This window comes from Papio anubis, chromosome 11 (genome assembly GCF_008728515.1).
Source record: "Papio anubis isolate 15944 chromosome 11, Panubis1.0, whole genome shotgun sequence".
In the NCBI taxonomy this organism is placed as follows: Eukaryota; Metazoa; Chordata; class Mammalia; order Primates; family Cercopithecidae; genus Papio; species Papio anubis.
This window is the reverse complement of record NC_044986.1, coordinates 65,565,829-65,630,058: the sequence shown is the minus strand read 5'-3', so window position 1 is coordinate 65,630,058 and position 64,230 is coordinate 65,565,829. Positions and strand designations below refer to the sequence as shown.

General features: G+C 40.6%; 1 protein-coding gene across 3 annotated transcripts; it reads right to left on the bottom strand.

Moving 5' to 3' along the window:
• Positions 1-4,183: 4,183 nt before the first annotated feature.
• VPS26A (VPS26, retromer complex component A) lies at positions 4,184-55,074 on the bottom strand. Of its 3 annotated transcripts, none has more exons than XM_017962980.2 (9): positions 54,744-55,074; positions 47,497-47,646; positions 21,179-21,254; positions 19,910-20,066; positions 18,867-19,031; positions 14,604-14,710; positions 11,662-11,730; positions 8,889-9,031; positions 4,184-5,861 (listed from the first exon to the last, which is right to left on the bottom strand). In XM_017962980.2, the coding sequence occupies exons 1-9, from the start codon at positions 54,744-54,746 to the stop codon at positions 5,748-5,750; spliced, it is 984 nt and encodes a 327-aa protein (XP_017818469.1). In that variant the 5' UTR covers positions 54,747-55,074; the 3' UTR covers positions 4,184-5,747. The 3 variants fall into 3 exon arrangements, with proteins under 3 accessions (XP_017818469.1, XP_009213052.2, XP_021799099.1); XM_009214788.4 differs by lacking the exon at positions 54,744-55,074 and adding an exon at positions 54,409-54,612; XM_021943407.2 differs by lacking the exon at positions 21,179-21,254.
• Positions 55,075-64,230: the final 9,156 nt, after the last annotated feature.

Sequence of the window (64,230 nt, the reverse complement as noted above, 5' to 3'; positions counted from 1 at the left end):
CTACTCCCCACACCTACCATTCTATTCATGGTAGAACTGTACACCAGTTATATCATTGTTTCTCACCTCTGTACCTGTGAACACACTGGGTGCTTCTCTTACACATCATAGGTTCCAGTAGGGGCTCTATCATAGAATGAAAACTATCGTAATTGTGTCTCTGGGTCAGCGGTTCTTAAACATTAGAGTGCATCGGAATCATCAGAAAAGAATCATTAAAAACAAGATTGTTGGGCCCTATCCCTGAAGTTTCTGATTCAGTAGATCTGGAGTGGGATTTGAGAGTTTACATTTCTAAAACATTTCAGATGATGCAACTCTGCTGGTCTGAGACCACACTTTTGAGAACCACTGCTCTGATTAAAGTTCCTGCAGGATAGGGCCAAGATAACACTTAGTCCATTTTGCATCGCTATAGCAGAACACCGCAGACTGACTAATTTATAAATAAAATGAATTTATTTCTTACAGTTCTGGAGGCTGGGAAGTCCAGGATCAAGAGGCTGGCATCTGGTGATGGCCCTCTTGACATAACATGGTAGAAGGCATCACATGGCCAGAGAGCAAGACATTGTGTGTCAACTCAGGTTTCTCTTTTCTTACGAAGCCACCAGTCATTTCATGGGGGACCCACACTAAGAACTTTTATCTAATCCTAATTACCTCCCAAAGGCCTCACCTCTAATCAACCTATGAATTTGAGGATTAAGTTCCCAACACAAAAAACTTAGGGGACACATTCAAACCATAGCACGCACTAACTGGTAGTCTGTAAATATGCTAAATCCATGCATAAATATAGAAATAAATAGAAGGGGAAAGGAAGTGGGAGAAGATAACCTAGGTGGTAGAAATAAAACAAGTTAATTTCTTCTTCACCTTTGCTTTTGCTATTAAGAAAACCTGGTGTAGGTTTCACAAAAACACATCCTGTAGCTTACTGTCTCGTATCTTGTCTACAAAATTCTGTAATTTGAAGTTTCTAGTATTTTTCTGACATTAAGGTTATCATGATCTAGACACTAAACTATTGCTTATCCTAAGTGAACTTTTAAGATTTACTCTTGGCCAGGCACGGCGGCTCACGCCTGTAATCCCAGCACTTTGGGAGGCCAAGGCAGGCAGATCACGATGTGTCTGGAGTTTGTTCCTTCTGGTGGGTTCGTGGTCTCGCTGACATCAAGAATGAAGCTGCAGACCTTCGCAGTGAGTGTTGCAGCTCTCAAAGGTGGAATGGACCCAAAGAGTGAGCAGCAGCAAGATTTACTGTGAAGAGTGAAAGAACAAAGCTACCACAGCGTGGAAGGGGACCCAAGCGGGTCACTGCTGCTGGTTGGGGGTTGCCGGCCAACTTTTATTCCCTTATTTGTCCCCACCCATGTCCTGCTGATTGGTCTACTTTACAGAGCACTGACTGGTCCATTTTACAAATCTCTAGCTAGCCACAGAGAGCTGATTGGTGCGTTTTTACAGAGTGCTGATTGGTGCATTTTACAAACCTCTAGCTACTAGCTAGAGTGCTGCTTGGTGTGTTTTACAATCCTGTCTACAGAGTGCTGATTGGTGTACTTTACAATCCTCTTGTAAGACAGAGAAGTTCTCCAAGTCCACACCCGACCCAGAAGTACAGCTGGCTTCACCTCTCCACGCGGTCAGGAGATCGAGACCATCCTGGCTAACATGGTGAAACCACATCTCTACTAAAAATACAAAAAATTAGCCAGGCCTGGTGGCACGTGCCTGTAGTCCCAGCTACTTGGGAGGCTGAGGCAGGAGAATCGTTTGAACCCGGGAGGTAGAGGTTGCACCACTGCATTCCAGCCTGGGCGACAGAGCAAGACTCCATCTCAATTTAAAAAAAGAAAAAAAAAAAAAGATTTACTCTTAGAATCATGAAATGTTAGAGCTGGAAGGGATGGGGCACTGTCGGATGCATTTGTAGAACTTGTAGAGATAGCACCCACATGGTCCTGCTCTGTCTTGCTTTCTCTCCGGGGCATAATAACAGACCTGGTAAACCTTTGCTTTATTCTAATACTGAGCTGCATAACAGTTCTAATCCATAATTGTATTATATTTTAGACCTTTTTTTTTCTAAATGAGAGCATCTTTAATTTTATAATCACTTGTTTTGAAATCCCTTAGCTGTCTAAAAGCCTGGGCTCTCAAAAGAGCTAAAAAAATCCCCTTCCTGGGAGCAACCAGGAAAGACTGACTTATATCCTGAGAGGATAAATGGGTACCACCAGTGAACATTGTAACAAAATTTTATCTTCCATCTGTTTGCATAAGAGCTCATTTTATCTTTTCTAAGTCATTTGTTTTCCCGTAGGTACTCTTACTCCCCACCACTTCCCCTATGTTTTGCGGTTTTTTTTTCATAGATACAGGGTCTGGTTGTGTTGCCCAGGCTGGTCTCAAACTCCTGGGCTCAAGCAATCTTCTGGCCCTGGCCTCTCAAAGGGTTAGGCTTCTGGTCATGTCTCTTGTCTATTTAATTTGCAGGCCCCCAAGAACTCAACCTAAGAAGGTAAAAGTTCTTCTTCCTCAGCAATATCAAAACAATGAGAAAATTCTTCGTTAAAGAAATAAAATTTTTAAGGGTTTAGATCAGTGGTTCTCAACTCTGGGTAGATTTCTCTTTTGAGACATGGTGTCTGTCACCCAGGCTAGAGTGCAGTGGCATGATCACCTCAGTGTAATTTCAAGTTCCTGTGCTCAAGGTGTGTCCGGAGTTGGTTCCTTCCAGTGGGTTTGCGGTCTCACTGACTTAAAAAACAAAGCCGCGGATCTTTTCCATGAGTGTTACAGCTCTTAAAGGTGGCACGGACCCAAGTGAGCAGCAGCAAGATATATCGTAAATGCGAAAGAACAGAGCTTCCACAGTATGGAAGGGGACCTGAGCCGGCTGCTGTTGGCCAGCTTTTATTCCCTTGTATGTCTCTGCCCACATTCTGCTGTCCATTCTGCAGAGCACTGCTTGGTTCGTTTTACAAACCTCTAGCTAGCCAGAGTGCTGTTCGGTGCGTTTTGTTTCTTTCTTTTTTTTTTGTGAGATGGAGTTTCGCTGGTTGCTCAGGCTGGAGTGCATTGGTGCGATCTCGGCTCACTGCAGCCTCCGCCTCCTGGGTTCAAGCGATTCTCCTGCCTCAGAGTAGCTGGGATTACAGGCATGTGCCACCACGCCGGGCTAATTTTGTATTTTTAGTAGAGATGGGGTTTCTCCATGTTGGTCAGGCTGGTCTCAAACTCCCGACCTCAGATGATCCGCCCACCTCAGCCTCCCAAAGTGCTGGGATTACAGGCGTGAGCCACTGCACCCAGCCTGATTGGCGCATTTTACAAACCTCCAGCTAGCCACAGAGCACTGATTTGTGTGTTTTACAATCCTAGCTACAGAGTGTTGATTGGTGCATTCTACAATCCTCTTGTAAGACAGAAAAGTTCTCCAAGTCCCCACACGACCCAGAAGTTCAGCTGGCTTCACCTCTCAAAGGGATCTTCCTGTCTCAGCTTCCTGGGTAGCTAGCTGGGAATACAGGTGCATACCACCATGCCCAGCTCATTTTTAATTTTTTTGTAGAGATAGGGTCTCACTGTTTTGGCCAGGCTGGTCTCGAATTCCTGGCTTCAGGTGATCCTTTCGCCTCAGACTCCTGAAGTGGCTGGGATTACAGGTAGTTTTTTGAGGTTGTTTTGTTTTGAATGCTTATGGCCCAGTCTCTGAGATTCTTGTTTCATTGGTCAGAGTAGGACCCGGGCCTGGTTATTTTTAAAAGTTTCTAAGGTGATTCTAATATGCAGCCAGGGACGTGAACCAGTGGATTAGACATTGTAACTCTTCACTAAAGACACAAAATTTCTTTTTCAGTTTATGACATCTAATTAACTGGCTGACTTTTGACTGAAATCACCAAATACTAAATTTGAATTTTTATTTTTCAAATTGGTTATGCTACAAAAAGTCTTGAGCAAAATGGATAGGCATCCTGTATATGACAGTTTTAAGCCAGCCTATTAAAATCATTACATAGCTATTTAAAATTGAAACCAGTAATATTTATAAAAATTCATTATCACAATTACAGCTTCCTAAACTATTGAACAATCCTATCCTTAACAATAAATCTAACAATGAGATTTGAGAATAGAGCTATTTTAATGATTCAAACAGCAAACTCAGTTTCTGTTTCAAATTCTTTATTATACATCATGGTTGCACAATTTGAGGCTGGTTAAATACAACTGGTTTTCAAAATCTCTTTGAATATTTTCTACATTACTACATGCAAATGACCATGAAAATATTTGGCATTTTAAAATTTTGAAACTCTGAATAGGCACTTACATGAAGGAAAACATTACCATTCATAGATATCCACATGTAGAACAGATGCTCCAGCACATGGTACATGGACCCTTTTGCCAGTAAAGCTGGTTACTGACCATTTTATCAAAGTGCCATAGCAGTAAAACAGGTTTAAAGAAATGTAATTTGGGTTATTTAGCTTACTCATAAAGTAAGGTTAACTGACAAGACTTGCACTGAAGTGCATTAAAAAATATTGGTACAAAAACCAATGAACCGTAAGTGAAAGTAGTTTCCATACAGCATGTTTCATTTTGGTTCCTACACTCCACATTTAGTGTATTTGCGATCAGACCCCATGCACATGAATGGATGACTGCAATCTTCTTTTTTAGAGACTTTAAACAAATGACTTGAATTTAGTGTTAAAAAATTAAGAGACGGGATGAAGTTTGAATGTGAGTTTAGCCAAAGTGAAATTACCCAGATCTAGATAACTACATGCTTCACAGGTCCTCCTCAGTCCCCCATCCCAAGATTTTCCCCTGAAGAGAGAATGAATTTATGAAGAAAATGATATTTGCATACACATGGCAAAAAGATTCCTTAAGTTGAAATATATAAATATGTTTCAAAGTATTTATGGAAAAAACAGTTTAACAAATCTAAAATGCCAACCTAAGTCAACTCCACATTGCAGAAAACACACAGCAGTACTACTGGAAAATAGCAAAACTGTTACTTAATATGGCCAAAAAAAAGGCCATAATGACCTGCCACATAATCCCTTGGGGAAAGAAATCTAATATTCATAGCACAGAAGACCTCAAAGAGGATAAAATTCTGGAAACCATGGAATGGTACTCAGAAGTGCCTGCGGTGAAGCACTCCATATGCTTTTCTCAAACACATATGTAAAAACAAATGTTGTTCTCAAAAATATTGAGATGCCATGTTTTAAATCTTTGCAGGACACAAGGGGCCACTCAGGTTTTCTAATTTTATTTGAACACAAAATATTTAATTCTTTGCATGTAGAGAATAAGAGGTAATCATTAGCCTGAAAAGAGAGAAGGATTTAAAATCAACATTATGCAGAAAGAAAGCAAAATTACAAATACCAGCCTACTCACATGAAAAATTTTCATGTTTACGCTGATGCATATCTGAGTGCTTATCATCAAAGTAGGAAGTTTAAAAAAAAAAAAAAAAGGCAGCTTAAGAAAGTTCCAGTGTTTCAAAGAAAGCACTTTTAAAAATGTATATACATGAAAAGAACATTTCATTGTATCATAAATGCAGCACTGTAAGATAAAGGAAGACTAATATATATGGAGTTTTGGCCTTTTTCCGCCCCCTCTGGCTGCAACCATCTTTAACCTGCTGAACTTAATCTCAAGGGTTACAGGAGTTTTTTGCTTTTTTTCTCCTGTTCAGTTCACATTTCAGGCTGTTCAGCAGATGCCTGTGATTCTGGAGATTCAAATCGCTGGTGAAAGTTTGTTCTCTGTTTCCTCAGTTTTTCAGGAGCTTTTCTCCATAAAATTATCTCCTAGTAAACAAATGCAAGATATTAACAAATAATGTGTGATATGATGCCTTATCTCTATGATGCCTTAAATTTTCACCATGGAAATCATAATTGCCACTTCAATTTTAACCATAATAAAATTAAATTCTTCCCTACAAAAGCCCTCCTCTTTTCTAACTGATCCACTTTCTTCCAGCTCTAATTTGACTGCCCCTTCTACCTCCAGTGCTCCTATCACCAGCACCCATGCATTCCACCACCACCAATCCAGTCTGGCAAGAAGTCCTATTGTTACTTTAAAGAATTCCCCAAATCCATTCTTTGGTTTCTGTTCCACTGCCCTCATCGAAGTTCAAGTTCTTGTCACTAGATATTAAAACAGCTTCCTCAGAGGCAAGAGAGGCAGAGCCCTTTCTATCTAATCCTTCATTATCACTACCAGGTTAATCCTGTAGCACATTGCTTGGATTGCCCTTTAGTAGTTTCTCAGTGCCTCCAGGATAAATCTCCAAACAGGTATTCATGCCCCTCTATAACCTTTATCCAATTTACCAACATTGCTCTCTTCCCTCCCTAGACCCTCTTCCCCCATCAGCCAAACTGAGTTACTCTCAGCCTTCAATGCAATCCAAATAAACTCGCCCTACATCTTCCCCACTCTTCAAATCTCTATTTCTCTACCTAACTCTTACCCTAACCAATCCATCCTGAGAACTTCCCTCTTCTAAATTCCTAAAATTATCTGCTTCATTAAGTCATTATAGGCTGGGTTGGTTTGCTTGTTTTTTCCCCCAACATCAGAATTTAAACATCCAAATGAGTGCACATGGGAAATAACACACTACCTCCAATAGTGCCATGATATGAAATTGATTTTGAAATTGTAAAAATCATGTAATTTATTTTGAAGTTATAAATTACCTATGTTTAATTATACAGCACTAGGATGGCAATACTGGAATAGGTTTTCACTCTTCTAAATTACTGTCAAACTATTATTTAAGTATTCTGTTTATATTATTTTTCTTTTCCCCAGACATCTACAATGTGAGAACATGGAGGACAGATCACGTTTATAAAAGGTAGTTTTTGTATTTTTCACAGTACTTAGCAGAGAATAATTTCTAACTTAGCTTTGAACTCTCAACTGACATTCAACTATGTATTTATTAATCTGATTCAGAATACAAAAGACCATTCTAATTACTATCTTCATTCAAAATTCACCAAAAACTTCTAATTGATTTTCAAATGAGAACAAGTTTGTAATGAACACTTTATATTAAAAAAAGTATCTGAGGTGGCCAGGCGCAGTGGCTCATGCCTGTAATCCCAGCATTCTGGGAGGCTGAGGCGGGCAGATCACCTGAGGTCAGGAATTCAAGACCAGCCTGGTCAACATGGTGATACCCCGTCTCTACTAAAAATAGAAAAATTAGCCGGGCATGGTGGTGCATGTCTGTAATCCCAGCTACTCGGGAGGCTGAGGCAGGAGAATTGCTTGAACCTGGGAGGTGAAGGTTGCAGTGAGCCGAGATCACACCACTGCACTCCAGCCTGGGCAACAGAGCAAGACTCCATCTCCAAAAAAAAAAAAAAGAAAAGAAAGAAAAAAAGTATTAGAGGCTGGGTATGGTGGCTCATGCCTATAGTCCCAGCACTTTGGGAGGCCAAGGCAGGTGGATCACTTTAGGCCAGGAGTTTGAGACCAGTCTGGCCAACATGGCAAAACCCTGTCTCTACAAAAAAGAAAATACAAAAATTAGACTGGTGTAGTGGCACACACCTGTAATCCCAGCTACTTGGGAGGCTGAAGTACGAGAATCGCTTGAACCTGGAAGGCGGCGGTTGCAGTGAGCTGAGATCACACCACTGCACTCCAGCCTGGGCAACAGAGCGAGGCTCTGTCGCAAAAAAAAAAAAAAAAAGAAAAGAAAAGAAAAATTATTAGAATTCAGTCATCTCATGGACATTTATAACAGAATTGTTTAAAAAGGAATAAATCACCAGGGCACAGTGGTACATGCCTGTACCTCCCAGCTACTCAGGAGGCTGTGATTGGAGGATTGCTTGGAAGATCCCCATCTCAAAAAATAAAAATAGTAATAATAATAATGATGTATATTTGTTGATAAGAGAAAGATATTCAAGACACTACTGAGTAAAAATGCAAATTAAAGAATACAGCTGGGCACAGTGGCTCATGCCTATAATCCCAGCATTTTGGAAGGCCAAGGCAGGAGGATTGCTTAAGCCCAAGAGTTCAAGACCAGCTTGGGCAACATAGTGAGACTCCATCTCTACAAAAAAATTAAAAACAAGGCCGGGCGCGGTGGCTCAAGCCTGTAATCCCAGCACTTTGGGAGGCCGAGATGGGCGGATCACGAGGTCAGGAGATCGAGACCACCCTGGCTAACACGGTGAAACCCCGTCTCTACTAAAAAATACAAAAAACTAGCCGGGCGAGGTGGCGGGCGCCTGTAGTCCCAGCTACTCGGGAGGCTGAGACAGGAGAATGGCGGGAACCCGGGAGGCGGAGCTTGCAGTGAGCTGAGATCCGGCCACAGCACTCCAGCCTGGGCAACAGAGCGAGACTCCCTCTCAAAAAAAAAAAAAAAAAAAAAAAAAAAATTAAAAACAGTAAGAAGAAAAAGCAATATCCATAATATGATCTAAACGCACATACATTAGTCTCAATGGTGGTGGAAATTCTGCTGACCTTTATTTCATTCTTTGTTCCTTGTTGCCTTATTTTTTTTCTAAATAAGCAGCAGATACTGTTTTTATTAAAAAACAAAAACAAAAGAACTTGTAAGAGAAAACTAAAAGCCCTGAAAAATTATAGCTCATTCTGGAGTACTGAAGAATGATTGGGGAGGGATCTATCATAGGATTCTATTCTCCTCTACTTCTTTATCTGTCATACCCACAGTGTTTTCATTTACTTAGAAACTCCCACTCGCTCAGTACAATTAAGCTTAGAAGAGCGCTTTCAAGGTATTTTTAGATCTGCCGCAGAACATAATACCAGCCTAAGTGACACCATACCTGCTGTTTGAAGTACCTCCGGTCTTCCTCATCAACAAGCACTAAATTCAAAAAGTACCTTACTGAAAATTTTTTGTTCACATCTCTCATTGTTGGAGTTGGATCATATCCTGCTAAAAATAGTCTTATTGGAATGGATTCACCTGAAAGAAAAGGAATTTCCACTTAATTCTAAAGATGATTAAATATAGTCACATAACAGGTAGGACTAAGCACTATAGAGTTGACAATAATGCTTCACATCCTCACAAGATGCAAAAATAACAAAGACCAGGGTTTCTCATCCTCAGCAGTACTGATATTTTGGGCTGAATAATTCTTTGTTGTGGGGAGGGTCCTATCCTTTGTAGGATGTTTAGCAGCAACCCTGGCCTCTACCCACTAGATACCAGTAGTACTCTCCAAATTTAACAGCCAAAAAATATCTCCAGACAACACCACACATTCATTTTGGGGTGAAGTTGCCCGTAGACAAGAACTACTGTTCTAGAGTCAGAATACCTGGCTTCAAATCTCAACCACTCATTGGTTGTGTGATCTTGAACAAATCACTTACTCATTGTTTAAGTTCTTCATCTGTGAAATGGGGAATAACAATAGTATTCACAAGGAATGTGTAAGGACTATATGGGTTAATATACCTAAAGAACTCAAACAGTGCCAACAGATAAGTGCTCTATAAGTTGTTTTGTTATCTTCTTTCATGAAGTTTACCATAATTTCTAATCATGTGTATAAATTCTTGAATGCTTGTTACTCATACATTCAAAGCTAAAAACGGACAGGATGATGACATCCTTTTATTACCAAAAAGACTGTTACTCAGATTCTCATTGCTTCTGTTTTCCTAAGGGTAATTATTTGCATATTCCTTTTTTTTTTTTTTTGAGATGGGAGTCTTGCTGTCACCCAGGCTGGAGTGCAATGGCGCAATCTCGGCTCAGTGCAACCTCCACCTTCTGGGTTCATCCAATTCTCCTGCCTCAGCCTCCCGAGTAGCTGGGATTACAGGCGTCTGCCACCATGCCTAATTTTTTTTTTTTTTTTTTTTTTTTTTTTGAGACGGAGTCTCGCTCTGTCACCCAGGCTGGAGTGCAGTGGCGCAATCTTGGCTCACTGCAAGCTCCACCCCCCGGGTTCACGCCATTCTCCTGCCTCAGCCTCCCAAGTAGCTGGGACCACAGGTGCCCGCCACCACGCCCGGCTAATTTTTTGTATTTTTTTTTTAGTAGAGATGGGGTTTCATCATGTTAGCCAGGATGGTCTTGATCTCCTGACCTCGTGATCCGCCCGCCTCAGCCTCCCAAAGTGCTGGGATTACAGGTGTGAGCCACCGTGCCCGGCCTTTTTGTATTTTTAGTAGAGATGGGGTTTCACCATGTTGGCCAGGCTCACCGGTCTCAAACTCCTGACCTCAGGTGATCCACCCACCTTGCCCTCCCAAAGTGCTGGGATTACAGGAGTGAGCCACCACACCCAGCTTTTTCTTTTTTTTTTTTTTTGAGGCAGGATCTCCCTCTGTCAAGATGGCAGTGGTGCCATATTGGCTCACTGCAACCTTGCCTCCTGGGCTCAAGTGAACTTCCCACCTCAGCCTCCCAAGTAGCTGGGACCACAGGTGCGTGCCACCATGCCTGGCTAATTTTTGTATTTTTTATAGAAATGGGGTTTTGCCATGTTGTCCAGACTGGTCTCCAACTCCTGGGCTCAAGCAATACACCCACCTTGGCCTCCCAAAGTGGTGGGATTACCGTGCCCAGCCCTTGAATTTTTTTTTTTTTTGAGATGGTGTGTCACTCTGTCTCCCATGATCTCAGCTCACTGCAACCTCCACCTCCCGGTTCAAGCGATTCTTCTGCCTCAGCCTCCCAAGTGGCTGGGATGACAGGCATGTACCACCACACCCAGCTAATTTTTGTATTTTTGGTAGAGACGGGGTTTTGCCACGTTGGCCAGGCTGGTCTTGAACTCCTGACCTCAAGCGATCCGCCCACCTCAGCCTCCCAAAGTGTTGGGATTACAGGCATGAGCCACTGCACCTGGCCTGAATATTTTTTACGTAATAATTTTCTCATGCACACCAATTTGCTGAAAGATATAAAACTCACCATTTTACATAAAAACTGGTGGCTGCTGGAATTTTACAAAGTAATGTTGCATAATACAAGAGTACACATATAAGGGACCCAACCACCTAGCTCAAAGAGTTTTAGAGCACCTGACACTACATTGCCTCATCTACACTTGGCACTTAATAAATGGTACTGACTTTGTGATGTAAGTATAAACAGTGAAGAAAACCCAGACATAAATTTAAAATGATAAATACTGGCTTCATTGTCTCAGATACTGAAGATTATCTAGTAATGGAACTGCTTATTTTCTTGAGGGCTATAATGACTTCAAAAACCCACAGGAATTAAAGGTCAGCCACATTCCATTTTGTGGTCAGCAGGAGAAAAAAAGATTTACAAAGATCAACTATTGTATAATAGAAGACAATGAAAATATTACAAATTCAAAACTAGAGAATAGATACATATAACTATCTCTACTAAATCCTAAATTGAAACTGAAAAATCAAACCTTATTTCAGACTAGGAAGTATAATTACAGTCTTCTTTGAAGCTATACAAAGATGACCTTAAAAGCTATCATTATAAGAATGGTTTTAAGAATTCAAAGATACTTTCACACTAAACAAACACAAACAAAACTGCCATGAACACTGCTGTTTGCACTACACAAAAGTAGTAACTGAAAAGTATGTTACCTTTTACTGGTGCACCATCCATTATTTCATATTTGGCGATTGTTTCTGTTTCTGTTGTGGTACTGGGTCCTAGTGCAATAATGTAAATAATATTAATTTAAATATTCCAGAATATAATTACTAGCCTTATGTCTTCTTATTTTTCCACTACATTATTCTTTTTAGAGATGGTGTCTCGCTCTGTCACCCAAGCTAGAGTGCAGTGGTGCAATCATGGCTCGCCGCAGCCTCAACTTCCTGGGCTTAAGCAATCCTTCTGCCTCAGCCTCCCAAGTAGCTGAGATTCCAGGTGTGTACCATCATGCCTGTTTTTTTTTTCAATTTTTGTAGAGATGGGTTCTCAATATATTGCCCAGGCTAGTCTCAAACTCCTGAACTCAAGCAATCCTCCCACCTAAGCCTCCTAAGTAGCTGGGACTACAGGCGTGCACTATCATGCCCGGCTAATTTTGCATTTTTTGGGATAGAGATGGGGTTTCACCATGATGCCCAGGCTGGTCTTGAATTCTTTGGGTTCAGATGATCTGCCCGCCTCAGCTTCCCAAAGTAGTGGGATTACAGGTGAGCAACTGCACCTGGCCAACAATTTCTTTTTAAACAACAAAGGAGAATTTGAAGTGATTTTAAAATCACTAAATTTACGAGCAAGTAGAAACATGGAGATTAAGAAATCACATATGGGGGTACATGTTCTCAGGACCTCTTGAGATCATGCCTTGGGTAAGAATTTTATTTTAAAATAAAATAATATTAATAAATCACAGATGTTTTAAATTATGAATACTGACTATAAATTCTTATAAAGTGTTGCCTAAAATTATTTTCAGCAAAAAAACCAACAATGTTAGAGGACAAAGTTAAGTTTATATATTAAAATTAAAAAGCAGGGATGAACCAATAAATGCTATTGGGACAACTGGTCAGCCATCTGGAAAAACGTAAAGGTGATACATACCTCACTTCTTATATCACAACACATTTCAAATGAATTAAAATTTTAAAAATGAAACAAAATCCCTAAACCACAATGTATTACTTCAGTAGAATCAAGCACAGAAAATTATTTTTAGAACTTCAATGTGAAAAAGACCTTTCTAACCATGGCATAAAACCCAGAGGCCATAAAATGAAAAACTGATACATCTGACTACATAAACATCAATAACTTCTACATGGCATAAACCACCACAAACAAGACAAGCAAGGGAAATTTTTGCTACCCTTAATATTAGAAAAAGGAATTCAGGGCACAATGGCTCACACCTGTAAACCCAGCAATTTGGGATGCTGAGGCAGGAGGATCGCTGAGTCCAGGAGTCTGAAACCAGCCTGGGCAACATAGTGACACCCTGTCTCTACAAAAAATAAAAAAATTAGCTGGGTGTGGTGGCATGCGCCTGTGGTCCCAGCTACCCACAACGCTGAGGTTGGAGGACTGCTCAAGTCCAGGAGTTCAAGGCTGCAGTGAGCTATAACTGTACCATTGCACTCCAGCCTGGGCGACAGTGTGAGACCCTGTCTCAAAAAGAAGGGTGGAGGGGGATTGATTTCTCTAATACATAGTTTCTACAAATAAGTAAGAAAAATAATATAATAATCCAATAGATAATGGGGCAAAGAATATGAATGGCTTACAGAAAATTAAAATTGTTTTTATTCATATGAAGAGATGTTCATCTTCAATAAGAAAACTGAAAATTAAAACTACAATGGAATATATTAATTAGCTTGACTGTGATAATCATTTCATAATGTAAACATTCCATCATACACCTTGAATATTGAAAATTTTTATTTGCCAACTATGCCTCAATAAAGCAGTGGGGGAAAAAGAATCCTTAAGAAAAATCCCAAAACTACAATGGAGTAGTATCTCCCCCTTACCCATCAAACTGGCTGAAAGTTTTTACAGCATTGTGCTCAGGAGAATATGGGGGAAAAGAGGCACTCTCCTACATTCACTACTGATAGCAATGCAAAGTGGTATAATCCCTAAAGAAGACTTACCGATAACATGCATCAAAATTATAAATGGCCAGGTGCAATGGCTTATGCCTGTAATCATTTAACACTTTGGGAGGCAGAGGTAGGAGGACAGTTTAAGCCTAGGAGTTCGAGACCAGCCTTGGCAACATAGTGAGACCCTGTTTGCCACAAAAGGGTGGAAGAATTATAAATAAATATACTGTTTAACCCGTGAATTCCACTTCTAAGATTTTATCTTGCACACATGTCTCCACACGTGCAAAATGACATTATTTGCAATAGCAAAAGACTGGAAACAACCTGTATGTCCACAAACAGCAGACTGGTTCAATTCTAGTGTATCAATAAAACGGAAAACTATTAAAAAGATAAAGTATTCTACACATTAGTATGGAAAGTTCTCTAAGATGCCCTACTAAGTGGCAGAGCAAAGTATTCATTATAAACCACCATTTAAGTAAAAAGGGGTTTGTGTTATACATAGGTGTTTGCCTGTATACATAATAACTAATTGGAAAGTTTTGGTTTTTGTTCTTTTTTGGAATGGTCTCACTCTGTTGCCCAGGCTGAAGTGCAGTGGTTATTCACAGGCACAATCCCACTACTGATCAGCACAGGAGTTTTGACCTGCTCCACTCAGGATTTTTAAACTTATAATAAACATATTACCTATGAGTAGAGTACAGAAATAAGATACTTTTTACTGTATACTCTTTTACATTTTATTTTTGAACCATGTGAATTTATTACCTATTAAAAAATTAACTTTTTATAAAAAATAAATTCCGGACAATCAAAAATTAATTTTAAAAAAAGCATTAAATAATTTACTGTCAGTAATATTAACCAGCAAAATTAGTACTCAATGTGGATATCAAATTATGTTTAAATAATACTTTAAGATTTTAAAAATGTCAACTAAAATAATTTTAATTTACATACTCTTTTCAACTTACCAATTCCTGTGATCTCTTTTTTGATCAGCTGTAACTCCATATGTTGTATTTTTATTCTTACTAATAAGAAGTAAATTTTTCCAACAATCACATCCTTTAAATGATACCTATTGGGGAAGAACGTATCTCACTAAATATCAGTTTAAAAACAAGCAAAAAGAGTGAACTATGTCCTAAAAGATTTTGATAGACATCTTTAGTATAATTATTTAAGGATACCATTTTGAGGCTCGGCACAGTGGCTCATGCTTGTAATCCTAGCACTTTGGAAGGCTGGGGTGGGCGGATCGCTTGAGGTCAGGAGTTCAAGACCATCCTGGCCAACATGGTGAAACCCTGTCTCTACTAAAAATACAAAAATTAGCTGGGCATGGTGGCACATGCTTGTGATACCTGCTACTTGGGAGACTGAGGCAGGAGGACTGCTTGAACCCAGGAGGTGAAGGCTGCAGTGAGCCTAATCGCACCACTGCACTCCAGCTTAGGTGACGGAGTGAGACTCCATCTCAAAAAAAAAAAAAAAAGTACTATTTTGAGCTCTTTCCTGGCCACTGCTGAGTTGCACGGAGGTGGTGGCTTGGGTGCATTCAAGATTCAGCTTCACTCACTGCCATGGCTGAGGAAGGCATTGCTGCTGGAGTATACGTATAATGGGCGTTACTACTGCTTTACAAGAGGTGCTGAAGACCACCCTCATCCATGATGGCCTAGCATGTGGAGTTTGCAAAGCTGCCAAAGCCTTAGACAGGCACAAAGCTCATCTTTGCGTGCTTGCATCTAATTGTGATGAGCCCATGTATGTTAAGTTGGTGGAGGCCCTTTGTGCTGAACCCCAGTTGATGACAAGAAACTGGGGAATGTGTAAGCCCCTATAAAACTGACAGATGGGGGAAACCCCATAAAGTGGTCGGCTGCAATTGTGCAGTAGTTAAGAACTATGGCAAGGAATCTCAGGCCAATATGTCATCAAAGAATACTTCAAATGAATAAATAAAACTTTGGCTCACCAGAAAAAAAAAAAACCATTTTGATTATTCATATTGTTTAGTGTTCTTTTTTTCAAAAAAGTATTCATCGTTTCACTATGCAAATAAGGAATCAAACTTTTACTTGACTACCTCAGAGAGAATAATTACCCTGGGTAACTGTTCCGGCTGGGCTCAGTGGCTCATACCTGTAATCCCAGCACTTTGGGAGGCCCAAAGCAACAAGATTGCTTGAACCCAGGAGTTTGAGACCAGTCTAGGCAACATGGTGAGATGTAATCTCTTCTAAAATTAGCTGGGTGGTGCAAAATTAGTGGCACATGCCTGTGATCCAAGGTACCCAGGAGGCTGAGGTGAGATGATAATTTGAGACTGGGAGATTGAGGCTGCAGTGTCCCATGATTATGCCACTAAACTCCAGCCTGGGTGACAGAGCCAGACTCTCAAAACACACACACACACAAAAATGCTTGAAATATTTGGCATATGAAGATATTTTCAACATTAAAAGACACAGTTTGGTGTCATTATTACTCAAGTTCTACAAGAGTGCAGCTAACATAAATCATCTGCCCACAAAGACAAAGTAAAAGAGACTACCTACATGGGTTTAGTCTGCTGTTGTTATATCTAATACCCAAAGGTCGCTCCCACATACCTTGTAATGATGTGGTAATAAACTTAGGAATCCCTATAATATCCAGAGGACTTTTTAGCCTCCTCCCAGGTTTGGCTCTCAAAATCGTATCTGAAGAGTTGATTAATATAATTATGTCAGGCCGGGCACGCCTGTAATCCCAGTACTTTGGGAGGCCAAGGTGGGCAGATCACCTGAGGTCAGGAGTTCAAAACCAGCCTGGCCAACATGGTGAAACCCCATCTCTACTAAAACTACAAAAATTAGCCAGGCGTGGTGGCACATGCCTGTCATCCCAGCTACTCGGGAGGCTGAGGCAGGAGAATCGCTTGAACTCAGGAGGTAGAGGTTGCAGTGAGCTGAGATCGTACCACTGCACTCTAGACTGGACGACAGAGATTCCGACTCTAAAAAAAGTAAATAAATAAAAATATGCTGGGCGCAGTGGCTCACGCCTATAATCCCAGCACTTTGGGAGGTCGAGGCGGGTAGATCACGAGGTCAGGAGTTTGAGACCAGCCTGACGAACGTGGTGAAACCCCGTCTCTACTAAAAATACAAAAATTAGCCGGGCATGGTGGCGGGCACCTGTAATCCCAGCTACTCAGGAGGCTGAGGCAGGAGAATCCCTTGGAACCAGGAGGCAGAGGATGCAGTGAATCGAGATCACACCATTGCAGTCCAGCCTGGGTGACAGAGCGAAACTCAAACAAACAAACAAACTCTGTGTGTGTGTGTGTGTGTAAAATTATGTCAGTCTGAAGGAAAGCTTCAGTGGTAAGTTTCAGGTCCTAAACTATTTGATAATTTCATCAACAATATAATTTTAAGATTCTGAAGGCCATATGTATTACATTTTCAGTGATATAAACCTGGGAGTGACAACCAATAAAAATAATGTAACAAAAGACTGGGGTAGGAGGGGGATAATACAGGGTACATCCATTTCTTAAACAAACTTTAATTAAAAAAAAAAAAACAGAAGGGAAACCTATAAATTACAAAATTTAAGGCTCAAACAACCAAACGCAATGTGTGGCCCTTGTTTTGATATTGATTTGAACAAAGCATGTGAAAAAAGAAAGATATCTGTGAGCCAATTAGGGAAATGTGAATACTGCCTGGGTGTATGAAGATATTAAGAAATTACTAATATTTTTAGATATAAGAGTATTGTAGTTATATTTAGAATGATATATAACTTTTTAAAACTTTTTTTCTGAATAGACACAGAAAACAAGCTTGCCATATAACATTTAAATAAGAGATATGTAAAGTCAATACATAATTTCATCCTTTACAGATAACCACTGTTAACAACAGAATATCATTGCAGACTCTTTTCTATTTATATCAAAATACATGAGTATTTTACAGAAATGAAATAGTACTACACACACGGTTTTTATGGCTAACTTTTTCACTTAATAATATCATGGACACGCTTCTGGAGAACTAAATACATATGTCTCAACCTTTTTTTTTTTTTTTTTTGAGATGGAGTCTTGCTCTGTCACCCAGGCTGGAGTGTAGTCATGCGATCTCAGCACACTGCAACCTCTGCCTCACAGGTTCAAGCAATTCTCCTCCCTCAGCCTCCCGAGTAGCTGGGATTATAGGTGTGCGCCACGACACCCATCTACTTTTTGTATTTTCAGTAGAGACGGGGTTTCTCCATGTTGGCCAGGCTGGTCTCAAACTCTTGACCTCAGATGATCCGCCCACCTTGGCCTCCCAAAGTGCTGGGATTACAGGCACGAGCCACTGCACCTGGCCTCAATCTTTTTAACCCTTCTTTAGCATTCCACAGTATGGTTGGACCATAATTTATTTAACTGTTACAATACCAGTGGGCATTTAAATGGCAATCTTTTGTTCATATAAGTAATGTTTCTGAGAACATCTTAGTCCATGTCTAAAATAATACAACTTTCCATAGGTTATAGTGAAGCATATTCCAGATATATAATTTAATTGATAAAATGATATAAAATTTTATGGGTTAAATTAAATGTCTGGAATTTGCTTCACTATAACCTATGGGGAGTATGAGAGCTGAATACAGATAAACCAGATTGTGTATTGATAACTGTTGGAGCTGGGCAATGGGTACATGAGGATTCATTATATTACTCAGTATACTGTTCAAATATTTTAGTATATGCTTGAAATTTCCCATAATAAAGTTTAAAAAGGCATTAAACACAAAGTATGAGCCAGTTTTGCAAAAATACAACATATATAAACATATATACCTTCCCCCTCCCCCCATGGAATGATATACAAGGGGACATTAACAGTGATATAAGTGGTAAAGCTGAAAATATGTGAAAAGAGATGGCCAGGATGGGGTAATGTCAAGCCAGTAAGATAAACTGTGTCCTCAGAAGGATTGGCTGCCTTCTGAGATGGCGACATCCTCTACACAAAGTGGCCAAGCAGAGATTCATCAGCAATAGAACATAAAAGACACCTTTACTGGTGGAAGCCAGACCAAACTCCTAAAATTTATTTTAGCTCAGAGATCCCGTTGATCTGTTAACATCAGTCAATTCTATCCTTACTTTGACCAACTGACAAAGACTTGAAAAGTTAATTTTTGAATTTTCCCTGAACAACTTATCTGCGAAAGGTTCTTACTTTGATTTATTATATTCAAATTCTATATGTAGACAATCTTCAATGCCCACTTCCATCTTAATAGAGTTGTTAACATCAGGATAGGTGGCAAGCTGGTGAACAATAAGATCATATTCTTTTACCAAATCTGTCAGTCTTCTCACTATTGTCACTTTAAGAAAATACCTACAAAGTTAAAAGAGAGGATGAGTTAAATCACCTATAATAAATTTTCATGTTTTAAATTAGCAAACATTAACCGCAACTAAGCCTTCTCCTTGCTGGACCTCCTTTGGGATCAACTTACTTCACTACTTCACAAAGGAGTTCCAATTTTCTTTAATGCCCCCGACATAAAAAAAAATACAAAGTTCAATTTTAAGAATAGTGTAAATACTTTACAGATGAGTTTGGAGGGCTGTAATCAAGCCTACTTGAGGAAACCTCTCCAGATCACTTCTTTAAGGAACTGCTATTTGAAATTTGGGTTGTCAAACCCAGTTCCAGATAGATAATGCCAAATTAAACAGAGAAAGCAGGATCTCGGACCTGATGCATTCAGATTAATATCCTCAAATGCCCTGGACTCTGAGGCATCCCTGGCTTCCTGCATACAGACTCAGTGAAGGGAAAGGACACTGAATTGAGAGGTTAGAAAACTAGGTTCCTACTCCTGTTCTGCCATCCACTACTTGTGTCATTTTAGATGTATCAGAGCCTCTCTGGTACTCCAGATTACTTCTGAACCATATACTAAATGAGATTTTCTGGGAAACTAGTGGTTTTAGAAGGTAATTCAGTTTACATGACAAATGAAGTACATAAGGGACAATGCATACCAGGGAAGTGTATAACTGAAATGTCTCATAGCAATGTTGTCTAACTCTATAATGTTAGAACGCTCTATTACCTCAAATCAGCATTAGCCAAAGTATGTGACGGAATTTTAAAAAATCTTAAATCTTCCAATCTAGAACTATAATTAGAGGTTCAAATAAGGTGTCAACAGTAGTTACTACTTTCTGGTTTTGATTCTGTTTACAGTTTATAATACACATTCATACCTCAAGCGGACATTGGCACCGATGTAAGATTCATATGGCTTTTCAACTTGCATAAATTCAAAATCATAACTTCTGCTCTGAGTCAGTTCTCCAGGTAAGGCTAGTTCTTTCACTAGGTTTACAAATTCATGAGTATTACTCTTGTCATTGAAAAGCTCTAAAAATTTTAAAAGGCAGAAAGACCAATTATTTAATATCCATTTCAATAAGACCCAAATGTCTACTTCAAACGCAATTTTTACCAAAAGAATTATTGAGTTTATCTCCAATAAAATAGACCTATGCTCTGAATTCCATTATCCTTTTTATAATTTTACTTCATGTAGGCATAAAAGATTGTGTCAAGTGGCATAGCACAATGAAAATTTCTATTAAAAATGAGTTCATTCCTTTGATGTAGTTGGGGCTCTCCCAATATGAAGCCATTTGACACATTACCAGCAATTATTTGAACTTCCCCCAGACAAGGCAAAAATTCTGTTTTGCTTTAGTTAGGCAAATATATTGCTTTCATAAAATTACAAAACACAAAAAGACTAAAACCAACTATCAATTACTACAACTTGCCTTTCGGTCAGAATAGACATATAAATACACTCTCAGTCAGAATAGATATATAAACAAATATCTACCCATTCCAATTCTGAAACTTTAAAAATGTACAGTGAAACTTAGCTAAATTTGAAGCCTAGTTATGTAGACAGTATTATAAAGACATATTTTCCTTTCTCTTGTGAATCTGCAGTATAGAAAGACGTATATACAGTTTAACTCCCTACTAAATAAAGCATGTATCTGAAATAATGTATGGAAATGTACATAAGTTGATCTAAGTCAAGAAGAAACTACACCTTTCCTTCTGACATGGAATTCTGTGTTGACACAGGTGAGTCTGGCTACAGGCACACACTAGATCAGGAAGACAAATGGCATGGGTAATTAGAAGATGAAGAATGAAGGTGAGGCTGCTAATTATAAGGATGGTGAAAAATGTAGGCAGACGAAAATTTCAGCAGGTCAACTAATTTACTTGAATTATTTTTCAAGGCTGGTAGTTTCATATATATCATGAAATGATAAATATTATTTCATACAAGTCAAAGAAACACAATTTAATATAGTTATAAAGTAAGTCCTCTCTTTTGTTATGCAAAATCAATTCCTTCCTTCTACAAAGCTAAGCTGTAATTCAATTATTTCAGTGCAAAATCCAACCCTCTTCAAATTCAGTTATCACAGAAAAAGAAGTAATACTATTTTAAAACTCACCAATTTGACCTACAAATTCAATTCTAATTCCTTGGTGCTCTAGCCTCTTTCCAGGTTGCTTAAAGGCTAGGTTTACCTGCCAAAACATGAAATTATAAGAGATGTTAACAATCCTTTGAGTGGGCCTACTAGTAGCTTCCTTTCAGATGAATGCAATATATAAATACTTCAGGTATTCATTTATGAAGTTCGAGACACCACCACATACCCAAATCAGGATGATGTTATACCACCAGAGAAGGTGTAATTTATTTATACACAATCATGGGTGAACCTCTTACTTACATCAACACAAAGTCTGCTTTGTTAAGAAGGAATCCTTAATAGCTGGAGAACTATAAAAAGACTCAAAGAAAGGAACAGCCTTCAACTATTCATACTTATTTTCTGATCAAACAAATAATTCTATGACTAATAAAAGCATATTAATGTGAGGTAATTACTAATTTCAAGAACTGACCTAAAAACAGATGCAATTCCAGGACATTTAAATCAAGCAAGACTAACATCCACACAACTAGGACTATATTATGGACAATGCTCAGAAATTTGTGGGTCAAATCATAGCTTCATACTTATTGTAACTGATGTATCACTTCCAGTTTTCTGTAACCAATATATTATTATAATTCCTAACCTTAAAAGCAGTGCCTTTTGTCCTGAGTCTGCTACCCACCATAAAAACAGAATGCCTAAAGATTTAAATTCAAGTATGATTCATCTTATATACTTTCCCACCCCCTACCCCAGAAAGGACTCTGTTGCTTAAGCTGGAGTGCAGTGGCACAATCTTAGCTTACTGCAGCCTCAACCTCTTGGGCTCAAATGATCCTCCTTCCTCAGCCTCCCAAAGTGCTAGAAGTACAGGCATGAGCTACTGCACCTGGCCATTATCTTACATACTTTTGGAGTAAAGTATATAATCTCAAAATCCCTAAACTCATATATCTGCCAAGTGGAAATCTTAAATACACACACACACATTTTAAGAGATAGAGTCTCACTCTGTCACCCAGGCTGGAGGACAGTGGCATGATTATTGCTCACTACAGCTTTGAATCCCTAGGGTTAAGTGATCCTCCTGCCTCAGCCTCCAAATAGCTGGGACTCTAGGGATGCATAACTATGCAGGCTAATTAAAAAAATATTTTTTGGCCGGGCGCGGTGGCTCAAGCCTGTAATCCCAGCACTTTGGGAGGCCAAGACGGGCGGATCACGAGGTCAGGAGATCGAGACCATCCTGGCTAACACGGTGAAACCCTGTCTCTACTAAAAAATACAAAAAAACTAGCTGGGCGAGGTGGCAGGCACCTGCAGTCCCAGCTACTCGGGAGGCTGAGGCAGGAGAATGGTGTAAACCCGGGAGGCGGAGCTTGCAGTGAGCTGAGATCCGGCCACTGCACTCCAGCCTGGGCGATAGAGCGAGACTCCACCTCAAAAAAAAAAAAAAAAAAAAAATTTTTTTTTGTAAAGATGAGGTCTCACTATATTGCCCACGCTGGTCTCAAACTCCTGGCCTCAAACAGTTCTGCCACGTTGGACTCCCAAAATGCTGGGCTTACAGCCATGTGCCACTGTGCTGGCCACAAACTCATCTTTAAGATCTACCCAGAATTCTCTTTTTTTGTTTGTTTTAGACAGTTTTGCTCTTGTTGCCCAGGCTAGAGTGCAGTGGCACCATCTTGGCTCACCGCAACCTCCATATCCCAAGTTCAAGCGATTCTCCTGCCTCAGCCTCCCAAGTAGCTGGGATTACAGGCATGTGCCACCACGCCCAGCTAATTTGTATTTTTAGTAGAGATAGGGTTTCATTATGTTGGTTAGGCTGGTGTCAAACTCCTGACCTCAGGTGACCCACCCACCTCGGCCTCCCAAAGTGCTGGGATTACAGGCATGAACCACCACGCCCGGCCAGATCTACAAAGAATTCTCCTGTTTGGCTATACCACCATTTACCTGCTAAATCCCCTATATGGTCATATAGGTTGTTTCTCAATTGTCTTTCTTGATAACACTCTTCTTCTATAAATATTACCTGAGACAGTCAAGGATACAACTTCACATTGCTTGGCGTGGGAGTCAGGACTCCATTTAAGTACCATTAGTTCACTGTGAGATGACCAGGGTCTAGACTTGAAGCCAGCCTGCCCCTATGATGGGTGTTTCTCTGCATGTGTTTACAGTCCTACCTGGTTCTCATTCTCTAAGGTTCTGGTTGTATTTTGTATATTCATGTATTCACTTGCTCATTGAATGTACCCAGCCCTGTGCTAGCTACTACTGAAAAGTGTATGTAGTCTGATAATATAATCTTACCCTCAAAGAAGAGAGAAATCAGAAAAAGCAAAGAAAAAGTAGAGAATCAGGTGGAGTCTCAAGATATTGCCCAGGCTGGTCTCGAACACCTGGCCTCAAGCAATCCTGTTTCAAGCGACCATACCCAGTCAAATTTATAACTTTTCAATTTGAGAAAGATATCTGTAAACTGTATATGTTAGAAATAAAATTCCAAGCTAGGTGTGGTGGCTCATGCCTATAATTTCAGCACTTTGGGAGGCAGAGGCAGGAAGACTGCCTAAGGTCAGGAGTTCGAGATGAGCTTGGACAATATAGCGAGACTCCATCTCTACTAAAAATTGAAAAAAAAAAAAAATTAGCTGGGCATTGGGGCACGTGTGCCTATAGTCCCAGCTACTAGGGAGGCTGTGGCAGGAGGAGCGCTTGACCCTAGGAGGTCAAAGGTGCAATGAGCTAAGATTGCACCACTGCACTCCAGCCTGGACAATAGGGCAAGACCTTGTCTCAAACAAAAAAAGAAAAAAAAAGGCCAGGCACTGTGGCTCATGCTTGTAATCTTAGCACTTTGGGAGGCCAAGGACAGTGGATCACTTGAGGTCAGGAGTTCCAGACCAGCCTGGGGTGAAACCCCATCTCTACTAAAAATACAAAAATTAGCTGGGCATGGTGGCACATGCCTGTAATCCCAGCTACTTGTGAGGCTGAGGCAGGAGAATCACTTGAACCCGGGAGGCGGAGGTTGCAGTGAGCCACTGCACTCCAGCCTGGGCAACAGAGCAAGACTCTATCTCCCCCCCAAAAAAAAAAACACAACATTTAAGAATCAGGTAGGATCCTTTTTCATACAAAAAAGCATACTTCCAGGTTTATTTATTTGAGCCCAAGAGGTTGAGGCTGCAGTAAGCTAAGATTGTGCCACTGTACTCCAGCTTAAGCAACAGAGTCCTTTCTGGGGTGGGGGGCGGGAAAGTATGTAAGATGAATCATACTTGAATTTAAATCTTTAGGCATTCTGTTTTTATGGTGGGTAGCAGACTCAGGACAAAAGGCACTGCTTTTAAGGTTAGGAATTATAATTATTATTACTATTATTATTTTGAGACGGAGTATCACTCTGTCGCCCAGGCTGGTGTGCAGTGGCACAATCTCGGCTCGCTGCAAGCTCCACCTTCCAGGTTCACACCATTCTCCTGCCTCAGCCTCCCGAGTAGCTGGGACTACAGGTGCCCACCACCACACATGGGTAATTTTTTGTATTTTTAGTAGAGACGGGGTTTCACCGTGTTAGCCAGGATGGTCTCGAACTCCTGACCTCGTGATCCGCCCGCCTCGGCCTCCCAAAGTGCTGGGATTACAGGTATGAGCCACCGTGCCCAGCCGTTTATTCTTTACTGTAACGAATGCTGGTAATGTAACTTTTAAAAGCTTTTCTTAATGTTTCTCAAAAGATAATATAAATCAAGGACCAAGAAAAAGAGGTCCAATTACTTCTGTCTGTAAACTGCATAGATTAAAATATTCATCTTCTGTATCTTCCCTATCTTATAACCAATATAAGTTAGTTACTTGCCTTCAAAATAACTCAGAAAAAAGCAAATTGTGATACACCATATGATGGAATATTATTAAAAGTTTAAAAACAATAATGATAAAGAATTTTTAATGACGTGGGAAGATGTGCATGATGTGTTATGTGAACAAAGCATGGTTAAATTGTATACAAGTATATGCCGATCATATTTTTGAAACTACAGAAGAAAATAGTCTTCTATTATAGCGCCCGGCCGATGTCAAGAGTCTTAACACCAATTCACGTATACTTTTCTAACTTCTTATAATTCAAAAACTTGCAAAAAACTTGCAAGAATAGCACAAGGAAATCCCACATAACCTTTACCCAGATTCAACACAAGTTTTATATTCTGCCCCATCTGCTTTATCATCTTCCCTCTATATAGACATGGGCAAGCATATATATACTTTTTTCTACAACAAAGAGTAAGTTGGAGATATGATGCTCCATTACCCCTAAACATTTCACATGTATTTCCTAAGAAAACAGTCTCTGCTGGGCGCGGTGGCTCACACCTGTAATCCCAGCACTTTGGGAGGCCAAGGCGGGTGGATCACTTGAGGTCAGGAGTTAGAGACCAGCCTGGCCAACATACAAAAATTAGAAGGGCGTGGTGGCACGCACCTGTTCCAGCTACTCAGGAAGCTGAGGCTAGAGAATCGCTTCAACTCGGGAGGCAGAGGTTGCAGTAAGCTGAGATCATGCCACTGCACTCCACCTGGGTGACACAGGGAGACTCCATCTCAAAACAAAAAACAACAACAACAACAAAAACCAGGGAAGTTAACATTCCATGGTCTATATTCAAATTCTATCAATTGTTCCAATAGGGTCAGGCACAGTGGCTCATGCCTGTAATCCTAGCACTTTGGGAGGCTGAGGTGTGAGGATCAATTGAGCTCAGTAGATCACGGCTGCAGCGAGCCATTATTACACCACTATGCTCCATGCTGGGCGACAGGAGACACCATCTTAAAAAAGAATTATTATTTTTTTTTTTGAGACGGAGTCTCGCTCTGTCACCCAGGCTGGAGCGCAGTGGTGTGACCTCGGCTCACTGCAAGCTCCGCCTCCCGGGTTCACGCCATTCTCCTGCCTCAGCCTCCCGAGTAGCTGGGACCACAGGCGCCCACCACCACGCCCAGCTAATTTTTTGTATTTTTAGTAGAGACAGGGTTTCACCGTGTTAGCCAGGATGGTCTCAATCTGCTGACCTCATGATCCACCTGCCTCAGCCTCCCAAAGTGCTGGGATTACAGGCGTGAGCCACCGCACCCAGCCAAAAAAGAATTTTTTAAAAAATGTGCTCCAATAATGTACTTTATAGCCTTTTCCTCTCCTGTCCAGGATTACATATCTCTTTAAAAGGTATCCGTTTTAGTCTAGAACATTCCTCAATCATCACCTTTCTTCACCCTGATTTAAAAATACAGGACAGTTTATACACTGTACCTCAATTTGGTGTGTCTGATGGTTCATCACAGTTAGGCTCAGTTTATGCACTTTTGGAAAGAAGGCCACAAAAGTGTAGTTGTATCTATTTCAATGCATCATATTAGGAAGCACACGATGCCAGTTTGTCCCAATACTGATGATGTTAATTTTGGTCACTTGGTTAAGGTAATCTACCAAGTTTCTCTAATTTAAAGTTGTTATTCTTCCCTTTGCTATTAATGAGTAATTTGTGTGCAGATACTTGAGACTATATATATGTTTAAACTGAATGTAAAAAAAAAAAAATCTACATACAAAACATACTCTCTGCTCCAACAAACGAGTCTCAAAGCTCATGCCTCAGTATACAATATTCTAGAGATGTCTCAAATAATGCTATCTTCAAAATTTATTTAAGGAATTATATTATTCTACACTGTTTAAGACAAACATATACTATCAATGTACTACACACCATTTATACATTCATTTTAAATCAGACACCAAATTATGTGTATATTATTGTTGCTGGATATTGTGATTATCCAAAATTAGTTTCCAACTGCTGCCAGTGGAAATCCAAGATTAGTTTGCAACTGCTGTCATAGTCCATATGCATACTGATGAAAGATGCTACAAAAATATTCCTTGCTTAAAGAACTAAACTATGAACTACTATAATTTTGGACTAAACATACACCTGTGTTCACTTTTGCAACAGGGAATAGATGCAGAGTTCACTGTAAGTGGCTTGTCAATAGTAGTAGCACCTCAAGCCAGTTTATTTACCACAGATTCAATTTCTAAAAAACAAATAAAAAGGTCTTATAAATGAAAGCAGAGAACAGTAAAAATTGACTTCTAAAATAATATCTCACTTTGGGATAATTAACAACTATCTTAATTACTAAACATCTCTTTACCTTAAATAGATAAGGTAAGAGGTTCTCTGCCTGTTGTGACAGAACCTATTTCATATTTATAGAAAAATATTCTCAGCAATACCTAAACAGTTTGACAAAGTTTTCATATGAAAACACAATACAGGGGCTGGGCACGGTGGCTCATGCCTGTAATCCCAGCACTTTGGGAGGCCCAGACATGTGAATCTCTTGAGTCCAGCAGTTTGAGACCAGCCAGGGCACAATGGCAAAACCCTGTCTCTACAAAAAAATATAAAAATTAGCTGGGCATGGTGGCACGTGCCTGTGGTCCAAGCTACTCAGGAAGCTGAGGTGGGAGGATCACTTGAGCCCAGAAGGTGGAGGTTGCAGTGAGCCGAGATTGTACACTACAGCCTGGGTAACCGAGCAAGACTCTCTCTCAAAAAAGGGTTAAAAAAAGAACAAAACCATTCCTTCTTAAAGCTGCCGTCTGGAAACTGTATAAATTGTTTTTGTTTTTGTTTTTTGAGACGAAGTCTCACTCTGTTGCCCGGGCTGGAATGCATGCAGTGGCGCGATCTCGGCTCACTACAAACTCTGCCTCCCAGGTTCAAGCGATTCCCCTGCCTCAACCTCTCCAGTAGCTGGGACTACTGGTGTCCACCACCACACCTGGCTAATTTTTGTATTTTTAGTAGAGATAGGGGTCTCACCATGTTGGCCAGGCTGGTCTTGACCTCAAGTGATCCGCCCGCCTTGGCCTCCCAAACTGCTGGGATTACAGGCGTGAGCCACTGTGCCCGGCCAAAACTGTATAAATTAAAGGAGAAAAGTCCTCTCTTCAAAGTGAGTTTTACTTTTTGTACTTCATTATAAATTTGGATTGCAAGTCAAGATCAAAACTTAAAAACAAACCTGTAAACAAACAAGAATTTTAATATTTTGAGGGTTTTTTGCCTTTTAAAAAATGTCCTGGTTAAGGAATTGTAACTTATGAACCCCTCTCAAAAAAAATCCCCAGATAAATCGCTAGTAAAAATGCTCACAATTCCAAAAAAACAACTATACTTCAATACTTAAACATAGTCAAAAAGACTCTCAAAATTACTCAGAAGGTATAGAGATAAGGTAAGCTATATACATATATAGCTTGTATATATATGTATATATGTGTGTATATATATTTATATATACATATATGTGTATATATGTATATATATGTATATATGTGTGTGTGTATGCGTGTGTGTGTGTGTGTGTATATATATATATTTTTTGAAACAGAGTCTCGCTCCATCGCCCAGGCTGGAGCGCAGTGGCGCCATCTCGGCTCACCGCAAGCTCCGCCTCCCGGGTTCATGCCATTCTCCTGCCTCAGCCTCCTGAGTAGCTGCGACTACAGGCACCCGCCACCACGCCCGGCTAGTTTTTTGTATTTTTAGTAGAGACGGGGTTTTACCGTGTTAGCCAGGATGATCTTGATCTCCTGACCTCGTGATCCACGCTAGACTTAACCCATTTATGCTGGAGGTTGCAAATTTTTATGTGTGAAAAATCAGACCTTGGTGATGACCTTGAGCAGTAGGATATAAATAACTCCCACAAGCTTAGCATTCCAATAATGGAACACTAGGCATAAATAGGTTAAGGATGATTTATCACTTGACATGAACCAAAGCAGTAAATATTCTAAGTAAAGACAAAAAGGACTTGAGTAAATCACGTTTAAAAAGTTCCCAGCTGGGTATGGTGGCTCACATCAGTAATCCAACACTTTAGGAGGCCAAGGCAGGAGGATTACTTGAGCCCAAGAATTTGAAACCAGCCTGGGCAACATGGTGAGACTTCATCTCTACAAAAAAAAAAAAAAGTGTTTTTAATTAACTAAGTGTGGTGGCATGGATGTGCCTGTGGTCCTAGCTACTCAGGAGGCTGAGGTGGGAGGATTGCTTGAGCCCAAGAGACTGAGGCTGCAGCATACCATGATCATGCCACTGTACTCTAGCCTGGGCGACAGGGCAAGACACTGTCTTAAAAACAAAAACAAAATTTTTCCCTATTTATTTTGTGATAATTTAAATATTTCCAGTTGTCTTAAGGAATGCTTCAAGAGATCGAGACCATCCTGGCCAACATGTTGAAACCTCATCTCTACTAAAAATACAAAAATTAGCTGGGCATGGTGGCATGCACTGTAGTCCCAGCTACTTGGGAGGGCTGAGGTAGAAGAATCACTTGAACCCAGGAGGTGGAGGTTTCAGTGAGCAGAGATCGTGCCACTGCACTCCAGCCTGGCAACAGAGCAAGACTCTGTTAAAACAAAACAAAACAAAAAGAGTCACAGAGATGCCAAGACAATTCAATGGGGAAGGAATATTCTTTTCAGCAAATACTGCTGCAACAACTGGATAATGACATGCAAAAGAATAAGCTGAACTGCTGCCTCATGCCATACACAAATATTAACTCATTTGGATAAAATAACTACATGTAAAAGCTACAATTAAAAAATTCTTAGAAGGGAACATGGGTACAAACCTTCATGACCTTTGGATTAGACAATGATTTCTCAGAAATAATGCCAAAAGTACAAGCAACAAAAGGAAAAAAAAAAATAGATAAATTGGACTTCATCAAAATTTAAAACTTTTGTACTGCAAAAGACACCAAGAAAGTGAAAAGACAATTCAGAATGGCAGAAAATATTTGCAAAACACATATCTGGACTTGTACCCAGAATATATAAAGAACTCTTACAACTCAACCATAAAAAGACAAATAACCCAATTTAAAAAATAGTCAAACTTTGAATAGACTTTTCTCCAAAAAACACAGACATATGGCAATAAGCACACGAAAAGATGTTCAATATGATTACTCCTTGGGGAACTGCAAATCAAAATGAGATACCACTTTATATCCACTAAAATGACTATAATAAAAAATAGACACATTACTAAGTGTTGCCAAGAACATGGGAAAACCAAAACCCTCATAGATTGCTGGAGGCAATGTGAAAGGGTACAACTACTTTGGAAAAATTTGGCGGTTCTTCTAAAAATTAAACAGCAAGTTAACATATGACCCAGCAATTCTACTCCTAAGATCAAACAGAAGTTAAAACATATGTTCACATAAAAACCTGTACACGAATGTTCATAGCAGTATTACTCATAATGGTCAAACTGTAGCAACCCAAATGTCCTCAACTGATGAGTAGATAAACAAAATGTGATATATCCTTATACCACACGTATATATTAGAATATTATCTGGCACCAAAAACAAACAAACAAAAATGATGTTCTCATACATCCCATAACATGGATGAACCCTGAAAACATGCTAAATGAAATAAGTCAGGCACAAAAGGACAAATGTTATATGACTACTTATACAAAATACCTAAAATAGGCAAATTCATAGAAACAGACAGTAGATTGGAGGTTACCAGGGGCTGGAAGATGGGGAGCTACTGCTAATGGGTACAAAGTTTCTATTTTGAGGTGATGAAAAAATTTTGGAAATATAGTAGCTATCGTTGCAAAACATTATCAATGGAATTAATTCCACTGAATTATATACTTTAAAACTGTTACAAGGAAAATTTGATGTAATATATATTTGACCACAATTTTTTAAAAAAAGAATGAAGTGTTGACCAGGCACAATGGCTCACGCCTGTAATCCCAGCACTTTGGGAGGCCAAGGCAGGCACATCACAAGGTCAGGAGTTTGAGACCAGCCTCGTCAACATGGTGAAACCCCGTCTCTACTAAAAATACAAAAATTAGCTGGGCACGGTGGCAGATGCCTGTAATCCCAGCTACTCCGAAGGCTGAGGCAAGAGAATTGATTGAACCCAGGAGGCAGAGGCTGCAGTGAGCCCATATTGCACCACTGCACTCCAGCCTGGGAGACAGAGCGAGACTCCATCTCGAATGAATGAATGAAAAAATGAATAAAAATAAAAAAGAATGAAAATGAATGAATAAAAATAGAAAAGAATGAAGTATGTGTACATACTACGACATGATGAACCTTGAACACATTATGGTAGGTAAAAGGAGCCAGACACAAAAGGTCACACAGTACATACCATTTATATGAAATGTCCAGAATCAACAAATTCAGAAAGAAAGAAAGGAGATTTGTAAATTAGTGGTTCTCAGGTAGTAACTGCTAGTGGTATGGGATTTCTTTTTGGGGTAGTGAAAATGTTCTGGAATTACGTTTTGATAATGGTTGCTCAACTCTGCAAATATAGTAAAAATCACTAACTATACACTCTAATAGGTGAATTTTATGGCATGTGAATTATAATTCAATGAGGCTATTAAAAAAAAGAAAAGAAAAAAGTACATGCCACAAATAGGCCAACAGAACAGAACAAAGTTCTGAACAGGTTCACACAATCTCTGATTTATGACAAAGGTGGTATATTACAGTGCAGCAGGAGAAAGGATGGCTTCTTCAATATACGTCCTGGGTTCATTAGCTATCCATACAGAAGAAAAATAAATTTGACCTATCTCACACCACAGACTGATTTATGACAAAGGTGGTATGACAGTGCAGTGGAAAAGGATGGCTTTTTTAGTATACATCCTGGGTTCATTAGTATCCATACAGAAGAAGAAAAATAAACTTGACTCCTATGTCACCACCACAGACAAACTGAAAACCAATTCCAAGCAAAACAAGGATCTAAATGTGAAGTATAAAAATAAAATTTAGGCCAGGTGTGGTGGCTCATGCCTGTAATCCCTGAACTTTGGGAAGCTGAGATGGGTGGATCAGCTGAGGTAATGAGTTCGTGAGCAGCCTGGTCAATATGGTGAAACCCTGTTTCTACTAAAAATATAAAAATTAGCTGGGTGTGGTGGTGGGTGCCTGTAATCTCAGCTACTCAGGAGGCTGAGGCAGGAGAAAAGCTTGAACCCGGCAGGTGGAAGCTGCAGTGAGCCGAGACTGTGCCACTGCCCTCCAGCCTGAGCAATAAGAGCAAAACTCCGTCTCAAAAATAAATAAATTAATTAATTAATTAACATTTATAGGAGAAAAAAAAAAAACAGGAGAATATTTTTGTGTCCAAGGGGTAGGCAAAGATTTTTTAAACTAGATATGAAAAGCATAAACAAAAATGAAACATTAAATACCTACTGTTATTAAAATTAAGGACTGTTTATCATGATACCATGAAGAGACTACAAAGTCAAACCAGAAAGTAAAAGATATTTACAATACATATATAGACAAATGACTCCATACTAGATATATAAAAGACCTTTATCAAGAATATACAAAAAATCCTACACATCAGTAAGAGAAAAAGAGTCAACTAGATAGAAAAATGAGCAAAACTTGGAACCAACCAAGATAGTAGGTAAATGGATAAACAAACTTTGGTACATCCATACAATGGAATATGATTTGGCACTAAAATTAAATGAGCAATCAAGTCACAAAGATATATGGAGAAACTTTAAAAGAATATTGCTAAATGAAATAAACCAAACTAAAAAAGGCTACATTCTATATGATTCCAACTACATGACATTCTAGAAAAGACAAAATTATAAAGACAGTGAAAAGATCAGTAGTTGCCAGAGACAGTGGATGGCGGTGGTAGTGCAGGTGCCAGAGCGGCATGACTAGGTGAATGAAACACAGGGAATTTTTAGGGTGGTTAGACTATTCTATATGATATCACAATGATGGATACATGACATTATGCATTTATCAAAACCCAGAGAATGTACAACAGAGTAAACCCTAATGTAAACTATGGACTTTAGTTAATAATAATGTAATCATGGTTCAACAATTTTAACAAATGTATCACACTAATGCAAGATCAGTAACAGTGAATCCACGTGGGGCTAGGGTGAGGAAGAAGGAAGTACATAGAACTCTACTTTCTGCTCAATTTTTTGAAAATCTAGAATTGCTCTTAAAAGTTTTTTTTTTTTTTTTGAAATGACTTGGCTTTCTTCCCTTTTCTTCTTGTTCTTCCTCCCTTTACTTTCTCACTCTCTACTTTGCAGATCTTTTCCTAACTCATAGCTTCTGTTTACTAAAAGCTTAAGTTACTTTGGCTTCATATTCTCTGTCTTAACTCATTCCTACGTTTTTTTCTATTGCCACCTGGCTTTTGTTTCCCCAAATTCAAATCTCTGAGAGAAACATTTGCCCTATATACTTCCTGTTTGCCAGAGCTTTTTGTACCTGATCATCCATCTTGTAGTTTCTGATTAGCTTTTCAATCTTTTTATCTCCTATTAGTCTCCTTTTTTTTTGAGATGGAGTCTAGCTCTGTTGCCCAGGCTGGAGTGCAGTGGCGCAATCTCGGCTCACTGCAAGCTCCGCCTCCCAGGTTCACACCATTCTCCTGCCTCAGCCTCCCGAGTAGCAGGGCCTACAGGCGCCCGTCACCACGCCTGGCTAATTTTTTGTATTTTTAGAAGAGATGGGGTTTCACCATGTTAGCCAGGATGGTCTCGATCTCCTGACCTCGTGATCTGCCTGCCTCGGCCTCCCAAAGTGCTGGGATTACAGGGTGAGCCACCGTGCCTGGCCTCCTGTTATTCTTCTTTAAGTGGTGATTTAATCATCTTTTTGGAACTAGTATTCTGATATTTTTATTTTATAACCCACTAATTCTTTTTTGGTTTTTTGTGTGTGTGTGCTTTTTTTTGGTTTTGGTTTTTTGGGGTTTTTTTGAGACAGGGTCTCACTTTGTTTGTTTGTTTGAGATGGAGTCTCGCTCTGACGCCCAGGCTGGAGTACAATGGCATGCCATCTCGGCTCACTGCAACCTCTGCCTCCCGGGTTCAAGTGATTCTCCTGTTTCAGCCTCCCGAATAGCTGGGACTACAGGCGCACGCCACCACGCCTAGCTAATTTTTGTATTTTTAGTAGAGACGGGGTGTCATCATGTTGGCCAGGCTGGTCTCGAACTCCTGACCTCAAGTGATCTGCCCACCTCCGCTTCCCAAAGTGCTGGGATTACAAGCATGAACCGCTGCATCTGGCCTGACAGGGTCTCACTTTGTCGCCCAGGCTGGTTTCCTAGGCTCAAGCAATCCTCCCACCTCACCTACCAAAGTGCTGGGATTACAGGCAAGAGCCACCATGCCAGCTTCAACCCACTAATTATCTGTTTGTTTGTTTGAGATGGAGTCTCACTCTGACACCCAGGTTGGAGCATGGTGGTGTGATCTCGGCTCACTGCAACTTCTGCCTCCCAGGTTCAAGCAGTTCTCCTGCCTCAGCCTCCCGAGTAGCTGGGACTACAGGCCTGCGCCACCGTGCCCAACTACTTTTTGTATTTTTAGTAGAGACGGGGTTTCACCATGTTGGCCAGACTGGTCTCGAACTTCTGACCTCGTGATCCACCCACCTTGGCCTTCCAAAGTGCTGAGATTACAGGCGTGAGCCACTGTACCCGGCCAACCCACTAATTCTTAAAAGTGCTATGTGATGTATCCTTTTATCGTGTGAATAAACCTTTTATTGAAATATTAAAAAAGAGTACATGAGTTGTAAGTATATAGTTCAATGAATTTTACAAAATGAAGTCACCCATGTGCCTACAACCCAGATCAAGAAACAGAACAGCACCAGCACTACAGGAGCCTTCCTTGTGACCCTTCCAAAGCATTAGTCCTCCCTCCCCCAAAGGTAAGCTCTACCCTGGCTGCTATCATGACTGATTTGTTTTGTCCGTTTTTGAACTTACTTCATATAAATGGAGTAATTCGGTATGTCATGCATCTCTAATATCTGGCTCCTTTCACTCAGATTGTAAGATTCATCCAGGTTGTGTGAAATGATAGTTTTGTTCCTTCTCACTGGTGAATAGATTTCATTGTATAAATATACCGCAATCTATCTATTCCACTTCTGTGGGATGTTTAGGTTATTTTCAGTTTGGGCTGCTATGAGCAGTGCTGCTACAAACTTCTTACGTGTGTCTTTTGATGCTCAGATGTTTGCATTTCTCTTGAATATGTACCTAGGAGTGGAACTGCTAGATACAGATAATGCAAACCAGTTTTCTATTTGGTTATGTAAGAATCTGAGGCTGGACACAGTGACACACGCCTGTCATTCCAGCACTTTGGAAGGCAGAGGCAGGAGGATCACTTGAGCCCAGAAGTTTGAGATTAACCTGGGAAACATGGGGAGACCCCAACTCTATAAAAATAAAATATTAGCTGAGCATGGTGGTGTTTGCCTGTTGTCTGAGCTACTTGGAAGGCTGAGGTGAGAGGATTGCCTGAGCTCGAGAGGTCAAGGCTACAACGAGCCATGATCACGTCACTACACTCCAGTTTGGGTGACACAGCAAGACCCTGTCTCAAAAAAATTAAATTTAATTTGAAAAATAAAAGAAAGCAATCTGGGTGATAAAGACTCAAAACCAAGGTTTCTTGAACAATAACTAAAGGAAATAGCATATTTAGCTTTGAGAAGACTTAGGATAAACAAGACAGTGATGTGGAAGATGTTTAAAGAGAACTCTTATTTAGAAAGAGATTAGATTTATTTTACGTATCTCTAAAAAGCAGAGTGGATAGTGTTAACAGAACAGCAGAATCCCCACACTCCGAAAAGTAGGCATACAGAAGCTCACCTTAGGAATATTACAAAAGGAATTTATTCCTGCTGTGGGCGAGATGTCAGACCCCCAAGATCCAACATAATATCTAATATATGAAGGATTTTCATGCAGAGCATCCTACAGTGCAAAGCCAAGTTTGGAAACCAATGATCCAGTCCAACCTCCTAAACTTACAGGTGAAATCCAGGAAATTAAATGACTGTCCAGAGCTACCTACCAAGACAGCAGTAAAATTAAGGCTAGATCTTCCAATGCCAGCCCAGTGATCTTTTTATATACTAGGACATTTCAAAAATCCTAGATTGGTGTGGCAAGATTTGTTCTTAGTGACACATGCTCGGTTGTATACAACCCGTTGTTTCCTCTTCTCTTTCCTTCAAGCTTTCTTTTCAGTATGTTCATTGATCATCTATTTAATAATCTAGAGATATGTCAGGAATCAATATTAAGTTTACCTGAAACAAACTTTCTGCCCCATTTTATAAGTAAGGGCTTTTCTTATATTCTAGAACCTCTCCCATTTTCCACAATTACTAAAGGACTCCTAGCAGAGATTTGGTGACCAGTTTTGCAAAATTCTTTCAGTATTATCGCACAGCATTTGTCTGGTATGGTCACCAGGATGTCTGAAAACTAGTTAGTTTATTTTTAATCTCCTTAACCATAACAAGGCTTTCATTCTGTTTTAATTTTTAATGATCCTACCTTTCCCAATTTAAATCTTTTTTTTTTTTTTTGGATGGGAGGGGGGGAAGCTTTCTTTTGCACTTGTTATATTAAGGTAAGTGTGCCAAATGAGCATATTATTTTCTTATTCATCTTATTCTAAATATGAGGTTTAAAATGTCTTTCTTAGCTTTAAAAGCCTCAAGCTCATTCTCAAGATAGTCTTTTTGAGGTTATTACTACAAATCCATACCACTTTTTTCATTTTCTTTCTTTTTTTTGAGACGGTGTCTCGCTCTGTCACCCAGGCTGAAGTGCAGTGGCGCGATCTCGACTCACTGCAAGCTCCGCCTCCCAGGTTCACACCATTCTCCTGCCTCAGCCTCCCGAGTAGCTGGGACTACAGGTGCCCACCACCATGCCCGGCTAATTTTTTGTATTTTCAGTAGAGATGGGGTTTCACCGTGTTAGCTAGGATGGTCTTGATGTCCTGACCTCGTGATCCACCCACCTCGGCCTCCCAAAGTGCTGGGATTACAGGCGTGAGCCACCGCGCCCGGCCTCATTTTCTTTAGTTATCCTAATTTTACTGAACACAAGATAATCTTTAAAATAATCCTCGGCCAGGCACAGTGGCTCACGCCTATAATCCCAGCACTTTGGGAGGTCAAGGTTGGGGAATCACTTGAGTCCAGGAGTTCGAGACCAGACTGGGCAACACAGCAAGACCCTATCTCTAAAATAAATAAATAAATAAATAAAAATTAGCCAGGCAGGGTGGTTCACATGTCTGTGGTCCCAGCTACTTGGGAGGCTGAGGTGGGAGGATTACTTGGGCCCTCAGGGGGATGGGGCTGCAGTGAGCCATAATCATGACACTGCACTCAGCCTGGGCAACACAGTGAGACCCTACTTCAAAAAAAAAAAAAAAAAAGGCCTGGCACGATGGCTCACGCCTGTAATCCCAGCATTTTGGGAGGCCGAGGCGGGCAGATCATGAGGTCAAGAGATCGAGACCATCCTGGCCAACACAGTGAAACCCCGTCTCCACTAAAAATACAAAAAATTAGCCGGGTGTGGTGGCATGCGCCTGTAGTCCCAGCTACTCAGGAGGCTGAGGCAGGAGAATCACTTGAACCCGAGAGGCAGAGGCTGCAGTGAGCAGAGATTGCGCCACTGCACTCCAGGCTGGCAACAGAGCAAGACTCCGTCTCAAAAAAAAAAAAAAAAAAAAAAAAGGAATCATTGTGAAGAACTTAAGAAGGAATACCTAGGCCATGGTGAGTACTCAATAAATATTGTTATTATAGCAAACCTCTTTTCATGTGAATGAATACAGGTCTATATCATCACATTAATAATGGACCTAGGCACTTAATGGTTATTACCATAATTAGGTTTTTTAATGTCTGGACGTTTAAGTGGCTTTCAATTTGTGAATATTATAAACAGTGCAATGAACAAAGTTGATTATTATAGGATAAAATCTGATCAGAAGAATTTGCGGATCAAAATAATATTAATATAGGCACTGCTCAAATATTTCCAGCTGTATACATTCTGAGCGCATGGTATGATGCACCCTACCTTCTTGTGGTTGGGTGATGTACGAATGAGACTGCTTCTAGAGACAATAAATTTGATCAAAAATGTTCTTTGTTACTTCTAGGACAGGGCATTTTAATGGCTTGTGAGAGACTCTGCAGAGATTTCTCTCCCTCAGCCATGATGAATGTGATGTTCCAGAGTGGCTGCTCCATCACTGAGCACGACACAGAACAAGGCCCTCAGCTAACTCACAAAGAACATGTTGCCTGGGCAAGAAAGAAGCTACTGCCACTGTTGTTTTTAAGTCACTGAGTTTTGGGGTTGTCTATTACATAGTAATAATCCAGCCTATTCTGGCTACTATAAATGATATCCACTTTTGAAGATTTTGATACATATTGCTAAACTGCCAGAATGGTTACACATGGCCTTTTAAAATCTCAGATCAATTTCTGGGAAGATGGCAACATAGTCTTTGAATCTCTCCAGATCCTCACATAAAAACAGATGGACCAACTAGACAGCAAAACCAAAAAAAATCTAAGGATCTAATTTACCACAGAAAAAGATAAAGTATTCCCACAATCCCAAAACATAATGTGTAGGGACAAACCAGGTTAATATCCACAAAACCTGCATGATACTAATGTTGTGTGAGAGGAATCCAAGAAAGCAACGGAGTGTCTGATGGACCTAAGAACCCCCAAACCACTCATATATATTCACTGGAAAGCATGGTGTCAATCTGAGAATAAGAGCTAAAGCTGGAAGGGGTTTTGCACAATCCAATAATGTAAGAACACTCAAAACTGACCAGCCAGGCCTCCTGTCTAGGATAGCTGGTTAGAAAAACTATCCTAAACCAAACCATCAAAAGTTCAGGAAGGGCCAGGCACGGCGGTTCACACCTGTAATGCCAGCACTTTGGGAGGCTGAGACAGGTGGATCGCCTGAGCTCAGGAGCTCGAAACTAGGCTGGGCAACATGGTGAAACCCCATATATACCCCAAAATACCAAAATAAATAAATAAATAAATAGTTGGGTGTGGTAGTGTGCCCCTGTGGCCCCAGCTGCTCAGGAGGCAGAGGTGGGAAGATCACTTTAGCCTGGGAGACGGAGGTTGCAGTGAGCTGAAATCACGCCACAGCACTCCAACATGGGTGACAGAGTGAGATACCCCTCATGAAAAAAAAAGTTCAGAAGGTTGGGGGCAGTTGCTCACATCTCAGCACTTTGGGTGGCCAGGATGGGAGGATCACTTGAGCTCAGGAGTTTGAGACCAGCCTGGGCAACATAGCAAGACCCTGTCTCTACAAAAATATGTATTTTTTAATTAGCTAGGCATGGTAGCACATGCCTGTGGTCCCAGCTACTTACTTGGAAGGCTGAGGTGGGAGGATCGCTTGGCCTTGGAGGTCAAGACCGCAGTGAGCGTGGTCATGCCACTGCATTCCAGCCTGGGCAACAGAGCAAGATCTTATCTCAAAAAAAAATTTTTTGGGGGAAAACTAATTTCACATAAAAATTAGCAACATAAATATATCAAGGTCAAATCCCATGCAAAGTTATTTTAAGGAAAAAAGAGAAGGAACAGAATGGCATTTCTACAGACAAGACAGATCAAAACTGTAATTTATTTCAAAACAGGCTATACAATATTAAGAAAATGATACAATACATGAAAGAAAATCTTAGGCTAGGGTGAGAAAAATCAGAAAAGAATTAGAAGAAAAAATCATTTTAGAAATAAAGGCTAAACAGAAGGAATACAAGAGCAAAAAAGCACACTCAAACAAGACTCAACAATATTGATATTAAGAGAAGAAAACCAAAGCAAAGGAATGGAATAAATACTAATTAATAACGGCTGTAATTCAAGAAAACTTTCCTCAAATGAAAAAACTGTCAACAATACCCTATGCCAGAAGACAATGGAGTAACAATAGATTTAAAACACTCAAGAAGGCCAGGCACGGTGGATCACACCTGTAATCCCAGCACTTTGGCAGGCCAAGGCAGGTGGATCACAAGGTCAGGAGTTTGAGACCAGCCTGGTCAATATAGTGAAACCCCATCTCTACTAAAAATAAAAAAATGAGCCAGGCATAGTGGTGGGCACCTGTAGTCCCAGCTACTCGGGAGGCTGAAGCAGGAGAATCGCTTGAACCCAGGAGGCAGAGGTTGCAGTGAGCTGCGATCACGCCACCGCACTCCAGCCTGGGCAACAGAGCAAGACTCTGTCTCAAAAACAATAAATAAATACAAAATAAATAAAATACTCAAGAAAATGTAAGCCAAGATTATTCAGAAAAACTAACTTTCAAGTACAAAGGACACAAAAAAGCCATTACCAATATGCAAAAACTTAGGCCTTATTGTTCACATGAGCATTTCCTGAGGAATCTATTACACTCTAGTAACTAGACAATAAGCTTCAGACAGTGAAACAAATAAAGAGACAAAGATATAAGGACTGGTGGTGCACATTATATGAAGAGTTATTTATAAAACCAAGACTAAGTGAGGGCTGAAAGGAAGCACATAAAGTATATAATTACTATACACTCTGACAATGTACTTACTATGGTACATTTAAGAAATGTGAGTAAAATACAGCAAATGCTAAATTTTTTTTAACTAACTTCATAATCATATTGGTAGTGGTAATATTAGTATCGTTATTCTGAGACTATTATGTATATAATGTGGCGTAAAGACAATGAGTAAATTATGCGATATGTTAATTACATCTTCCCCTTTGACTCTGAAAATCAGTATTTTTGATGCAGAAGAAAGGAGATACACATGTAACATAAGAGGTTAAGTAAAAACTTCTAATTCTCAAATTGAATTAGAAATGACAATATGATTCCTGAGGTATTTTATCTTAAATAATCTACACAAATAAAAATACATGTATTTATTAAATCTATATTTTAAAAACCCTCCCCATCTATCCACTGAGCAGCCTAGAAATAATGTCCAACACAGTAGCAATGAGCCATCTTTGCATGCAACTATGGCCTTGAAACATATGGCTGAGTGCAAGTATGAAGCAGAAACATAAAAGACCCTTAAACATCTTGTCATACCAGTTAGCAAGAAAGCCACCAAAAACTCCCAGGGTTTTTGGCAGTTTATTAAAAACTTAAACATATTTAACATAAGACAGCAATTCCACTCGTAGGTACATGCTCAAGAGAAAGGAAAACATAGGTCCACACAAAACTGCTACACAAATGTTCACACCAGCATTAGTCACAACAGCAAAAAAATACAAACATCCCAAATACCCACCAACTGGTGAATGCATAAACAAGAATGTGGTATAGCCATAAAATGGAATACTATTCATCAATGATATACTAACAACAAATGCTACAGTATTGATGAATCTCAAATACATTATACTAAGTGAAAGAAACAAAACAGGAAAAGACCACATATTATATAATTCCATTTATATGAAATGTCCAGAATAGGCAAATTCATAGAAACAGAGATCAGTGGTTGTCAGAGACTGGAAGGAGGGGAAATGGAGAATGACTGCTAATGGTACAGCATTTTAAAAAATTTCTGGAGTAATGAAAATGTTCTGGAATTAGTGGTGATGGTTGTACAACTCTAAATTTACTAAAAATTTTAAGCACACTTAAAATAGGTGAATTTTTATGGGGTGTGTGTGTGTATATATATCCCAATAGCCTTTAAAAAAAGAAAGATCCTAGGGCCTCCAAGTCCAAAAGACATAAGAGTCAATACAAATGTGGTAGGCAGAATTCTAAGATAGCCCTCAATATTACTATCCCATGGTGTGCACATCTGTATAATCCTCTTGAGTGTGGGTGAGTCCAGTGAATGTGACAGGATACCACTCCTGTGATGAGGTTACTAATCAGTTGATTTTTTTAGTTCATTAAAAGGGAGATTATCCTAGCTGGAACTGATCAAACCAGGTAAGCTCTTTAAAAGAAGATGAATGTCAGAGCGATGTTCTCCTCCTGGCCTTGAAGATAACGCAAACTGAGAGAAAGGGGCCACTCAGTAAAGATCTGAGGGCAGGCCGGGCGTGGTGGCTCAAGCCTGTAATCCCAGCACTTTGGGAGGCCGAGACGGGCGGATCACGAGGTCAGGAGATCGAGACCATCCTGGCTAACACGGTGAAACCCCGTCTCTATTAAGAAATACAAAAAACTAGCCGGGCGAGGTGGCGGGCGCCTGTAGTCCCAGCTACTTGGGAGGCTGAGGCCGGAGAATGGCGTGAACCCGGGAGGCGGAGCTTGCAGTGAGCTGAGATCCGGCCACTGCACTCCAGCCTGGGCGACAGAGCGAGACTCCGTCTCAAAAAAAAAAAAAAGATCTGAGGGCAACCTCTAGGAGCAGACAGCCAACTGCACAAGAAACAAGGGTATCAGTAATAGCACTACAAGGAAAGTTCTGCCAAAAACCAGTAAGCCTGGAAGAGAATCCTGAACTTCAGACGAGACTGCAACCTTGGATTGATTTTAACCTGGTAAGTCCCTGAGCATAGGACCCATCTAACCCATACCTGGACTTCTAACTCACAAAAATCCTAAGACATAAATTTGTTATTTTAGGCTGCTAAGTTTGTGGTAATTTGTTACACAGGATTGTACAACTGGAGCTTCAATAGGGCAATATTTATAAACATCAAGTATGTTTAAATCATGAGTTTATAAATGTTATTGAGAAATAAAACTAATAGTTTACACCTTTGCAGGATAAGGAATCAAGTTATTATTTTTTAAAACAGGTCAAAGGCCGGGTGCGGTGGCTCACACCTGTAATCCCAGCACTTTGGGGAGCTGAGGCGAGCGGATACCAAGGTGAGGAGTTCAAGACCAGCCTGACGAACATGGTGAAACACCATCTCTACTAAAAATACAAAAATTAGCTGGGCATGGTGGCACATGCCTGTAATCCCAGCTACTTGGGAGGCTGAGGCAGGAGAATCACTTGAATCCGGCAGATGGAGGTTGCAGTGAACTGAGATCACACCACTGCACTCCAGCCTGGGCAACAGAGTGAGGCTCCGTCTCTAAATAAATAAATAGCCAAAAAAGGAAAAAGGTCAAGCATTCTTTTTTCTATATGAGCTGTACCACTAGGTCACAAGAGATAGATAACATCTCTTTATAAATGTATTGCATCTAATAAGTAAAAACAAAATGACAGAATTTAAAGTATCACCATTCTGCAACTCCCAGTGAGTTAAATCAACCTAGGTACTGAGTATCAACAGTTGCAAAAAAGAAAAAAGACAAGCTGGGTGCGGTGGCTCACACCTGTAATCCCAGCACTTTGGGAGGCCGAGGCAGGTGGATCACGAGGTCAGGAGTTCGAGACCAGCCTGACCCAACATAGTAAAACCCCCTCTCTACTAAAAATAAAAATACAAAAATTAGCTGGGTGTGGTGGCGCATGCCTGTAATCCCAGCTACTCAGGAGGCTGAAGCAGGTGACACAGCAAGACGAAGAATCAAAGATCTTCAAAGATCTTCATCAAAGCAGAAGCAAACTTGAGTCTGATTCAAGCCTCTGGACCTACCTGCCAACTTAAACGTAATAACTACCAGGAATACACAAACATAGAGAACTCTACAATTCAAATGATCAAAGTGTTCTTCAACAGATATTATAAGTTAAAGAAAGGTATAAAGAGGGAACCTGGGATTAAAAGAGATTTTAAAACCATATCAAATTTTTCTTAAATGAGCAAGACTAAACAAGAAACACAAGAAAGTGCTACTATAAAAGTCAGTACAGTGGTTACTTTTGAGGGGATGGGAGTGTGATGGAGACAGGACACATGGAGTAGCTGGCAAAGTACTACTTCTTGACTTGGATGATGACTATAAGAAAATATGCCTTATAATAATTTATTTTTGTTGTGATGGTTTTCTACATGTGTTTTGTTTTTCAATGAAAACATTTAAAATGAAAAAAATCTCAGACCAATGAACAGATTCAAGATACAGTAACTTTTGAACTGAAAATACTTACCTATAAGAGATCTTATCATTTTAAAAAATGCTATATATAGTTGATCAGGTCTACGTATGATTTCTAGCAATTCCAAAATGTAATTTTTATTTTTATTTATTTTTTTTTAATTTTTTTTTGGAGACAGGGTCTTGCTCTGTCAACCAGGGTGGAGTGCAGTGGCACGATCTTAGCTCACTGCAGCCTCTGCTTCCCAAGTTCAAGCAATTCTCCTGCCTTAGACTCCAGAGTGGATGGGATTATAGGCGTGTGCCACCACACTGGACTAATTTTTGTATTTTTAGTAGAGACAGGGTTTCATCATGTTGGCCAGGCTGGTCTTGAACTCCTGACCTCAAGTGATTCGCCCGCCCTGGCCTCCCAAAGTGCTGGGATTACAGGTGTGAGCCACCTCACCCGGCCTCTAAAATGTAATTTTTAAAAAAATTATTTACTTAGTGTTAGAGACGGGATCTTGCTACATTGCCCAATCTGGTCTTGAACTCTTGGGCTCAAACGATCCTCCCTCCTCAGCCTCCCAAAGAGCTGGGATTACAGGCATTAGCCACCATACCCAGGATCAAAATGTAATTTGAACACCAACTATTCTTTTTAAAAAACACACTGGAGTAGCTTTATTTTTACTTTAAACATCCCCCCTTTCCTTTATCCCATAAACATCAGTCATGAACTTCAACTGGTCCAGGTGACATAAGATTACTTTCAACTAGACTGAGGCTATTCTCTACAAGACTTAAAAACAGTAAATAGGCCGGGCGCGGTGGCTCAAGCCTGTAATCCCAGCACTTTGGGAGGCCGAGGCGGGTGGATCACGAGGTCAGGAGATCGAGACCATCCTGGCTAACATGGTGAAACCCCGTCTCTACTAAAAATACAAAAAACTAGCCGGGCGTGGTGGCGGGCGCCTGTAGTCCCAGCTACTGGGAGGCTGAGGCGGGAGAATGGCGTGAACCCGGGAGGCGGAGCTTGCAGTGAGCCGAGATCGCGCCACTGCACTCCAGCCTGGGCGACAGAGCGAGACTCCGTCTCAAAAAAAAAAAAAAAAAAAAACAGTAAATAAACCAAATAAATGTTTAGTGAAAGCCTATTATGTAATCAACACCATCATGTATGTTATGGAGACTACAGAAGCACACTCTGATCCCCTGATCTTAAGGAGCTTACAAATTAGCAGGAGAGATAGTTACATGTCATATCTGTAAAAGAAATATCTGAGATATTAGGTTGTCTCTCCCTAGAAAGAAATCTAGATTGGTATTACTATACCCCCAGCCCATTAACAAGTCATTTCAATAGGCCAAACACTACTACTTTTACTCTTCTTTCATTTGACATGCTCCATCCTTTTGATGATTGTCTGCTCTTCTTTAGGCCTCTCTTTTTCTCCTTTTTTTTTTTTTTTGACAGATACAGGGTCTCCCCATGTTGCCCAGGCTGGTCTCAAATTCCTGGGCTCAAGCGATCCTCCCTCCTCGGCCTCCCAAAGTGCTGGGATTAAAGGTGTGAGCCACTGCACTTGGCCTTTTTCTTTTCCCATCTTTTAAAAGGAAGAATACAAGTTAAGTAAAGTTGAAAACCAAAAAATTCACTTCAGATTCAACACTAAGACCCCAATAGGTAATCTGGCAAAGGACCAGAAGAGAGAATGCAGTCCAAAAAAAAAAAAATAACCTCAAATGGCTGGTAAATCTAAGTTCAATTTCTCTAGTAACTAAATAAATGCAAATTAAAATAATAAGATTGTTTCTGCCTATCAAAATAGCAAAGATTACAAAGTGATCATATTCAGTGCTGCCTTGGGTGAAAAAGACCCATAGGTGGACATGTAATTTAATGCAAATTCATTTTCCAAATTAATGTGTATTAAGATCCTTCAGATATTTCATGAATTGTGGCCTAGCAGCTCACTTTCAAGAATCTATTCTAAGGAAATAATCTTGTCCTACAGAAATTTAGAGAAAAATTTATATATACAGATGTCCATATTACCAAAGATATGAAGAAAGCCATCTGAAAAACAGAAACTGCTTAAATATCAAATAATAGAGGAAAAGGTATGCTTAATATATTACATATACATAAATATTAGAGGAAACATACCCAAATTTTAACAGTGAATTATTTCTATATGAAGAGATTATATATATTTTATTTCCAAAACTGCCTACCACATGAATATATTAACTGAACAAGCAGGGGAGAAAAATCCTAGTATTTTCTATTTTAAAAATTATTTCAAATGTTTTGTGGCTTGCTTTTGTCTATAATATTACCATTCTCCACTATCACTGACCACTAATAAGTATTGATCATATTCCCTAAAATATAAGAATAATCAGCCAGCTGTGGTGGCTCAAACCTGTAATCCCAGCACTTTTGTAGGCCTAGGTGGGTGGGTTGCTTGAGCCCAAAAGCTCAAGACCAACCTGGGCAACATGGAGAAACCCCATCTCTACAAAAAAATACAAAAATTAGCTGAGGTGGTGGTGTGTGCCTATAGTCCCAGTTACCACAGAGGATGAGGTGGGAGAATCACCTGAGTCCAGGAGTACAAGGCTGCAGTAAGCCATGATCACACCACTGCACTCCAGCTTGAGCAACAGAGTGAGACTCTATTTCAAAAACAAAAACAACAAAAAAAAAACAAACAAAAAACCCCAAACAAAAAACCATATACATTACTGGATAAAGAAAAAGAGAAAAAAGTGAAACCTTATAGAAGGTGTCATAAACATATCTGACCATGCATAGACACATTCCAAAAGTACTGAAGTACTCTACAGAGTAGCTAGAAATAAGATCAACAGACACAACAGTAGCAGTACAGAGAGTTACAAAGAATGTGAAAAAACCTTTAGAAACTTATACCAGAGAATTACTCTCAATCTCTAACCTAATGTTAAAGGGAAAACAAACTTTGGGCAAATTACAGCTCTGATCTGGAGAAACTGTCTGAAACTAGACAGAAGCACATAATCACAAACAGAAAAAAAAATTTTTTTTTTCATGAACCACACAGGAGACTTAAACAGAAAATACTGCATGAAATTTAGAGGCTCTTCCCTTGAAACCCTTCCAGGGTAAGAATCGTTCCTTTGCAGGAAAGATTATGTTCTAATCAATCAAATATTCTAGCTGACCTTTGGGGAAAAAAAAATCTCTCTCCCTCACAAAATTATTCAAATTTAAGAAACAGCACAAACCACTTTGGTAACTAATTCTGATATCTTACAATTAGATAGTTTTGTCAAACAAAAGATTTACCTTTCCTGAAACAGATTCTCCATCATAGAAGAGATAGTGTTTTTCTACTTTGCCATCTTCAGTTTTCATTTCTGCCATTTTCCTGGTTTCCCCATCATTAAGAACAATATCGATCTCACAAATTGGACCAAAAAAGCCTCCAAGAAAACTCTGAAATAAAATGAAAATGGTCATAATTATCATGTTTAGTCAGACACTACATTTTATAATTTGAATTTAATTACCTATGACCTACAGCAGATCACTTGAGGTCAGGAGTTCGGGACAAGCCTGCCCAACGTGGTGAAACCCTGTCTGTAATACAAAAATTAGTCGGGCATGGTGGTGCATGCCTGCAGTCCGAGCTACTCGGGAGGCTGAGGCAGGAGAATCACTTGGATCCGGGAGGCAGAGGTTGCAGTGAGCCAAGATCGCACCACTGCACTCTAGCCTGGGCAACAGAGCAAGAATTTGTCTCAAAAAAAAAAAGAGCATTCATAACTGTTATTCATAATACCCCCAAATAGAAACATCCAAATATCAATCAACAGAAGAATAGATACACACATTTTAGTATATATTCATATAAATGGAAACACCAAACAGCAATAGAATTAGAAAAGATACAACTACACACAAGAATGAATCACATACACATAATGTTGACTGAAAGAGGTCAGACACAAAAGGAATACACAAAATGTATGTATAACTCCACTCACATAGTAAGTAAAAAACATGTAAGGTATATTACGGTATTACAAGTTAGGCAGTGACTGAAAGAAAGCACAAAGGGAGCTTCTGGCTGCTAGTAATGTTCTGGCTGTTTTTTTAATCTGAGCATTTGAGACAGAGGCATTTCACTTGGTGAAAATTAATCAAGCTATACACCTATTCGTGTACTTTTCCATAGTTATTTTACTTCAATTGTTATTTTTCTTTGCAATTTTCCTAATGTTATTTTTATTTAGATGTCAACAGCTGAAAATAATAAAAGAAAACACTGAACTACAACAACCCTTTTGATTTATAATTAGTTTCTTACCTAATACAGGTGTGCCTCATTTTTATAATTGATAAAATTCTGAAGTTATGTGTATGCCAATTTTTCAAACGTCAAACCCTAAAATGTAAAAAATGAAAAAGTCCCATAATTCATTTTTAAGCAAGAAAATTTTCCTGTAATTGGCCGGGGGTGGTGGCTCACGCCTGTAATCCCAGCACTTTGGGAGGCCAAGGCAGGTGGATCACCTGAGGTAGGAGTTCAAGACCAGCCTGACCAACATGGAGAAACCCCATCTCTACTAAAAATACAAAATTAGCCGGGTGTGGTGGCGCATGCCTGTAATCCCAGCTACTGGGGAGGCTGAGGCAGGAGAATCGCCTGAACTCGAGAAGTGGAGGTTGCGGTGAGCCGAGATCGTATTGTTATTTTAAACACAAACACACACACAATGTATTCTCTAATGTGGTCTACATATATCTGACACTATTCTTCTCTCCAGCCACTCAGCCTCCAACATTCAGAGTTCTTTCTTCAACAGTTCCAATTTGCTAGTGTTCTTCTTGTCTTAGAGCCAAGCAAAGTATTCTTAAACTAATTCACCCTTTGAGTTTCAGTTTGACTCCCTATCCATGAGACCTTCCTTGACTTCCTAATCAAAACTGGATTCTCCAAATTTCGGTTTCACAAGGCTTATTTATTTAGTACCTGACTCTCCTACTGAACTGTAAACTCCATGAGGCTCATGTAAGGCAGCATATGGCATTTAGCAGAAGGCATTAAAATACCTGTTGAATGTTAATTTTGAACAAACACATACCATTCTAATAACAGAAAATAAATATACAAGAGAAATTAACTGAAATCTGGAACAGTTGATAACATTAGCCTTTCTGAGAAAATTAGCATTGGTACAGTAGCAAACTATGTCGATGGAATTTATATTAAACCTCAGTTCTGTCCCCACTTAGGAGAGTCATTACTTTGCTTTAAGTTAGCTTACTTCGTGGCTATGTAGGGCACAAGGTGATACTATACTCAAATGAGATGATGTTTTCCTAAATCCTATATTAACAAAAGGGATAATTTTAAGAAACCAACTAAAAGAATTACCAGATTAGTACTTTTGACATATGCAGCAAATTTTCTTTTTAGGCCGGGCACAGTGGCTCGCGCCTGTAATCCCAGCACTTTGGGAGGCCAAGGCGGGCAAATCACGAGGTCAGGAGTTCGAGAGCAGCCTGGCCAACATGGCCCGTCTCTACTAAAAATACAAAAAATTAACTGGGCGTAGCGGTGCACTCCTGAGGCAGGAGAATCGCTTGCACCCAGGAGGCGGAGGTTGCAGTGAGCTGAGATCACGCCACTGCACTCCAGCCCTGGCGACAGTGAGACTCCGTTTCAAAAAAAAAACACTTTCTTTTTGGCAAGATGTTTTAATCTTTTCTGGCAAAATTACAAATAACAAACTCAAACTTTAACCAGAAAACTAATTTTAATCAGAAAACTATTCTGAACTAATTTAGAAAAAAAGAGAATGGAAAGCATCAGTGATAGGTCACACACACTGTCCATTCCAAGGTAGCTTCCATACTCCAAACACTTCCTCAAAATGGTTAATTTTGAAATACTGTAGTACATTTTCTCCTAAGGGCTACAGAAATGAGAATGTATAGCAGCTCAAAATCAAGTAGTAATCAAATATGTGCTAAGCTAGCAGGGTAGAGGGGTTGTGTGGGAGGAGCAATCACGAAAGGGTAGAAGACAACATCTTCAAGTAGCAGTCTATTTTAGATGGAAAACAAAATTGGTTATATTGAAGGATAATGCTAATTGGCAGAGAGAGCAGTAAGAATGAGCTCTCCTTCCATATGACATCCACATTAACTCATTTGAGTTATAAAACAGCGACGGAGAAATTAAAATTAATTTTTTTTTTTTTTTTTTTGAGAGACAGTCTCACTCTGTTACCCAGACTGGAATGCAGTGGTATGATCTCAGGTGACTGCAACCTCCGCCTCCCGGGCTCAAGCAAGCCTCCCACCTCAGCCTTCCAAGTAGCTGGGACTACAGGTGCTCACCACCAAACCTGGCTCGTTTTCATATTTTTTGTAGAGACAGGGTTTCTGCCACATGGCCCAGGCCAGGCACAAACTCCTGGGCTCAAGTGATCCGCCCACCTCAGCCTCCCAAAGTGCTGGGATTACAGGCATGAGCCACCTTGCTTGGCCTTAAAATTAATTTTCTCATTCCTTCTGACACTTCCCAGAGCTACTTAAAAGAAAAATACAATTTGAAAACTATAAAAATTGTTTTACAGAGAAAAGGAAATATTGTAACTTTTTTCCACATGCATATACTTAACATGCATAGAGTTCCACTTGGGATTTGAAAGCTGACATTAAAAGATCAAATCGCCAGGCATGGTGACTCATGCCCATAATCCCAGCACTTTGGGAGGCCGAGGCAGGCAGATCACGAGGTCAGGAGATCGAGACCATCCTGACTAACATGGTGAAACCCCATCTCTAATAAAAATAGAAAAAATTTGCTGAACATGTTGGCATGCACTTGTAGTTCCAGCTACTTGGGAGGCAGAGGCAGGAGAATCGCTTGAACCCAGGAGGCAGAAGTTGCAGTGAGCCAAGATCGTGCCACTGCACTCCAGCCTGGGCGACAGAGCAAGACTCCGTCTGGAAAAAATAAAATAAAATCACTAAAGTTAAAAAAAATGTTAATAGAACTAAAATTGCCACTAATTAAAATAGTATAAACCAAGTTCATTTTATAAAATTTCACGATTAACAATGTAATGATAAACAATGTTTTGACACCATTCTTTAAATTTTTAAATTCCTAACCATTAAAAATATGTGAAAAACTGTGTGTTACCCTCTATTATTTTCTGGATGCAAGAAATATTTCACAATTTAAAAAAAAGTAGCCGGACACAGTGGCTCACACCTGTAATCCTAGCACTTTGGGAGACTGAAGCAGGAGGATCACTCAAGCCCAGAAGTTCGAGACCAGCCTGGTCAATATAGCTAGACCCCCCATATCTACAAAAATTTTTTAAATTAGCCCAGCCTAGTGGTGTGTGCCTGCAGTCCCAGCTACTTGGGAGGCTGAACCCAGGAGATGGAGGCTGCAGTAAGCCACTCCTGACTGGGCAGCAGAGCAAGAGCTTGTCTCAAAAAAAAAAAAAAAAAAAAAAGATATTTTTCAATACAATCAAAACACTAAAATTGGAAGCAATCAAAAGGCATTTTAAAAAAGCCTGGTATAGCATATGCAAAAAAGTAATAGGTTGAATAATAAATTACTGCACTTTAACAAGTTATTCCATGAGAATACAGCATTGGGTTAACATTCAGCACATCAAAAATGAACTAGTTGGCCGAGCACAGTGGCTCACGCCTGTAATCCCAACACTTTGGGAGGCCAAGGCGGGCAGATCACTTGAGGTCAGGAGTTTGAGACCAGCCTTGCCAACATGGCAAAACCCATCTCCACTAAAAATACAAAAAAAAAAAAAATTGGCCGGGTGTGGTGGCCCATTCCTGTAGTTCCAGCTACTCGGGAGGTGGAAGTTGCAGTGAGCCAAGATCACGCCACTGCACTCCAGCCTGGGCAACAGAGGGAGACTCCATCTCAAAAATAATAATAATAATAAAAGAACTAGTCTTACTAAAAAACACCTCCAGAAAATTGTGGATATCTTACATTTTACAGGTAGAGAACAAAAAGAAAAAATAACTGAGGAAAAAAGCTTGTCTTTTAGAAAGAGTTGAAAGATCTCTACCCAAAGTCTTGCTTTCAAAGTTTTTTCCAAGACAACTTCTGTCATTTGAAATAAAGGGTAATGAAATTAAATTATTTTTCTAATTATTGTAAATCAAATTCTAATACTTTTGATATGTTAAAGAGGAAGTAAAATACAGAACTGTCAAACTGGTAAAGACTAGAAAGAAAGAGAATGAAATTTGTTGAGGGTTAGGATATGATGTAGATGGCAATTCAATTTTGAGATTTTTTTTTTTTTGAGACGGAGTCTCACTCTGTCGCTAGGCACAGTGAGAGTACAGTGGCGCGATCTCGGATCACTGCAACCTCCGCCTCCCGGGTTCAAGTGATTCTCCTGCCTCAGCCTCCTGAGTAGCTGGGATTACAGGCGCGCACCACCACGCCTACTTTTTTTACTTTTAGTCGAGACTACAGGTATGCGCCACCACACCTAGCCAATTTTTTTTTTTTTTGTATTTGTAGCCAAGATAGGGTTTTGCCATGTTGGTTAGGCTGGTCTCAAAACTCCCGACTTCAAGTGATCCGCCCACCTCGGCCTCCCAAAGTGCTGGGATTACAGGCGTGAGCCACCGCACCCGGTGAGATAAGTGCAGAAATACTACTCACTTTTTTTGGCAAAGATATCTTCAAGGGCGCGTTTGGAATATTGCAATTTTCAGGATTAACTATGAATATGCAAGTTAAAACTCTTAAGGAGCTTTTAAATAACTGGACTGCAATATATGTGACTATAAAAACATGCTAGCAATTGTTTTTACAGTTTTCTAATCTTGGTCTAAACCTCCTATCACTGACTGTAGGTTAATTTAAGATTTTTCATATAATTTGTAAACCCAATATTGAGCATTACCAATTAGCAAAAATACACGTAGATACATAAAAAGGCAACTTTTTAGTCCTCACTGAAGGAATTTCATCAAGTCCACTGGATGTAAAGAAATGCAACTCATTGCATTTCTGAAGTGGAAGGCTGACTCTCAATTCATTTACTTAGCCCATACACAAGCAATGAAACAGCAAATTTTCATACATATATTCATCTGTGCCCATTTCAATGTTTTAAAGTTTTACAATTTAGTTTGAGGAGTAACTTGAAAATAAAAATAAACTGCTCATGAACATAATTCAAAAAAGCGTATTAAAAGTAATAATTACAAATGTAAGCAAAAAAAGGAGGACTTTTTAAGTTTTCTTTTCAAATGATATTCATTTAAAGAGGCCTGCCCTAACTCCCTGACTAGGCAAGGTCCCCCAATACTTCCTTCTTAGCAACTGTCACAATTCTAATTTCCACGTTAAACAAATAATTTACACAAATAAATGTTTATCTCTCCCTACATTGTAAGTTACGAGAGCAGGCGCTGTTTCCACTTTACTCGAGTCCCCTGGGCACACCTGAGCTATTTGTTGAATGAAAGAAAAAAAGCTCTAAGAATGAACATGAATGTCTGGATTTTTTTTTTTAATGAAAGCAACACCATTACTGATTTTAAAAGTTACTTATTCAAAGTAGCTTTTAAAATACATTCCTGGCTTGGCCTTTTAGCCAAAAGTCTCAAGCAGTCTATTGAATCAGTGAGCTTTGGGGAAAGCAGGTAGTATTAGGACAGCATACAGTAGGCGCTAAATGAAGCGAATTGACTACTACCAGAAAATGGGTAAAATGAGATCTAACCTAGAGGAGACTGCCGACACCCAACTAAATATCATTATGCCCAGGATAGTGCTTCCACGGACTGTGGTGAGAGCACTGATTCCTCTCCCTCCTCTGCTTCCCAGGCCGTTTCAACAACCCAGAGCGTTAAGTTCAGAGAAACAGCTTGGGGACGGAAATGAGAGCCAATGCTTAAAACGGCGGGCACCAGACGGGCGTCTCTGGAGTTAAAGACGTCCCCCATTCCAACGTCCTTTTATTTTTCTCTATTTTCCAAGTGTCAACAGAAAGCCTCAACTGGGGTCATGAAATCAAAGAATGTCACCATAGTCAGGTTTTAAAATATCAGTTTATCAAGTTCGTGACACACTGAGTGCCCAAGTCCCCCGCAGAGTCCGGAGCTGGGGGGCTCCCGGGTCACCCCATCTGGATGGAAGAGAGGCTGCCCGGGAGGAGAACAGGCACTGGCTACCTAAGAAGGCGAGGCGGCGACGAGCCCCCGCAGAGGCGGGGTCCGAGTCCCCAGGCAGAGCCACCCACAGGCGGTCGAAGAACACGGGCAGAGGCTCCGACATGGCCAGGAAAGCACGCCGCCGCCGCCCGTAGGTGCTCGGGCCTTGCCGAGACCGGGAAGAGGTGGCGCCGCCCGCTTTTCCCAGACCCAGGGGTGGCCCGACAGGCCTAACCCCGCTCCCCGCCCTGCTCGCCCGTCCCCTCCTCCGGCGACGCCCGACCCGCGGTTGGCCAGCCCGCCGCGCGCTCCGGGGCGAGGGCGGGAGGCGAGCGCGCGGGCCGCCGCGCACTCACCATTGTCAGCGCCGCCGCCGCGTCCACTCCACTCCTCTCCTCTTCCCTCAGGAGAACTCCCAGCCCCGGCTCCCTCCGCTCCGGCGCCCCGTCACGTGACCTCGGGCCGCCCGCCACACGTGACCACTCCCTTCCTCTCCCCCTCCACCCGCACCCGTCCCTCTCCCGGCCTCACGCCCCGCCCTGCTGGCCGCCCGACTGCGGGGAGAGGCCGCTTGGAGGCGGGGCCTTAGGCTCCACCTTTCGGGGGGCGGGGAGGGTCGGGAAAATGACGTCGAGTGGGCGGGGCCCGGGCAGACGCAGGTTCGCGGGCTCCTCCTTGCCCTGTCTTTGGTCAGCGGACTAGCTGTTCCGTGTCTTGCCTCTTTGCCACACCCAGTTCCTGTGAAAGTTTGAGCGGCTGGAAGGAAGGAGGAGAGGAAGGGTTCTTCTGGAGGCGCTCTCCTTGGCTGGGTCCCTGGGTTGTCAAGGCAGATGGGAGCCCCTGCTTCCTTAGGCCTGGTAAGAGATGTGCTCTCTTCGTCCAGGGCGAGGCGTTCTGCCCCCTTGCCGGAACACAGCCCCGCTCCGCCTCCATCTGAGTCTGGGTTTTCTTAACTTGGCTTTCTCGCCTCTGAAGAGAAGACCAATAGAAAAAATCCTAGGATACAACTTTCATTGCTTCCCAAAGTCCCCAGATGGCCCCTGAGCGACCCACCCTGAGCCTGGAGGGCTCACAAACCCACCGTTCCTCCCAGCCGTTCTGAGAGGGCAAAGCTGTTCCCCCAAAAGTCCCACGGTGCAACTGAAGACTACGCTGGCCTGAACTGTGATCCTCCTCCCTAGTGTAAACCTGTAGGACCTCCAGATGAGGAAAGTACCGTGTGGGATTTGAAGGGCCACAGTGCACTCTATGCATAACCAAAGCAGAAGAAAAATCCATCACTGAACGCACTATAATTACCCCACCTTAACAAAATCAAGCTTGTGAGGCAAGGCCATAAAACAGGTCTCAAAAAAAATTTTTTTATACTTAATCCTCAGTGTGAATCTCAAATTTGAGAGAATTGAAATCAGAGTATCATCTGTAACCGCAATAGAACTAAAACTAGAAATCAACCTAAAAAAGCCAGAAATTTCCGGAAATATTGGAAATCAAGCAACATAATTCCAAATCTCTAGGTCAAAGAAGAGATCAATGGAAATTTAAAAATAAGTTGAGGCCGAGCACGGAGGCTCACACTTGTCATCCCAACACTTTGGGAGGCCAAGGCAGGCGGATCACCTGAGGTCAGGCACGAGTATCTCTTGAACCCGGGAAGCGGAGGTTGCAGTGACCCGCGATAGAGTCACTGCACTCCAGCCTGAGCGACAGAGCAAGACTCTGTCTCAAAAATAAAAAATAATAAAAATAAAAATAATTTGAAATAAAAATAATACAACATATCAAATTTGTGGAATGCCCCTGACACTGTGTAAAAGGAAAATTCGTAGCTTTAAATGCACATATTTGGGCCAGGCGTGGTGGCTCAAGGCCTGTAATTCCAGCACTTTGGGAGGCCGAGGCGGGCGGATCACTTGAAGTCAGGAGCTTGAGACCAGCCTGGCCAACATGGCGAAACCCCGTCTCTACTAAAAATACAAAAATCAGCTGGGCATGGTGGTGCACGTCTGTAATCCCAGCTACTCGGTAGGCTGAGGCAGGAGGATCACTTAAACCTGGGAAGCGGAGTTTGCAGTGAGCCGAGATCCCGCTATCCGTCTCAAAAAATAAATAACTAGGCCGGGCGCGGTGGCTCACGCCTGTAATCCCAGCACTTTGGGAGGCCGAGGCGGGCGGATCACAAGGTCAGGAGATCGAGACCATGGTGACACCCCGTCTCTACTAAAAATACAAAAAATTAGCCGGGCGCGGTGGCAGGTGCCTGTAGTCCCAGCTACTTGGGAGGCTGAGGCAGGAGAATGGCAGGAACCCGGGAGGCGGAGCTTGCAGTGAGCCGAGATCGCGCCACTGCACTCCAGCAAGGGGGACAGAGCAAGACTCCGTCTCAAAAAAAAATAAAAATAAAAATAAAATAAAAAATAACTATAGTAATACTGATACTGCTGTCTATTTGAATTGTGAAAATAAAACAGCAAAAACAATGCAAATTTTTAATTAATAAAAGTGAAAAATTGTTTTTTTTTCACTTAGAAGATTTGCCTGTCACCTTGAGAGCTACTCTGGTTCCTACCTACTCTTTTCTGGGACTTAAATATCAACATAGCAAAAGAATAGATGAAAATGTCACACAGGCAAATAAATGCTAGTGAAGCCAAGTATAAATAAGATGTGGCAAAGAAAGTCACGCTAGAGACCAATTTGTACTAATTATTTATTCTACTGATCAAAACCCAATAAATAATTGTGCTATCATAATAAATACAAGGAGTAACAGATTTGTTGAACTGGTTATTTATCTGTCTGCCTACCTATCAATCTATTCAGCAAGCCAGAATGTTAGAGTTAGATTGTGAGCAGTACAGTGTTTCACCAGCTGAGAACTGTGGCATCTCTATATTTGCCCTCTGCCAAAAAAAAAAAAAAAAAAAAAAAGGTGGGAGGGTGTGAAGAAAATGTGACTAACTTATAGAGATTGACTTTCATCAACAAAAGTACCGAGTTTAAGTCAGAAAGTATTAGATGGTAAGATAATCTGAGCTTTTATCTATAAGAAACCAGTTAAGAGAAAAACAGTCATTTATTCAAATTCACAAAGACTAAAAATTCACATTAATAACTGTGAGAGTGTCAGGGAGCAACTGTTTGCAGAGTTCACTGGCAAAGTTAAGGGAAGAGAATAAAATACAAATACACAAAAGGGATAAAGAAAGAAAATACAATTTAGGCTGGGCGCAGTGGCTCACACCTGTAATCCCAACACATTGAGAGGCCGAGGTGGGTGGATCACTTGAGCCCAGGAGTTTGAGACCAGCCTGGGCAACATGGTGAGACCTCGTCTCTTACAAAAGCACAAAAATTAGCTGGGTGTGGTGGCATGTGCCTATTGTACAAGCTACTCTGGAGGCTGAGGTAGGAGGATAACTTGAGCCAGGGAGGCAGAGTTTGCAGTGAGCCGAGACTGCACCATGCACTCCAGCCTGAGCAACAGAACAAGACCATGTCTCAAAAAATAAATAACAAATTAATTTAATTTAAAAAGAAAATACAATTTAAAGCGTGCCAGTGAAGTATAGAAAAACTTTTTTCCTTTAATGTCCCAGAGCAGATAGAATAGATTTTGCTTAAAAACTTCAGCAAATGCAACTGTAATCATGGTAAATATTCTTTTTTTAAAAAAATTACAATTATAAAAGCCATACTTTTTTTCACAATACACAGGTTTTTTTCTTAAATGTACCAACACTTAATGTTTTATCTCACTATTCCTCTTTTCTTTTTAAATTGAGATATAATGGATATAATGTACATACAGTGACATATGTTAGTCTTAAGTGTGCAGGTTGATCAGTTTTGACAAATGCATACATTTAGATTGTGCATGGTGTCGCAGGGCACAGTGGCTCATGTCTATAATCTCAGCACTTTGGGAAGCCAATGCAGGAGGATTGCATGAGGCCAGGAGTTCGAGGCTGCAATGGTCGCGTCATTGCACTCCAGCCTGGATAATGGAGCAAGACCCTTGTCTCTATAAAAAATTTAAGAATTAGCCAGGTGGTGGGTCATGCCTGTAGTCACAGCCGCTCACGAGGCTGAAGCAGGAGAATTGCTTGAGTCCAGGAGTTCCAGGCTATAGTGAGCCACAATGGTGCCACTGCACTCCAGTTTGGGCTGCAGAGTTAGGCCCTGACTCTTAAAAAAAAAAAAAAAAAAAGCATATGTTTGTTTAACCCACACCTTCATCAAGATATAGATGACTGCCATCAACCCCAGAAAACTTTCTCACATCCTCTCTCAATCAATCCCATCTCCTAGATGCAACCACTGTTCTGATTTTTTTGATATTGGTTAGCTGGTGTTCTGTAGCGAAATAATAACGGAATTATACCACAACTGTTCTTTTGTGTCTTGTTTCATTCCCTAAGCAAAATGATTTTGATACTTGTTTATGTTGTTGTATGCATCAGCAGTTTGTTCCATTTCATTGCTTATTGTAGTATTCCATTGTGTGAAGAGCCCACAAAATACTTTTTTTCCTGTCAGTGGACATCTATTTTTCCCTTTTTTTCTATTGTGAATAAAGTGCTGCTATGTACACACCTTTTTTTGTGAACCTAACCAAAGTAGAATTGCTGGGTTAGCTAGGTGTATATTTAATTTTACAAAAAAATGCCACATCACTTTTAAACTGGTTGTGCCATTTTATCCTCCCATCACGAGTGTGTGAAATATTAATGTTTCTACATCCTTGCTAACATTTAGTGTTGTCAGTGTTTTTAACATTAGTCATTCTTATGAGTGTGTGGTTTTCTCACTGTGGTTTTAATTTGCTTTTCCCTGATGATTAATGATTCTGAACACTTTTTCATGTGCATATGGATCATTCACATATACCTCCCTTTGGGAAGTGCCTGTCAAGACTGCCAATTTTTAGTTAAGATGTTTATTTTCTCATTATTGAGTTATAGTTTATTAAATATTTTGAATATAAGTCCTGTATCAAATATAGTAATTGAAAATATTTCTCCCACCCTGTGTGCTTATTTACTTTCCTAACAACGTCTGTTGATGACTTGAGAATTTGGACTTTTACATTTAGGTGTAAAATGAGATCCATCTCAAACTAAAATTTGCAAATAGTATGAGGTAAGATTTGAGAGCTTATTTGTGTCTACATGGTTCCAGCACCATTTGTTGCAAACACTTTCCTTTCCATCTTAAATTATCTTTGATGTTGGCGCAGTGGCTCACGTCTGTAATCCCAGCACTTTGGGAAGCTGAGGCAGGTGGGTTACCTGAGGTGAGGAGTTTGAGACCAGCCTGGCCAGTATGGTGCAACCCTGTCTCTACTAAAAACAAAAATTAGCTGGGCGTGGTGGCGCATGCCTGTAATCCCAGCTACTTGGGAGTCTGAGGCAGAAGAATCATTTGAGCCCAGGAGGCAGAGGTTACAGCGAGCCAAGATCGGGCCATTGTACTCCAGCTTGGGCAACAGAGTAAGACTCTGTCTCAAAAAAAAAATATATATATATATATATATATATATATATCTTTGGTGTTTTTGTCAAAAATCTATTGACTGTATAATTGTGAGCGTATTTGTGAAATTTCTAGTCTTTTCCACTGATCTGTTTGTCTATCTTTATGCAATACTACACTGTCTTCAATACAATAGCTTTATAGTAAATCTTGAAGTAAAGTGCTGTAATTATTCCAACTTGTTATTTTTCAAGAATGCATTGGCTATTCTAAATTCTTGTATTCCAACATACATTTATAAGTTGTTAATCCGATTCTCCAAAAACAAAATCTGCTGATTGGAAATGAGTTGAACCTACACCTCAATTTGGGGAAAATTGGCATCTTAACAATATTGGGCCTTGCAATCCATGAATATGGTGTATTTCTCTATTTTTCTAAATAGGTAGAGAAAATAGCTTTAATTTCTTTCGGCAATGTTTTGCAGTTTTCAGTACCTTTTACATCTTTTGATAAATTTTTTTCTAAGCATCTATTTTTGGACACTATTGTAAATGGTATTAAACTTTTTTTTATTTTCTGGCCAGGTGTGGTGGCTCACACCTGTAATCCCAGCACTTTGGGAGGCCAAGGCAGGAGGATTGCCTGACCCCAGGAGTTCAAGACCAGCCTGGGCAACATGGCAAGACCCCATCTCTATACCAAATTTAAAATTTTATTTAAAAAAATTATTTTCTAATTGTTCATTGCTTGTGCAAGTGTTTGTGTGTGACTTTTCTACAATAACTTGATATCTTGAAACCTTGCTAAATTTCTCTGATAATTTCTTCCCATCTTTTCCTCTCCTCTTTCATCCTGGGTCTTCTATTAGTCACATACTGGACTTCCTGAACTGATTATGTCATTTTCTTATCTCTTCTTTTCTATTTTCCATCTAGTTGTCTCTTTGTTCTCCTTTCTAAATAATTTCTCCAATATGGTTTTTTTTAAATGACTGTATTATAGTAGCCAACTTCTAAGATATTCCCCAATGATCCTTGCCTTCCAGTATTTACACTCCTTTGTAGTCCCTTCTCAAATGCTGTCAACGCTGGTCTGTGTGACCAACAGAATAAGATGGAAGTGATGTGTGTGACTTTCTTTTTTTTTTTTTTTTTTACTGGAAAGTTTTTTTTTTTTTTTTTTTTTTTTTTTTTTTTTTTTTTGAGACGGAGTCTCGCTCTGTAGCCCAGGCTGGAGTGCAGTGGCCGGATCTCAGCTCACTGCAAGCTCCGCCTCCCGGGTTTACGCCATTCTCCTGCCTCAGCCTTCCCGAGTAGCTGGGACTACAAGCGCCCGCCACCGCGCCCGGCTAGTTTTTTGTATTTTTTAGTAGAGACGGGGTTTCACCATGTTAGCCAGGATGGTCTCGATCTCCTGACCTCGTGATCCGCCCGTCTCGGCCTCCCAAAGTGCTGGGATTACAGGCTTAAGCCACCGCGCCCGGCCATGATGTGTGTGACTTTCATGGCTGCTTCTGACTTGCTCTCTCTTGGGTCACTCACTTTGAGAGAAGTCCAATGGAGAGGTCCACATAGTGAGAAATTGAGGTTGCCTGGAAATAGCCAGAACTAACTTGCCAGCCATGTGAGTGAGCCATCTTGGAAGCTGATCCTCTTGCTCTTGTTAACTCTTCAGATGACTGCGGCCTCACCTGACAAATTGACTGCAATTTCATGAAAATCTCCTTGACAGAACCACCAAAGTAATCCTCTCTCAAATTTCTGATCCAAAGAAATGAGTATCTTCCAACCTCAGGCTACTTCTCTCTCCACACAGAGTGCATGGCCAGGAGCACCACCCAACGCTCCTGCCCACTGGGAGGACTTCCCCTCAAAGCTGCTTTTCAGTCCACTCCTGAGTGGCACTATAGTGTAGCTGACATCCACTTTTGGCTTGCTCCCGTATACCAGACCAATCCATGTGTGAACCAAGCTGGAGTTTATTCCTACCCTGGCAGTTGGTCATTAGGAAGCCCTCATACAGCCATAGATGTGAGTCCAGGAATAAATGTTGGTACATCAGTGGCAATGACATGGGGGTCTGGTCAGTGACCACTGTGATTTTCTGTGAGAAGTTCAGCCAGTTCAGGTCTCTTTAGATGGTACTATGACAGAGAGGGAGAGTTAAAATAATCCTGGGAATAGGCTGTAAATGTATACTGTTGTCTGTTCCAAGAGAATGTAAACTCTTTCTGATCCTCTTTTTTTTTTTTTTCTTTTGACAGGGTCTGGCTCTGTTGCCCAGGCTGGAGTGCAGTGGCGCAGTCTCAGGTCCCTGCAACCTCTACCTCCCAGGCTCAAGCCAGCCTCCCACCTCAGCTGCCTGAGTAGCTGGGACTACAGGCGCATGCCACTACAACTGGCTAATTTTTGTATTTTTTGTGGAGACAGAGTTTCACCATGTTACCTAGGTTGGTCTTGAACTCTTGAGCTCAAGCCATCCATCCACCTCGGCCTCCCAATGCTAGGATTACAGGCATGAATCACTGTGCCTGGCCTCTGATCCTCTTTTTAAAAATGGAGAGATGAGGTCTCACTATATTTCCCAGGCTAGTCTCGAACTCCTGGGCTCAAGTGATTCTCCCACCTCAGCCTCCTAAAGTGCTAGAAGTATAGGCATGAGCCACTGTGCCCAGCCTTATCCTCTTTTTTTAGTAGTGATATAAAAGAAAGCGTTTGTCAAATAAATGACTATTAGGTATCTAAAGCTATGTAACTCTGCTCTAGCAAAAGTGTTCCACCTGGAGACGCTGCTGTAATAGAGCTACTACAGATGCACCTCAACTTACAGTGGGGTTACATCCCAATAAACCCATCATAAATTGAACATATTTATTTATTTATTTATTTTTGAGACTGAGTCTCTGTCACCGAGGCTGGAGTGCAGTGGCACAATCTCGGCTCACTGCAACCTCCGCCTCCTGGGTTCAAGTGATTCTCCTGTCTCAGCCTCCAGAGTAGCTGGGATTACGGGTGTGCACCACCACGCCCAGCTAGTTTTCCTATTTTTATTAGAGACAAGGTTTCATGTTGTCCAGGCTGGTCTCGAACTCCTGACCTCAGGTGATTCACCCGCCTTGGCCTCCCAAAGTGCTGGGATTACAGGCATGAGCCACCACACCCGGCTGAAAATATCTTAAGTGAAAAACACATTAAATACACCTAACGTATCAAATATCATAGGTTAGCCTAGCCTACTTTAAGTATGCTCAGAACTCTTACATTAACTTACACTTGTTGAAAATAATCTAATACAAAGCCTATTTTATAATAAATGTCTCTATTTATTATGAATGTCCTATTTTAATGTCTCATGTAATGTATTTAATGCTGAAAGCAAAAAACCATATTCGCTACTGCTGCCCAGCACCACCAGAAAGCATCACACTACGTATCACCAACCTGGAAAATGTCAAAATTCAAAAATTGAAATTTAGTTTCTACTGAATGTGTATCACTTTCACACTATCATAAAGTCAAAGAATCATGAAATCAAATCATTGTAAGTTGGGGGCTCTCTGTACTCAGTTGAATTTGTGATAGTCCACTGGCACTCTCCATTTGCTTTTTGTGAGGCCCAGACTGGTGAATTAAATGGAGGTGCATTGGGGACCAGCATTTCTGCGTTCTTTGTTTTTGGTTTTGTTTTGTTTTTGTTTTTTTGTGACAGAGTCTCACTCTGTCGCCCAGGCTGGAGTGCAGTGGCTCGATCTCGGGTCACTGCAACCTCCATCCCTCGGGTTCAAGCGATTCTCCTGCCTCAGCATCCTGGCTAGGATTACAGGAACCTGCCACAGCGCCCGGCTAATTTTTGTATTTTTAGTAGAGACAGGGTTTCACCATCCTGACCAGGCTGGTGTTGAACTCCTGACCTCGTAATCCACCTGCCTCGGCCTCCCAAAGTGCTGGGATTACAGGTGTGAGCCACCATGCCTGGCCGCATTTTTTGTTTTTAAAGGTGCTACTAATCACTGACATGCCCCTTAGGATGAAATACGGTTTTTGATTTATTGGTAGATGGTGGGAGGGGTGGCTTCAGAAGTTTCCACTTGGCCTTTTCCATCGCAATAGCTTCTATCACACAGATCGAGAAACCAGTGTGGAGGTTGTACTAAATACCAAGTAAGTCCATTCTAATGATACATTCAGATACTGGGGAAATGGCCACTGTGAGCCAGACCTGGGTGACGATTCCACCTTGTGCCCCCACTAAAAAGGAGGCCTGGTGATGTCTTGGGTGATGCTTTGGGTCTGTGTTTCAAAATCAACTCAGATCCTGTGACTGACTGTTCCTGAAATGTTTGAATATCCCACTTTTCCCCAATAT

Bases quoted from the DNA above. Each gene is read 5' to 3' on its own strand.
- VPS26A (XM_017962980.2), bottom strand. The intron at 19,032-19,909 runs GTATGAATGTGT...TTAACTTTGTAG, and splicing joins GGTGCCAATGTCCGCTTGAG to GTATTTTCTTAAAGTGACAA. The intron at 14,711-18,866 runs GTAAGAACCTTT...CTTCCCCAATAG, and splicing joins TTTGAATATAATAAATCAAA to GTATCATTTAAAGGATGTGA.